General features: G+C 36.3%; 1 protein-coding gene across 1 annotated transcript; it reads right to left on the bottom strand.

Annotated features, from left to right (window-relative positions):
- Positions 1-21,057: 21,057 nt before the first annotated feature.
- Positions 21,058-23,232, bottom strand: LOC149160601 (uncharacterized). Its single transcript, XM_089434651.1, has 3 exons — positions 22,640-23,232; positions 22,002-22,498; positions 21,058-21,590 (listed from the first exon to the last, which is right to left on the bottom strand). Exons 1-3 carry the CDS (start codon positions 23,230-23,232, stop codon positions 21,058-21,060), a joined length of 1,623 nt encoding a protein of 540 aa, XP_089290777.1.
- Positions 23,233-60,948: the final 37,716 nt, after the last annotated feature.

Genomic DNA, 60,948 nt, shown 5'->3' with positions numbered 1-60,948 from the left:
TCCGACCATATCTTGTAATGCATTGGCGGGAATTACCACTCCTCAAACCATCAAGATAGAAGGACAAATCAAGAAGAAAAAGGTAATAGTGTTGATTGATTCAGGAAGCACCCACAATTTTATTCATTGTAGGGTAGCAAAAGAATTGAATTGCTTCCTATATCCAGCACCAGAGTGTCAAGTGATGATTGCAAATGGAGGAACAATAAATTGCTCTGGAAAGTGCCATAATATCAAGCTATCCATGGGAGAATATGTATTGACTAGCCCAATGCTTTCCATTCCAATGGGAGGTGCTGATGTTGTACTAGGAGTCCAATGGCTACAATCCTTGGGTACAATAGCTTTTAATTTTCAAGAACTTTTCATCAAATTTTCTTCGGAAGGAAAGGAAGTTGAATTAAGGGGTATTGCAGGGAAACCAGGAAAGATAATCAGCTCTAATGGTATGACAAAGCTTCTAAAAAAGGAGCAAAGAGGTGTAATTGCACAATTATGTTCGCTAGATGTTTCCACATTGGAATCATCTATTTCTCCAGATCTCCAAAAAGTCCTGGACAATCATTCCAAGGTATTTGAGACTCCCAAAGGTCTCCCACCTATGCGTGATCATGATCATGCTATTCATCTGATTCCAGGAAGTGTTCCTCCAAACATCAGGCCGTACAGATATCCCTATGTCCAAAAAAGTGAAATTGAACGTATGGTTGCAGAAATGCTAGAGGCTGGTATAATTCAACCGAGTCAAAGTTCTTTCTCAGCTCCAGTAGTATTGGTGCACAAGAAGGATGGATCATGGCGCATGTGTCCAGATTATAGGGAGCTCAACAAGCTCACTATTAAAGATAAGTTCCCCATTCCTGTTATTGATGAATTACTGGATGAATTGCATGGATCAATTTACTTCACCAAGTTGGATCTTCGTTCGGGATATCATCAAATCAGAATGAAGATTGAAGACATTCCAAAAACGGCATTTAGAACTCATGAGGGTCATTATGAATTTTTGGTCATGCCTTTTGGCCTTACCAATGCACCTTCAACATTTCAAGGTTTGATGAATTCAATTTTCAAACCATTCCTTAGAAAATTTGTGTTAGTATTTTTTGATGATATACTAATCTACAGCAAGTCTTGGAAGGATCATGTTGAACATGTTGACAGGGTGCTACAACTATTGGAGGAGAAACAATTATATGCAAAAAGATCCAAATGTTTCTTTGGAGTCCAGGAGGTGGAATATTTGGGTCATATTGTATCTCATGAAGGAGTTAAGGTAGACCCTAGCAAAATTAAAGCCATTAAGGAATGGAAAATCCCCACATCCATAAAGCATCTGCGAGGATTTCTTGGGTTGACAGGGTATTATCGCAAGTTTGTTAAGAATTATGGGAGAATAGCAGCACCTCTAACAACATTATTGAAGAAAGATTCATTTTCATGGACTCCGGAAGCAACAAAGGCCTTTGAACATCTTAAAGAGGCAATGTGCCAAGCACCGGTCTTAGCTACACCGGACTTCACAAAAACCTTTATTGTGGAATGTGATGCTTCAGGAAATGGAATTGGTGCTGTTCTAATGCAAGATGAAAGACCCATTGCTTTTGAAAGTCGTCCAATCAAGGGAAAGTTTTTAAGCAAAGCTATTTATGAGAAGGAAATGTTGGCAATACTCCATGCACTTAAGAAATGGCGACCCTACCTAATGGGAAGACACTTCAAGGTAAAAACGGATCATGATAGCCTTAAATACTTTTTAGAACAAAGATTATCCTCTGAAGAGCAACAAAAGTGGGTCACAAAGATGTTGGGTTATGACTTTGAAATCATCTACAAAAAAGGGAAGCAAAATGTGGTGGCAGATGCACTCTCAAGAAAGGATGAGGATGTGGAAGCATTGTTGTGTGCCATTTCTATTATCCAACCAGATTGGATAAACGAAGCAAGGGAGGAATGGAAGAATGACGAAGAAGTGTGGGCACTTATTCGAAAGCTACAACAAGATTCCAGTACTTCTGATACATTTAGCTGGAAAAATGATTCGTTATGGTACAAAGATCGCTTATACCTCTGTAAGAATTCCCAGCTAAAACAAAAGATTCTTATGGAATTGCACACTTCTCCCTTAGGAGGGCACTCAGGATTTTTAAAAACTTACCACAGGGTTAAGAAGGAATTTTTTTGGGATGGCCTTAAATCAGATATTCAAAAGTTTGTGGCGGAATGTTTGGTTTGCCAGCAAAATAAAGTTGAAACAATTAAGACACCGGGTCTATTACAACCTTTATCCATTCCAAGCCAACGTTGGGAGGAGGTTTCAATGGATTTTATCACAGGTTTACCCAAGTCTGAGGGAAAGAGTGTCATCATGGTGGTAGTTGACAGACTTACCAAGTATGCACACTTTTGTGCATTATCACATCCATTTAAAGCCAGTACAGTTTCTACTGCATTTATGGAAACAGTTCAAAAGCTACATGGAAACCCAAAGATTATTGTAAGTGACAGAGATCCCATTTTCACTGGAAATTTTTGGACAGAATTATTTTCTTGTCTTGGTACTCAGTTAGCTCATAGCTCATCTTATCATCCTCAATCTGATGGGCAAACTGAGATAGTAAACAAATGTTTGGAAGGATATCTTCGTTGCTTTGTATCTGATAAACAGACACAATGGGTCAAATGGTTGCCTCTGGCTGAATGGTGGTATAACACTTCCTTCCATACAGCAACAAAAATGACCCCATTTATGGCACTTTATGGGTATCAACCACCATCCATCACATCATATTTAAGAGAAAATTCTAAGGTTCAGGCAGTGGAACATCACATCGAACATCAACAACAAGTCCTCCAACTCTTAAAGGATAACCTCGTGTTGGCACAAAATAGAATGAAACAACAGGCAGATCAACATCGCAGTGAAAGAAGTTTTGATGTAGGTGATTGGGTATTCCTACGGCTACAACCATATAAGAAAATGTCCCTAAAGCAAGCTAAGAAGGATAATAAATTATCACCAAAGTATTATGGTCCGTACAAGGTGTTGCAAAAGATTGGTACTATGGCATACAAATTGGAGCTTCCTGCAGCTTCTCGATTGCACCCAGTTTTCCATGTTTCATGTTTAAAGAAGGTTATAGGTGACAAGCTCCCAATTCAAACAATATTGCCAGAACTTGACGAGGAAGGAAAAATTATATTGGAACCGGAAGCAGTCACAGAAACAAGAACTCGACAGCTACGAAATCGATCAATTTCAGAGTATCTTATCAAGTGGAAGAACTTATCCGCTGAAGATTCCACATGGGAGGATGAGAATTTTATGCAGAAGTATCCAGAACTACTCAAGCGTTGAGGACAACACTTTTTTGAAGGAGAGGGGCATGTTGGGTCCCTATAATACTAGTGATTACCCCATTACTATTGTAGTTATACCCCTTATTTATATTGTTGTGCCCCTATTACCCCCATATTGTTATTTCTGTGCCCCATAGAATCCCTCTATTGTTATTTTTGTGGCTTTATATTATTATTGTTAGGTCGGCTGGATTATATTGTGACTCCTTAGACTCCTATATATAGAAAGGAGGTTTTGTCATTTGTATCATCCAAGAATTGTTCATTTATGTAATGTAAAGGAGGTTGCCCCCTCGAAGAGGCTGAATTCTAAGGCGTGGATCTACCTTTTCTATCTTTTCTTGAGCTGGTTTCATAACAGTTACCATGGGCCCAATGTTTCCTATGGTTGACTATGGATGAACATGATGCCAATCTTGACTATGGGCTTGATGCCTATGGCTGACTATGGAAATATTGAACATGATGCCCTTGTCTCACTATGATTGAACATGGAGCCAACATTGAACATGATGGGTATTGTTGACTATCATGCTCATGTTTACTATGGGCTTGATGCCTAGGGTTGACTATGGTTGAACATGGAACCAATATTAACCATGGCACACCATGTTAACTATGGAACATCACTTTTTTGTCCAATTTTGATGTTCTTTATTACTTTTCATATTGTGGCATCACCTATTTATTGTCACAGGTGAACTCAAAGAGGGAAAGTGAAATCCTTCAGTCTGGTTTCCTCCGCTTCGAATGAATACTACTTTAGCGACGATTTCTAGGGATATTGGCCTAGGATGGAGGAATGCATTTATATTTACTTAAGAATCAAGATATTTTCCATGCAATATTCGGACACATCTCTTCAGTGAGACTTGACAGTTCAACTGATTAAATGATCCTTTTGTCTCCATGACATTAAATGGGATGGATAGGTGATATTTAAAAACAAAAACAAATTTTCTAATTTTTAATGTAGTTTCGTACTCAACAAACAAATATATAAATATAAATTTCAAACTTTATATATATATATATATATATATATATATATATATATATATATATATATATAAAAAAATTTTAAAACCTTTATGCAATCGCAAACAATTAATGAAAATTTAAAGTTATTTGACCAAAAATAATACAATCTAACCATAAATAGTGACAACATGGAAAGTCAATGAAATTTCATTAGTTGAGAAAATGATAAAATATTGATGGTTCCTGTTCTTAACATTTTCATGTTTATAAACAAGTGTGTTTATTTTGGAATAACGATTTCAAAATTCTATTTTAATTATCGATGATTATTAAGGAAATGTTAAAGATTTAATTTCCATGGAATATTCTAAAATATTTTTAATAATATTTAGAGATCAAAAGTTGAAATTTATTTCATAAGTAATTATGTCATTTCTACCTTTCTAGTTATATTGATTAATTAAAAAAATGTCACATGAACATGAATTATGGTTTTTTGTACATGTAGTATTATTAAGCCATGTTATTGTAACAAAATCTATTTACCACTCAAAAATCCATTTAACACATATATTAATTATTTCATAATAGTACTAATACTAATAATACTACTAATAATAAAATTATTATTTAATTAACTTTTATAACTTTTGTATAATTTTTCACAATGTGACATGGATTAAGTGTTTTGATTTTTATCAACATCTACGAGTTATTCAACTTACATAACTACACTAATTATATAATTGATGTACATAAAAAAAATCACTTTATTCATTACTTCGTAAAAACTTTTACGAATTGCATTTATACACCACATAAAATGACCTAGAAAAATGCAAGGATATCAATAGATAGGTTGGTTGAGTGATACAAGCACGCTTTGATGACTTGCTAATAAGAGTGAAGGAAACTAAAAGAGAAAATATAAAAAGTCTATAATCTTAAAATGTAGATAGAAAAATGTTGAAAATATGACCCCTTCATGTTTTTCAAAGGAATTTTTTTAATATAATTTCATACTCCACAAAATATAATGACCAAAATTATTTCACTAGCTTAAAATACTTGACAACTAGCTTCATGAACTCATGAAATATTGGGAATAATTTTCATCACTTTATTTGCCCATGTCTCAGTACACTCGTGCAAGGGGCCTATAATAATTTCTTCTTTCACTTGAAGTGAAAGAATCTCTTTCAATCAAATTTCTATCAAAACATTGCTCACAAGAAACGAAACCAACTTCCATGTTATTGATAGCAAAGTGTATCAATAGTTTTCTTATTTTACCATAAGGAAAACTCAAGATACTATCAAATCGAAAGGCCGAATATGATTTTAGTTTTTGCAATTCATCTTCCACCACTTCCATTGTAGGATGTTTCTCATATTTTTTAGTGTAGATCCCTCTCGTTCTTTCACAACAACTACATTGAAGAATAACAAAATGATCCTATATGCCAATGTTTCATAAGTGGTGATCAATTGATATAATATGTCAAATCTATTGTTCCATCCATGTCAAAATTATTTATCTATTTTTGGATGGTAACTTTCCTTTTTGTCCTTTTGTGTTCATCCATATTATTGAGCTTTCCTATAAATATACACAAATGAAGTCATCATCAAATGATATATCCTTTCATAACTTAACATTGAATAAGTACTTGAGATAATGAAATTCTGGAAAGTGTAGAAGCTCCATCTATTATTTTTTACATTAAAAAAATAGCACTATTCATTTTTTAATGTTAGCAGCAATAGTTCTTCAAACTCCCAACCACAATTAGCCACTTATTCTCACTAGATACTTTAGTCTCAGGAAACAGGTACGCTTAGAGGAAAGTAAAGAGAGCTAGCTGATAGCCCCCCACCAAATGAATCGATTAGGAAGGCAGGATATGCACGAGTAGGCGAGACCAAAGGAAACACGATTGGCTGAAGGAAATGTGCACGATCGATGGAATAATATGAAATGCATGAAATCATCGATTTGGCTTAATAAAAATGCAAGTTATCGAAGCCAATGGAATATGCCTGAAACCCCATGCGGTTTTTTCTTTCTTAAATGCATGAGTATCGTTCAAGAATTTCTTCAGTATATCTTCATTATTAGCAACATGATCTTTAATGGAAGGAGTCTATCTTCATTATTAACAACATGATCTTTAATGCAAAGAGTCTATGTGAAGAATGACTCAAGATTCAAGATATCCTCTAGCTTAGTAATCCTCCTTTACAACATAATATTATTTGATTGCTTCTTATGCACAAAATATGCTAATATATCTCTAAATGTATGGTGTATTGTAACAACTGAAGTGAATTCTAATCTTTTGATGTCTTAAAAAACATCTTATTTTTATAAAATAGTCTTTCATGTAACTTGATTGCTTCATATTTGGAGTTGTTTTGGATTCCTTGATGTAAGGAACATGATGTAGGCTCACATAGTTGTTTTCTATTTCCACCCGCTCACTTCTCCCCTTCTTACTCTCTTCTCTCTCTCTCACCCTCCCTTTGTCCTTTTGTATCTCTGCTTCCCTCACTTCATCCCCCTCTCTCATTTTCTTCCCCCACTTGTCATCTCGCTATATATCCCTCTTCCTCTCTCTTCAACCTCCACTCTCTCCCTCTCTCTCTTCTTCCCCCCACCACTCTCACTCATTCTTATAATGTCTCTCTCTCCTCCCCTTCTCCCTCTATCTCATTCACAATATCGCCCTCCAACTTTTTCTCTCTCTTTCTCCACATGTGAACCAAAAATATCTCCCTCCCTTTACCTTCCCCACCCTCTTTCCTTTTCTATGTCACTTTTTTACTCTTACTTACTCTCTCACCTCACTCCTTAACTCATGCTTCCCGATCCCCTCTCTCATTAATAATTTAATATAAATAAGATTCAAAACATAATATTAATATGTTTATATTGCTATTATTGATGTTAATATCATTAGTAATAAAATTTGTTAATAGTAATATTGTTAGATCTTAGGCTTTTGTGATCCATAATGTACTAAACATGCCTTTCGGATTAATCACATCTGTATTATTTGGTCGACGTTTCGAACCAACTAATGTGGTTCATCCTGAGGACAAAGGTGAAAAAATCCATAGATCCTAATGAATGAATAACAAGGATGTATTAGAGTCTAGAATTAGTCGTTAGGGAATTAGTTTTTTTAATTAATGTATTTTTAATTTTAATTAAAAACTACTTGTTATAAACTAGCCATTAATTGTTTATATAAATATTTAATTATTTATTAATAGTATTAAAGTCATTATAATATATTAATTATTATAATAACCAAGTAATAAATTATTTATTAATAATACTAAATTATTATATATAACCAATTTTTATTTATAGTAAAATGAAAAACATATTAATAACCCTATTTCTATTTCATTCATAAATAAATAAATAAAATACATTAATAGAAATAGAATTATTTATTAATATTATTATTATTTATTATAGTAACGATATAAGAAATTATTTATTAATAATATTAAATTATTTATTAATAATTATATATGAATTATTGATTTTAATAACTATTTTTGTTTATAAATTGATCAGAGTCAAATAAAAAACAAGTTAATAATACAGACTAACCCTATTTCTATTCCATAAATAAATCAATAATTATAATACTAAAAATAAAAATATAATGTAATATAGAAGAAGAAGCAGAGTAATCAAGATAAGAGAGATGGAATCCAGTGCTTGCTCAATTTCCACCCATCATCCCTATTGTGATTGATAGTATGTTTCTCAATCTCAATAGCCTCTCTAAGATTCCTATGGTGGAAATGATCAACCCTCGCAATGACCTTCACACCCTCAATGCAAACATGGAACTTATATTTCTCTACATGCTCTGCAAGCGTTGATGAGCGAGATTGGTTGTGTCTTATGTCTGCAAAACGTTCTTGGATTCTCTATTTAATAAAGCGTCTGGTCTCCCCAATGTAGGAAACCCCACATGAACATGGGATCAAGTAGACGCCTTTCATGTCCTTGGGGTCAATAGGATATTTTATGGATCTAAGAGAATTTCTAATGGTATTAAGTGATTGAAAATAGAGGATACATTATTCTTCTTCAGAATATGGGCAATCATGTGAGTGGTCCCCTGGATAAACGGGAGCTGCACCTTAGAGATTGGGCCATCACTAGGAGGCTTAACCCTCGACTCTTTATGGGATCTTTGGAAAGCCTTGAGGCCTTGAGATCTGTTATAGCCATTATTTTTAAAAACTTTAAGAAGATGAGATTTTTCCTCTTCTAGGTGCATCTCATCTGAAATTCTTAAAGCACAGGTGGCTAGAGTACTAAGAACCCCAAATTTTTGCGCCGGAAAATGATGAGAACTAGAATGAAGATATTGTTCTGTGTGAGTTTTCTTGCAAAAGACTCAGTGAGAAACATAACCATCATTCATTCTAGAGAGAAGGATGTCCAAGAAAGGAAGACACCCATTCATCTCAACCTCCATTGTGAATTTGATGGAGTTTGATTGAGAATTAAGATGGTTAAGAAACAAGTCCATTTCTTCGCAACCATGAGGTCAAATGGCACAAGTATCATCAAAGAACCTCTTCCATTTTTTAGGGCGAAATGGAGCTGAGGCTAAGGCCTTAGTCTCAAAATATTCCTTGAATAAGTTAGCAACTATAGAGGAAAGAGGAGAACCCATCGCCACCCCACAGGTTTGTTCAAAGAGCTCTCCTTGAAAATTAAAGAAAATAGAGGTGAGGCAGAGGCCAACTAATTTGGCAGTGTCATTTTCAGTGATCTTATTTATGACATCAGTGGCCTCTTGAATAGGAATACAATTATAAATGGAAACAACATCAAAAATCACCAAAACATCACCAGGGTCCAGTCTAATATCCTTCAATTATTTAACAATGGAGGCAGAGACCTTAACAAAGGAATGAGTGAAACCAACAAAAGGTTTGAGTCTCTGAGCTGAGAATTTATCGAGAAGATATGTAGGCCCAACTATTATGTTAAACAGTAGTTCTAAGGGGCAACCCAACCTTATGAATCTTGGGCATGCCATAAATACTGGGGGTAAGGGGATTTCTTTCAATAAACTTCTTACAAAGAGGCTTAAGGGAATTCATAGAATTAATGGTGGTAAATATTTCTTTGTTAACTTTTTTAATAGTATTCTTATTAAGCTTGATGTAACTACCACTATTATAGAGATGGTCAATCATTTTGTTCCAATAGTCTGATTTATCAATAATGACAACTGCTCCACCTTTGTCATCTTTAAGGATGACAATGTCGGGGTTGTCCTTTAAAGCTTTATGGGAAAGAAATTCATCTTTTCTAATATTTATTTTGGTAGGCTTAGCCTTCCTAAGAATGATAGCAAAGTCCTACCTTATAACCTCTTTAACATATGTAGGTCCTTAATACCAAATTCAATGTTGCAAATAATGTCATTAATGGGAATCTTATTGGGTGCTATGGCTACATTGAGAACCTTATTTAAAAGATTAAAAATTGAAGGACCAAAATGTTTACTAGAGAGATTAATAACATTGTTAAAAGAAGAAGAAGAGAAATTATTATTATTATTATTATATTATGATTACGATTATTCATTCTGTTGTTGTTATTATTATTATTCTTATTCAATTCTATATTATTATTATTATCATTAGTATTAATATATTTGTTAGTATTGTTATTATTTAGACCCTTAATATTATCAAATTCATTGACCAAATTTTTATTACCACAAACTATATTATTTAAATCATTAATAATTAAATTATTATTATTTAGTAATTTATTAGATTCGTCAATGGGAGAAGAATTTTTAGGGTAAAGAAGATTAGGAGACAATAAATTACGATGGTTAATAAGGGAAGGGGCACTAAATGAGGGATCAACGAAGGTACGGGGAGTTGAACCAAATTTGGAGGAAGTGGAATTCAGTCACCGAAGATGAGGAAGGCTTGGAAGGTTCGATGACGAAGGAAGAGGAGAAGACGGGATGACGCAAGAAACAGATTGGTTAGAGGAGGAAAATCGATGGGCCATGGGAAGGAAACTGGGTTCATCAGAAGTCGAAGCAACGGATGATGAGGGGGTTTCAGACTGCAAGAGAGAGGACACCTAGACACAATCAATAACTCCACGACTGGTCAAAACACCACTGATACCACATATTTGAGAGGTCGGTTCGGTCTTATTTGAAATCATTGAATTGAACTTAATTAATTGAGAGACATCCATATCTGGAGAGGACTTCATGCAAGAGATTAAACAAATCTCATTACCGCCCAGTCGATTAGGAGATAGATCTGTTAAACCAACTCCTCTTCTTGAGTTTTCCGATGGCGATTCATCGCAGAGAGACCTTCAAGCTAGCTCCTAATGACTATTTTCCAATGGCTAATTCTAGACTCTGATGCATCCTTGCTATTTATTCATTACGATCTATGGATTTTTTCACCTTTGTCCTAAGGATGAACCACATTAGCTGCTTCAAAAGGTTGACCAAATAATAATAATATTATTAACAAATGTTACTACTGTTATTAACGTAAATGATATGTTCATATTATTATTATTAATATTAAAATGATTAATAATAATATTTATTAATATTATTAACAATAATAATAATACTATTGAATATCATTAATATATTAAAAACATTAATCTAGATAATACAAAAAGAATAACATTTTTAGTATTAAATAATAATATTAATAACAAAGTATTAACATTAAATGTTATTAGTAATCAAAATAATTTTGTACATTTATTAACATTTAATGTATTAACATAGTAATATTAATATTATTAATAACATTTAAATTATAATAGTAATATTAATAATATTTGATTAATAATATTAATATTATTAATGATACTAATAAAAAATATTTATTTTCCATTTAGTAATAATAGTGTTAGTACTCCATAAATTTATCCAGGCCGAAGAAAGAAATCCCATAGGTAATCACAAACCTCTTTTGGTGAGAACACTAGCATTTTCCAACCAGAGGGGGCTCCCTCACTTGAAAGAAGATCAAATTATGTAATCAACAACACTCTAGGACATTTGATAGAGGCCAATTCTGTAAAGACAAGAAAGGATTTAATGAAAATGGTTGCCCGACTTGAGAGGAGGCATCAGTGGGCATTGATTCATTTTTCAAAGTTTTACATAAAATTATCAGAACTTCATATTAGACACTTATGAAAACAGAGGCATGGTAGGTACTATTCCAACTCACAACATTTTGTTATAACACAGGATGAGTTTTGAAAATAACTATAAATTACATAGATATATCCATCCAATATGTAAGAGAGCATGAATTAAAATTTCGAAACTTATATTTTAGGATCAAATATCTAGGGGAACACTATAAAGAAGCACGTAGTTAAAGTGAATTCCATTATAGTTAAAAAAAAGAACAATCATCGAGAGAATTAACATAAATGAATTCTAAAAAACTGTCTTAGAAACAATTAGAAGTGAAAATTTGAAATAAAGACCCAATGAATAGAGGCCACATGAACCTAAAACTCGTACCACAAGAATCTAAGCTCAAGTGTCAAATCTATACACTGATAAGTTTATTGTAGCAAGAGAAAAAAAATACACAGACCTTCTCTACAAATCCCAACCCTTTTCTCTTATTTTGTTCAATTTAAATACATTATGCATATTGAACAATAAAAATAAGATACAATGTATCTTTCATCCACTTGAGAGGATCAAATCATCTTCAATTAAAAAAATTCAATCTTTGAAAGAAAAAAATTAAGATAAAGAAAAAAATAAAACCGAAACATCTTGTGTGATAAAATTAGCTTTATCTTATCTACTTCTCTGATCCCTATCCATTCCTTTCTATACATATCACCAACATCATTCTCGACATCTATACATTTCCACAATTTCAAACTGAAATCCAAAAATTTCATCATTTTGGCAACAAAAACTATGAAAATGGGCCACCAAGTGACTCGTGTAACTCGAAAACAGTAGCACCTGTGTAAGATCTGAGATGTTTTTCATATGAACTTGTTTTGAATAAAAACCTCTCTCAGCTTCTTCAAATTCTTCCCCCAAAAACGGCTCTGCAAAACCATGACTAAAATTAGAGAATACACAGTCCGAAAAATAGGCCTTAAAGATGCAAAACTCTCGATCTATGACACATGTGCAAAAACTAAAGATGTTTTTGTTCTTTGACCCATGCTTGAGAAAAACCTCTTTCAATTGTTTTAAACTCGGGTCCATGTGGTCAGAATCAACGTTTCAAACTGATGACTAAAACAGGGTATTTTGTGCAGCAATGTCACCAACAAATAGTCTAAGTAATACTCCATGCTCTATATGGTTGCACACTTCCTCTGTAAAGATAGATCAAATGGGTAGGAGTCAAATGGTTGTGTGATGGTGTAGAATTATTTAAGTAGGCTCTCTAACTCTTCCAAACCTCCTAAATGGTTTATACCCACTTGCACAATGATTGCGTAGCGACCATGACTCCCATTAACTTGAGACTCCTTCATGCTTTTGGTGAACCCTTTATGACATAAACTTGACAATTTCATATAGGACCTTTGAGACTATGATAGAAATAGTGGTCGTAGGCTCAACTTATTCAAAAACTGAAAATTGAAGGACATGGAAAATACATTTGATGATGAAACTAATGACCCTAACAAATATAATTACTAATAAAAATTAAAAATTAAAATTCTATTCACTTTAACAATATGACTAAGAATATTAATGGTAGTATTAATACTATTAACATTAACATTGTTAATATAAATAATATTAAGATTTATATTAATAATAACATTAATAATATTTACATTCTAATCATTCTTATCAAATGTAGTAAAACAAACTCAATCATGGTGAAACTAGTCAAACCATGCTCACCCATAATCAATATTTAAAAATGTTTAATAATATTAGTGATAATATAGTTTAAAATACAATAGTTTATTGATGTGGTTGACTTTGTTTGATAGTCAATACTCTTAAACTTCGGTCAAACATAATCACCTATTATTATTATTAATTAATATTAATATTCAAACATAGACAAACACACTGAAACAAAGTTAACTTTTACAGTCAATGTTTAAATAATTGACCATGATCAAACTCGATCAACCGTATGTTTATGATATTTGACAACAATCAACATTATTCACTCATAGTCGTCCCGAATCAAGATAACTCAACCATATTCAAGTATAGTCAACCATTGTTGACCAAAGTCAAACAATGTCAACCTCAGTAAGCTAAGGTCATCCTTGGTCATTCACAATAATGGTTTTAAAATGTTTAATAATAACAATATTAATTTTTGAGAGATGTTTTTGGCAATAATCACATCAAAATTCATTTTCCGACGCGGTTCGAACCAGCAAGTGTGGTTCATCGTCATGACAAGATGAAGAATCAAATCATGATAACGAGTTAAATAGAGGGACTGATCATTCAAATGGATAGAAACAAATGATTATTTTTGACCAAAAGAAATGGCTACATTTGACTCGGCTTCAACTACAAAAGACTCAATGAGGAGTAAAGGAATTTTTTATTTTATTTTATTATTAATCAATTATAAATTAGTTTATTTATTTTAATTATTAAATGCTTAAAATTAACTAAAATCCTTTAACTAAGTTTATATATAACCTTATTTATTATAAATACAATGTTTAATAAAAACTAATTAAAAATTATATATATTTATAAAAATATATATTAGTTAAAAGTTATTTATATTATAAATTTATATATATAATTGAATACACATGCTTATAATTAAAATATTTTAACTATATTTATATGTAAATTTATTTATTACAAATATGAGGCTTAAAAATTGAATAGAAATATATGTGTGTGTCTGTGTGTGATTTTATTTATATTATCACTATATATAACTAGAAATGCATTCTTATCTAAAAATACCAAGTATTAATTAAATAAAAACTAACTTAAAAATATATATTAGTTAAATATTATGTAATTAAATGAGGAAATTAAACTTAATACATAATTATTGAGGGAAATTATTCTCTCTTTTCATTAATAAAATATATATAATCTTAATACTATTATGGGAATATAATGAGATAAATTAGAAAAAATAAATCATAATAATATTAATAAAGATAATAATAAATAGATAACAGAAATATATACTAAATAAATAACAGAAAAATGGAAAAACAACAAATAAATAGAGAAGGGAACATAGAGGAAAATCAAACAATTCAAGAGGCAAGGGAAAAAAAAGCAAAACCAAAAAAGAAAACACCAAAAAAGGAAAATATGGGGGGAAGTGAGGCGTTCTAAGAGGAAAGGGAAGGGATCCAAAAACTGTTGATTTTCTATCCATCATCCATGTTAAGAATACTCGGTCTCCTTTTGATATCAATGGCCTCCCTAAACTTTCGGTGATGAAAAGGAGCAATTCTAGCAATGACTTGGGCCTCCTCAATGCATATATGACGCTTAGTCCTCACCGCGTGTTCTACCAAAGCTGAAGATCGAGTCCTCCCATGCTTTATGTCGATTTTGTGCTCATGAATTCTCTGATTAATAGAGCGCCCAGTTTCAATAACAATGCACCAACATAGGGTTCCCACAAGAACAAGGAATAACATAGACACTATTCATATCCTTGAGGTCATCAAGGTCTTTTACAGATCTTAAGGAGCTCTTAATGGTGTTAAGGGGTCTAAAGGTTGAGGGAACATTATGCTTTCTTAAGATCCTTGCAATCTTGTCAGTGATCCCCTGGATGAAAGGTAGATGCACCCCTGAGATTCAATATTTAGGGTCTTTTTGAACCTTGGGACCTCTGCCATCTTTGAGGAAAGCTTTAATATCTTGGTGCCTATTATATCCATTTTTAACAAAAACATTAAGGAGATGGGCTTTCTCTTTATTGAGGTGGTTTTCATCAGAGATTCTCACCGCATGAGTAGCTAGCGTGTTGAGAACACCAAGCTTCTGAGTGGGTAAATGATGAGACTTGGCATGAAGATACTGCTCAGTGTGAGTTTTCTTTTGAAACACCTGGTAGGAGAAAGAACCATCATCCTTCCTCAAAATGAGAACATCAAGAAAAGGGTGGAATCCTCCAAATTCTTGCTCCATTGTGAACTTTATGGAGGAAGATTGATTGTTGAGATGTTGGAAGAAAAGATCTAACTTTTCTTGGCCATGAGGCCAGACGACACAAGTGTCGTGTAGAAACGATTTCGATAGCTTAGGTTGGAGACAGGTTGAGGCCAAAGCCTTGGATTCAAAGTATTCAATAAAAATATTAGCCACAACATGGGACAGGAAGGAGCCCATGGAAACCCCGCAAGTCTACTCATAGTATTCCCCTCCGAAGTAGAACAAAGTAGAAGTAAGACAAATCTCTACTAACTTAGCGATATCAGGATCAATGAGGCAATTAATGACATCAATGACATCTTTAATGGGGATGCTAGTGTAAAGGGAGACTACATCAAAACTAACAAGAGTGTCCCCATGATCAAACTTTAAGCCCTTAAACTCATTGAAAAACGAAGAAGAGTCTTTGATGGATGACTCTAAACGACCAACTAGGGGTTTAAGTTTCAAGGCTAGGTATTTGGCTAGGAGGTAGGTAGGCCCTCCTATGGTGTTGACAATGGGTCTCAGGGGGCCCCCATATTTATGGATCTTTGGAAGCCCATAGATCCTAGGAGTGATTGGGCTACTCTCAATAAGCTTGTGGCAAAAAGTGCCCACAGTGCTACTGGACTTTATGGCTAGAGAGATTGTTCTGGAGATCCTCTTCACGGGTTTATTATTAAGCTTTTTATAGCTACTGATATTACATAGGTGATCCAACATATTCCGATGAGAATTCACCTTGTCAAGGATCGCAACAGCCCCACCTTTGTCGACTTTAAGAACGACGATGTCTTTATTCTGGTTCAAGGATTTTAGGGCATTAAATTCTTCCTTGTTAATGTTGTTCCTAGGGGGCTTTGCATTCTTGAGGACAAAATCGCAGGCATGTCTAATGGTGTCCTTAATATTATCAGGTAAGCCCCTAATCCTAAACTCAATGTCACACATAATCTCTTCCACAAGGATTTTCCTAGGTGCAAGGGAAAAATTCAACCCCTTCTCAAGAAGATTAAAGACGGAAGGGGGGAAGGAAAAAATAGAAAGATTGACTACCTTATTATTATGAGAAGGATTATTATTATTATTAATATCGTTATTATTATTAATATATTTTCCTTTATTATTATTCCTAATAGTAATAATAATAATATTATTATTATTAACAATATAATGTTTTTCATTATTATTATTATTATTATTATTTATATTATCCAATTCCAAAATATTATTATTATTATTATTATTATCGGTACTAAAATTGTTATCAATATTATTGTAATTTTTATTATCATAATAATCCAAATTTAATTGCTGTAATATATTATTATTTCTACTATTGTTATCAATATTATAATAAGTCATAGAGAAGTTTGGAGGACAACCAAGGCTTTTAAGACAAGACTGAATACCCATAGATGGGATAACACTCGACAAGGTTATGCAGGGATCAAAGGCAGAACGGAAAGAGCGAGAGCTGACAACGCAAAACGAAGATGAAAGGTTAACCGAGGAGAGGGAAGATGATGAAGGAACTCTGTCGAAGTCAGACATGAGGGGGATGATGGAACCGGCTTTAGTGATTGGAAGTTTAGGGAGGCCATTGAAATTGAAAGGAGGCTGAGTAATCTTAACTGGGATGACGGATGGAAATTCAACAGTTGTTGGATCCCTACCCTTTCCTCTTAGAACGCCTCGACCCTCCCTCCCTCCATGGGGGCTTCACTGAGTGGGAAATATCATACCACGTGGGTTCATATTGGGGGATATATATTGAGGAAAAAATTACATAATATATTGGGGGATATATAGGGAGTAAAGGGCTTTTATATTGATAGGTATAAAAAAAGAAGTTGAAAGTTAATGAAAAAATATAAAGGGGTATAAAAAATGTTAATAAAAAAATGGATACCTACAGTTTCTATTGAAAGTAGGGGTTTTTTAAATTGGAAAGGTGTATTGGGTTCATATTGTTAGGGGGTTAAGTAATGTGATTTTTAGAGGTATTTTCCAATATGTAGTCAAATTAGGGGTATTGTTTAGTATGCTAAGAACGCACACAATATGTCAAAGGTTCATTGAGTGAAGCCCCCATGCCTCCCCCCCTCTTTTCCTTTGTCTGGTGTTTTCTTTTTCGGTTTTCGTTTTTTTTCCCTCATCTCTTGAATTGTTCGATTTTCCTCTGTGTTCCTTTCTCTATTTATTTGTTGTTTTTCCATTTTTCCGTTATTTGTTTAGTATTTATTTCTGTTATCTATTTATTATTATCTTTATTAGTATTATTATGATTTATTTTTTCTAATTTATCTCATAATATTCCTGTAATATTATTAAGATTATATATATTTTATTAATGAAAAGAGAGGATAATTTCCCTTAATAATTATGTATTAAGTTTAATTTCTTCGTTTAAGTACATAATATTTAACTAAAATATATTTTTAAGTTAGTTTTTATTTAATTAATACTTGGTATTTCTTTTTTTCTGAATATGGCTACTTCTATATTAATACAAAAATAATTTACAAGGAGGCCATGGCCTCGTAAAGCTAGCCCAAAGATGCGGCATGATTACAAGCATAGAAGAACAGTATGCAAAAACCTAGCTGAGTATTGCCCTCAAGAGCTGTAGAGAGCCTGATCATGACTAAAGCAAAAATCCAGAAAACCCCATAGTTGTACATGGAACTGAGAATTAAATCGGGGCTATGCGACAACCAAAACAGTAAAACTAGACCAAGTAGCTGTGACCAACTATGCGACAACCCATTACTGAATACAAAAGTAGCTGTGACTACAAACGAAACTGAAAACTAAAGGTTGGAAAAATGCCCCTTTCGCATGAGAAACTGGCAATTTGAGCTAATGCATTTATCATGATATCTAGGAAGGTGATAAGTGAACCTTCTCAAGCTTGATGAATTCCAAGAAGACCAAAAAGAACCAACCTGTTTAAACATCAGGAGAGGGATCGGGCAGCTCCTCGATGATGTGGCATCCATACTTGTAATCATCGTCGTCATCAGAGGAGCCCGCCTGATTCTTCATGCTTTGAGAAGCTTTTCTTTTGCCAGAGCCTGAAGCTTTGCTCTGTTCGAAGTTTGTCTGGATGGAGCCTGGTCTGTCTTCCGCTGGCCTGTCTGTAGTCACCCTAAGGGAACCAGCCTCTTGACCTCAATTAAGCTCGCTAAGCTCAATGGTGACCGTGGCCATAAAGGAGAAAGTGCCATGACTACAGGGGAATTGTAACCGAGAGGCATTAGTCGAGGATTGGAAGGAGCTCGGTCCTACAATGTGCAATCCTCTGCCCCTACCCCATCCACTCTGAGTAGCTGGGTACCTACCTATGCGGAAGTCTAAGTAGAAAGTTGAGGAGTCTGACGTGGAAGAGAAGGCCTGGCATCTAATTTGCCCTTGGGAGCTACCTCTTCTACAGCTCATCCGCTGTCGAAGTCTCGGCATAACTGGAGGAGCAAGGTGATCCGGGCTACTTGGTAAACAATGGAAGCGGTTAGGGATGAAAACAAACTTGGCTTCAGCGCTCAGAAGGATGAAAGGGAGAGCAACAAACAAATGGCTAACGAAAGAGCAGGGGAAACAAAGGGTAGCTTGAGGGCATAGCCAGAAGTTCCTCCAACAAACCAAAGCCTAGTTTACTCCTGAGAAAGTTCGAGAGCAAACCGCTGCATCTGCAAAGGAGGGACCAAAGTGAAAGGGAGAAACGCGATTGTGGCAAGTTGATAGCGCCATGATCAAGAAATTAACCGATAAAAGAGGATGTACTGGCATCATTAAAACATCATTAATCTGGAGCACAAGGGAAGTTATGATTGGAGCTGTGAGAGGTTGAGTGGCGGTGAAGATCAACCACGCACCCATCCAAACAGCAATCCACGTACCTGTACTTCCGTCAGACACCCGGATCTGGGAGGGATAGATCTTGTTGCACCAGGAGTGTGCAATCACTTTTGAGTTGTGGATCATTGGAACTATTCAACGGACCAGAGAAGAAGGGGAGCTGTTGATTGGCCCCTTGATTAGCCAGTCTATATGCAACCTTGTTAGCTATTCGCCGGATGTGCTTGAAGGAAATGCTGCGTGGAGTTTTGAGCCATTCTTCCATTTTTTGCAGTCTACTTAGAAGCCTCCAACTCGAAGCTATCTTTGCAGTTGAGGATCCTGATTATATCCGAATAACAGCTTCTATGAGAATTTGAGAATCCCCTTCAACCTCTAAAGGGAGCAAATTTTCTGTTTCTGCTGTGCGTAACCCTTGCCATAAGCCTTCAATCTCGGCAGTGTTGTTGGTGTCTCTACCCATCGAACCGTGATACATATGCAGAACAGAGCCCTCCGTGTTCCTGATGATGCCACCATATCTAGCCGGCCTAGGATTTCCCTTAGCCGCTCCATCGAAGTTCAGCTTGTAGGGGTGGATGGACGAAGGAGACCAAGACTGTGCAGACTTAGAGTGGATAGAAGTACTGGCCTTGATGAGGTCTACAGAGGTGAGATCTAAGTTCCAGTTGGAAAGAATGAGACGTTCTTGAGGTAAGACTGGCATATCTGAGTCTTGCCATTGTCTGAGAGCTAGAGTTTCTTGAAGATTCTGCTTGAGAAGAAGCCAAAGAGTGTCAAGAGGTGAACTGTGATTTTTGAAGATCCTGTTGTTTCTTTCCTTCCAGATTATCCAATAGACGAAGCCCGGAAGGAGGTTCCAGAGAGCGTTGAGAAGAGGAATTTGGAAAGGCTTCCATGGCCAGGTCCTGATGGTGTTTACGATATCTCCTTCTCTTCTACCTGTTCTTCTGTTACACTGTGTTGTTCTCTCCCACATTTGAGCTGCTAGAGGGCAAGTGTCCAAGAGATGATTAATGTTCTCTGAGTGAAGATTGCAGTTGGAGCATCTAGAAGGCCCAATAAATCCTCGCTTTTGTAAGTTATCCCATGTGAGGATCCATTTTTTGCTGAGAAGCCAAAGGAAAGTGGAGACCTTAGGCCATATGTTTGGTTGCTAGACTTGATCCCATAGTTGATCTTTTATTATCTGAATGGGGTGATGAAGGATTTGATATGCTTCCTTTGTAGTGAACATGCCCTTGGTGGTATATCCCCATCTCAAATGGTCTTTTTTATCAGAAAGTTTGATTCTCCTGAGTTTAAGCTCTTGATCAATCTCATCGTAGGTTTCCTTCTGCCAATTGGCCTGCCAAGTGTTTTCCGGTCTCCAAAGTTGAAAGCCTTGGGGAGATTGCTGTTGCCAGAATTGATGAACATGGATTTGCTCATTTTGCTGCATGGTTGCTTACCACTTGGGTTTGTTAAAGAGAGAGGCAAGTTTGGGAAGTTGTTGCCAGGAATCTTCCCAAAATCTCGCAGTGGTGCCTGAGTGAATTTCCCAGAAGCTATGCGCTTGAACAAAAGCACTATGTATCTTGGCAGCATTCCAAATTAGCGAGCCAGGAGTGGTTGAACTGAATCGGATTAACTCCTCCTTTGAACTACCTGGAGCATATTTTGCCTACCAGAGACGACCCCAGGGAGTGTGCGGTTTAGAGATCCAATTCCACCATATGCGTGCACCCATGATGTTGTTGCTGTGAAGGGGATCCCTCAGACCTAGTCCCCTAGCTGATTTCGGAAGATAGACTTCCATCCATTTGACCAGAGCCCATTTTTTGTTGTGGCCCAAGGAACCCCAAAGGAAATTTCTTTGAAGATCGCGAATATTCTTGAGAACCCATTTCAGGGCAGCAAAAATTGAGAACAGATACAGTGGCATGGCTTGAAGAACAAATTTGATGAGGATAATCCTGCTAGCAATGTTAAGAGAGCGGTAAGTCCAGGAGGAGAGCCTGGTTTCTAAGTTGTCAAGGAGGGTCCTCCAAGAGGCATGTTTGATAGCAGAATCAAACAGGGGAGCTCCCAGATATTTCGAAGGAAGCTTGGCTATTGAAAACCCCGGAATCCTGGCTATGTTCCTCTGAGTGAGAAGGGGAGTATGGAAGAAAAAGAGCTGGGATTTGGAGGCATTGATGGTGGTGTTAGAGGCTTCTGAAAAAGGATTGAGCAGGAGTTTAAAGGCAGAGGCTTCTTGTACTGACGGATGGCCAAAGAGCATATTATCATCGACAAACTATTGGTGAGTAATGGGAGATTGGCCATGCAACGAGATACCCTTTAAGGAGTGAGAATTAGAAGCAGAATGAAGTAGGCAGCTTAGCCCTTCGGCCATGAGAACAAAAAGGAACAGAGAGAGAGGATCACCTTGACGGATGCCTCGAGAAGGATGAAATGGAGGGGAAGGGGAACCATTAAGAAGGATGGAAAAGCAAGGGGAGGAAATGAGATTCATTATCCATCACGTCCAGGTGGCATTGAAGCCAAATGCTAATAAGGTGTGTTTAATATAGGACCAGCTTAGCTTGTCGAATGCTTTGGAGAGATCTAGTTTGAGGATCATACCTGGTTTTTTTAGTATCTTGAGGGAGTGGATCACTTCGTGGGAAAGAATGACACCATCTAGAATCTGGCACCCTTCTACATAGCCCGTCTGCTCTGGCGAGATGAGGAGAGGGAGAAGAGGTTTGAGCCTGTTCACCACGACTTTGGAAATAAGCTTGTAGATTACATTACATAGCGTAATCGGCCTGTACTTGTCAGGTGTATTGGAATCTTCCACTTTAGGAATGAGCGCTATGAAGGTCGTGTTCAGGGAGGGAAGGACCCAGTGCATCGATCTAGATTCATCCACCAGCTCCCAGACCTCTTGTTTGATGTGCTCCCAGAAAGCATGGAAGAAATTGGCTGTGAATCCGTCTGGCCCGGGCACTTTACCATCCTTGAGCTGGGCCATTGCGTCCTCCACTTCCTGCATTGAAATAGGCTGAAGCAGCTTTTTGTTGTGATCCTCATTTATGATTTTAGGAATGTGCTGCACTATAGCTTGTATAGCTTGATTTCTACAACCCGGGGGTTCCTTAAGAATGTCCTAAAAGTAATCTTGGAATTCCTGTGCCACGTCTTCATGCATCTCCAGTCGCTCCCCTTGCTGGTTGTTGATGAATGCAATGTTGTTGTGCATTCTTCTTTGAATGGTTGACCTGTGAAAGAATTTAGTATTTTTCTCCCCATCCTTAAGCCATCTGATCCTGGATTTTTGTCGCCAGAGAGTTTCTTCTTGCTGCCTTCGTGTTTCAATCTGAGAAAGGAGGGTCTGTTCCTGAAGTGCATAATCCTCCGTTCTTCCCTCAGAGATGATACATTGTTGCAGAGTGCTCATTTGCTGCTCCAACGCTTTCCTTTGATCAAATATGTTGCCAAACTGAGTGTGATTCCAAGATTTCAGCACTTGCTTAAGGTATTTTAGCTTTTGTTGAAATTGAAACATTTTGGCTCCTGCGGGGGGAACAAAGGATTTCCAGGCAGCGATGACCACTTCTTTGAAATTGGGATGTGAGAACCAAAAGGATTCGAAGCGGAAAGGTCTGTTGCTCTTAGACCCTGGTCGTGACCATTGTAGCATAATGGGCCAGTGATCCGAGCCTACATGAGGCAGGATGGATGCGTGGAAGTCGCCGCCCAAGTGAATGGCATTATCCGTCAAAAGGAATCGGTCCAGTCTTGAAGCTATGTGCTGTGATCCCCTCCTTTTATTGGTCCATGTATACATGCCATTCGAGGTCTGAATGTCCATTAGTTGATTGCTGTTTATAAAGTTTTTAAAGCCTATGCTGTCTCCTTCCAGTCTTGCTCGACCTCCTGATTTTTCCTCCAACGCTGTGATGATATTGAAGTCACCACCACTTATCCAAAGGGGATGGCTCCTACCAGAGTTAAGAGTAGTGAGTGTGTTCAGCAAATCCAACTTTTGTTGAGTGTCCTGAGGAAAATACACATTAGTGAGAAGACCATGGATATTGGACCCAATTAGGTGGAATGTAGTTTGGATGAAGAAATGAGAGGCATGAAAATCTTGTAGGGAGAGAATCTAAGGATTCCACAAGATTGCTAGCCCTCCAAAAGCTCCTGAGGCATCTACAGAGACTGATCGACATCCTATCCATACTTTATTTAGAATTTTCTCCAATACAGCGCTGTGGCCTTTGGTTTCTTGTAGAAAGACTAATGAAGGCTTTTCTTGCTGGATCAAATTTTTTAGCATTCGGTGTTTTGCAGGGCTATTAAGCCCTCGCACATTCCATGAGATTAGCTTCATGAGGAACCATGGGGAAGAGATTTGAAAAACTTGGTCAGCTTGGGGAATCTTCCTGAGTCCACCAACATTTCTCCAATAATAATAGTTCTTTGCAGATCCATTTTGCGCCCTCTTTTTTTCGAATCTTTCAGGATTTTTTTACCATCCCAAGGACTGCCTGCCTGGATGCCAAGGTATTTGTGTTGCTGAGCTCTAGTTAAAACAACTTCAAGTCTGTCTATATCTCTAGGGGGAATGTCATTGAATTCTCTCTGTCGACACGCTGCTTCCAGTTTGAGAATGTCCAGACCTCCTAGATCTACACTTTCTGGTTCCTCCTCCATGTGTATCGGTTTGTTCTGTTCCTCCTCAGCTAGCTTTTGATGAATACTGGGAGCTAGAGATCCATCTATCTCCATGGTGGAAGATTGTAGGGCTGTGTCAGAATCTTGAATTTTATCACTGGAGTTTGAGACGGGAGAGCTAATGAAAACGGACTTTGAGGGCAAGTTTGAAGAATTTGGGGGAGGCTTTGGAGAGGAGGGGGAAGGATCTGAAGGTGGAATGAAGGTATGATCCTCCACGATGGTTTGAGAAGCCAAGGTTTCAAAACTATTCCTTGTTTCAGGATTCTTGGGAGCTTCTGGAGCAGCTGGAGATTTCTTGGGAGCTTCTGGAGCAGCAGGAGATTTCTTGGCCTATTTTCTATGACTGGAGACCCTAGTAAAACCCTCAGCATCTTTACTCGCATCAGTTGCAGAAACTTTAGATTGAAGATTCAAAGGGCAGTCCCTGAAAAGATGGCCATGTTCATGGCACCTTCTACATCGAAAAGGGATATGCTCGTAGTCTAAAGTTTGGATCCATTCAAAATCGTCATGAAATAGACTTACCGAATCTATGAGTTCTTTGGCCAAATGCATGTGCACACAGATCCTGGCGTAGGAGGTGTATCTTCTGGATTTGGTTTCCTCGGCGATTTTGATGAAGGCACCCAGGCTGTTGCCAATGTCCTCTAAGGTCTCCTCGTTCCAGTATTCTGAGGGAAGAGAGTACATGCGTATCCATACCGAAGCCCAGTTGAAGTCCTCTTTGTCTGGATTGAACCTTGCTTTCCATTCACGAAGATACAGGCCTGCCGAGTTGAAGAAGTACGGTCCTCCTTCGAAGATGCGATTTTTGTCTTCCAGACAATTAAAGATGGTGGTAAAGAAACCTTTGGGGCCAAGCTGCAGGGTGACTTGTCCTTTGGGCTTCCATTTGGAGGCGATCCAGCCATGCAAGGCTTTTTCAGTGGGCTAGAATCCGAGGAACTTGCCTATGAGTGCATGATCCCTCATATATTGAATGTGTTTATTGATTCGATCACTGGGAAGATCTATTTTGATTCGCTCGGCCGACTTGGGAATGCACGTCGCCGAGGACACTTTTGACCTTGGCATTGAGTTGCTCTGATTTGTACTTTTGTTTTTGGCTACTTCATGGCCAGCAGCAGTGTCCTCACTATTGATATTGTCAGGATCGGTGCGGATGGCATCATTTTGGATGGGGCCAGAATCGTTTGGAGCACCTACGATTTCTGGAGTGTCAGAGGAGGGGCTTGAAGCAGGAGGGGGGCAGAGCCCACCCCTCTGGAAGGCGGAGCCATGTGGAGATGATCAGCGCCGAAGAGGGACGGGAGAGCCGAGGGCGTAATGGAGATGGGCAGCAAGCTTGTTCAGGAACCCTAGCAAGGGCAGCCGAATCATCGCCTAACAGAAGTTGCAGACCTATAATAGCAACAATATGCTTTAATACTTGGTATTTTTAGATAAGAATACATTTTTAGTTACATACAGTGATAATATAAATAAAATCTAACTAATTTATATGTGTGTGTGTATATATATATATATATATATATATATATATATATATATATATAGATATATAATTTAATATACTTTTTATTCAAATTTTAAGCCTCATATTTATAATAAATAAATTTACATGTAGACATAGTTAAAATATTTTAATTATAAGCATGCACATTCAATTATATATATAAATTTATAATATAAATAACTTTTAACTAATATATATTTTTATAAATATATATAATGTTTAACTAATATAATTTTAATTAGTTTTTATTAAAAATTGTATTTATAATAATAAATAAGGTTATATATAAACTTAGTTAAAGAATTTTAGTTAATTTTAATCATTTAATATTTATAAAATAAATAAATAAATAAACAAACTAGTTAATAATAATTCCCTAACTCATGGTCCAGTGTTTTGTAGCTGAAGCCCAGTCAAATGTGGTTGTTTCTTTTGGTAAAAAATAGTCATTTCTTTCTAGCCATTTGAATGGTTCATCTCTCTATTTAACGGGTTACCATGATCTAATTCTTCATCTTGTCCTGACGATGAACCGCACTTGCTAGTTCAAAATGCGTCGACAAATGAATTTTGATGTGATTAAATCTGAAAACATCTATCAACAATTTGATATGGATCATAGAAGCCTTAATTCAATAACAATATCATTATTAATAAAGCTAACTAATATAAATAAAAATATTAATAATATTAATATTGTCAGGTCGGAATGGTACAAAAATCTAACAAATGTTGCAATATGACAAACATTGTCACAATGTGACAAATATTGTGACATTGTAGAAAACATTTTTGCAATTTTCATCATATTGCAATTTATCCAATGTTCTAATATGACATTACAAAATTAGTCAACCAAATGTAATAATGTGGTTGACTATGGTTGACAGTCAACACTCTTCAAATTCTATCAAACATAATCACCTATTAATATTATTGAATAATATTGATAATTAAACATATTATGATATTGGAATGGTTCATAAATCTATCTAACATTGCACTATGACAAATATTGTTGTAATGTTACATTACATTTGCAATTTATCCAATGTCGCAATGTGACATTAGAAAATTAGTCAACCACATTTATTGATGTTGTTGACTATGTTCGACTATGTTTAACTGTGTTTGACAATAAATAGTCTTCAACTTCAGTCAAACACAATCACCTTTACATATTGTTGCTTAGTATTAATAGTCAAAATATTAGACCACATTAGTCAAATATAGTCAAAAATTATTTTAAAAAGTCAACCATTGTTCAAACATTGATTCGAACTTAAACATGAACGCAAAAATTACAGATATAATCGTAAACACAGAGATGGGGCAGAAAAACACTTCATTGCATTAATAGAAAAATACTAAACTATGCTTACAAATAGAATGGAGATAATATAACTCGGGTGATGGTAGCTTATCTCTGAAGAGAGATGTGGCAGCTACATGCCTCTGAATTGTGTTACAATGAGGCTCAAAGGCCTATTTATTATTTAGAAACAATGGAAAACCCTAAACATCCAAAACCTAACCCTAGAAGATGAAGCACCAAAATTGTGAGCCCCGTTTGGGTAAATTGGTACATCAACTTCCGGGGGTCATAACTTTGGCATACGATCTCTGTTTGGCTATCATAATACCTCGTTTCAAAGATCTCAAAGAGAAGGTAAAAAAAAAAAAAAAAAAAAAAAAAAAAAAAAAAAAAAAAAAAAAAATTTGAAAAAAAAAAAAAACAAAAAAAAAAAAAAAAAAAAAATAAAAAATAAAAAAAAAAAAAAAAAAAAAAAAAAGTTGTTTAGGGCCTCAAAATCGCTCCAGAAGTTCACCACCCAAAAAACTGCCAAAAAATAGTAAACTGTGTTACAATTAAGGAAACTGAAAAAATGAAAGAGATAGTGTTGGGGGTCAAAGTGGAATAGGCGAGTGGCCACCAATATGCATCTGGATCATTCCTCCCCCCTTAGGAATCAATGGTCCCCATTGCGTTGAGTGCCTCCATGAGATGGGGAAACTTCTACTGAACTTGGTCCCTAGTGAGCCACTTGCATTGGGAGACTTTCATCCCATCTGCGTGGATGCTTCGAGTTATACATGCATAGAATTTGTACGATCATCCTCCTGACAACCTGTATTTGGCCATCAGTTTGGGGATGGAAATTCATCGACTTAGTGAGTTTTGTATCCAGCATCGATGAGAGACTTTACCAAAATACACTCAGGAATTCATTGTCCCGATTTGAGATAATTGATTGAGGGATTCCAAAGTGTACCCACACTTGCTCAAAGAAGTGCTTAGTAGTGGCCTCTGCTGAGATACTCTTATTGCAGGCCACCATGATGGCCATCTTAGAGAATCTATCGAGGACCACAAAAATGCAATCGTTGGTGTGCGTAGTATAAGGAAGGCCCGACATATAATCCAAGGAGACAGATTCCCAATGCTGACTAGGAGTAGGTAGAGTAGTATACAGGCCTTACTTCTTAATGGTTAGTTTGTAAATGGCGCAGGCAGTGTAGGATATAATGTATTTCCCAACATCCTCACAAAGTTTCGGCCAATAAAAATACTTCTGTAATACTGCCACTGTTTTCTCTACTTCGAAATGTCTAGTGACCCGACTTTAGTGCGCATCCCAAATCATCTTGGCATGCAAACTAGAAGGAACACATATGTGTCCCAAGTGGCATAACAGTGCATCCCGAAGGTGAAAATTTGGAACTTTCTTCCCTTCTAGGACTGTCCGGTATATGCTGTCGAATTCTGGATCGCTCTTGTAAACATGTAGCCACCCTGATGTCTTGTGCCCACAAGAGTCGAGCGCAGTGATCAGTGCCATGACCGGTGGTTTGTTGAGGGAATCAACAACATTATTGGTGTTGCCGTTCTTATACTTAATGTTCAAATGGAAATTTTGCAGATAGGTGGACCGTTTCTGATGGCGATCATTGTGCAACTTCCCTTGTGTTTGTATGAACTATAGAGGTCGATGGTCTGTGTGGATGACCATTTCCTTTCCCAAAATGTAATGCTTCTATTGATGGCAAGCTTGCACAGTGGAATACATTTCTTTTTCATAAGTGGGGTACTTTCAGACTGTGTCTGAAAGTGTCTCACTGTGGTAACCTACTAGATGCCCATGTTGAGTAAGAACTACCCCAATAGCATAGTCGGAAGCATATGTCTCAATCTCAAATGGTTGTTGTAGGTTTGGTAATGTGAGCACTGGTGCAAAATAGAGGCAATTCTTCAACTTAGAGAACGCTCGCTGTTGGGTTTCTGATCAAAAGAACTTTTCTTTCACTTCGCCCTTGGTGACTTGACTTAAAGGCCAAGTGATATGAGACAACCCCAACACGAACCTACAGTACAAATTGGCAAGACCCAAAAAGCTCTGGAGCTCTTTTAGAGTGGTTTGGGCTGGCCAATCCTGAATGACTTCTATCTTGGATGGGTCCACATGTACACCTTGCTCATCAATGATGTACACTAGATATTGAACCTAGGTCAGGCCAAGGTGCATTTCTGCAAGTTAGCACGCAACTTGTGTTGTCGAAGGGTTTGAAGGACCTATCGAATATGGTGGAGGTGCTCTTCCCAACTCTGGCTGAAGATCAAGATGTCATCTAAATACACCACCACGAATGCATTGGTGAAGGGTCGCAAGATGTCATCCATCAGTCTCATGAAGGTTGCAGGGGCATTCGTCAATCCGAATGGCATGACCAACCATTTGAAAAGGCCCTCCTTGGATTTGAAGGCAGTCTTCCACACATCAGAGGGTTCGATAGGAACCTGGTGATAACCTGACTTCAAGTCAATCTTGCTGAAATATTTACCCCCCTTGAGTTTGTCTAGAAGGTCATCAATCCACGGGATTAGGTACCTATTCCAAATAGTGATCTTGTTCAGTGCCCGATAGTCAATAGAGAGTCTCTAGGTCCCATCCTTCTTTTTGTAAAAATAAAATTGGGCTCCCAAAAGGTGATGAGTATGGCCTGATGTGCCCTTTTTGCACTAGTTCCTGAATCTACCTCTTGACCTCATCATTCTCGAGAACAGAGCATTGATAGATTGGTCCATTCGGTAGCGGCGCGCCCGGGGTCAGATCGATGGAGTGCTTGGTCTGAAGGTGTAGAGGTACCACTGTGGGTGAGGAGAAAATGTCCTTGTACTCCTCCATGACCTTGTCCATATGTTGCTGTTGTGCAGAGGCACCCTTCCTGGAAGCCATGGCCAAAACCTTATTCTTACCTTGGGTGCGAATCATAATGAAAACCAATTACCTGGTCTGGGAAATGATCTTACTCCATTGCTTTGTAGTGATAAAAGAGATGGCATAGGCGGGGATACCTCCGGTATCATGTACAACTTATTAGCCAAAGTAATAATCATAGAGTGAGGTCTAGACTCATATACAACATGTCGTTTCCACAAGTATGGTTGTCCTAAACATACATCAGAAAATTCAAGAGGAGCAATGCCACACAATACCTCATTCGTAAAGGGCTCAATGCTATAGCGAAGGAAAAACTGCAGGATGATGCAAAGATCTTGTCCTAGGTGAAGCCACCTAATGGTGTACGACCATGGATGTGCTATCATATTTAGGCCCATCCGCTTCATGACTTCTATTCAACTATGGTTCTTTTAGCTCCCACTATCGACAATGAACTGTAGTGGAGAACCCTTCACCAACATCTGTGAGAGGAAGAGGCGTTCCCCCTCTTCTAGATCTTCAGGCTCAATTTTCTGGATCTTTGTGGTGACCATGGTGGCACTAGGCTCCACATCAATGATCTGCTTCCCTTTTTCATTCCCCTTATCGGGTTTTGATTCAGAGTCAGAACCTGCGTCTAATTCGAAAGCCTTTATCTTGCCCACTAGTGACCACTTGGCCCTGTTATCACTCCAAGAAACTCTCTTAGGCTGTAGCTCGGAGATGCCTGGTAACATATAATCTTCAATATTGTTCTCTGAACTATTGGAATAAATGATGGTTTGGATCAAGTTAGATAACCATTTCATCTCTGTTTTCACATAATACATGCTTGAACACTCTCACCAATACAAGGCTTTCGTCCACTAATGCTCAATAAGTTATAAATTCAATGGATAGATGGATAATACTAACTATACCAGCAGATTGCATACATAAACATATATCAATGGCTAGCTACAAGTAGCAAAGAAGTTTGCAGATCTAATATATCAAAGTAGAGATAAGATGACAGTTATCTGGCCTTAGACACAAAGAAAACATGAACAAACTATTCAAGTGCAAGTATAGAACAACAAGAGAATGGACATTGAATATATAATGGCAAAAGACGCTTATATTGCATAGAATGAAGATGAGAAGCTTGAATGAACAGAGGAGCAATAATCTCCAAAGGTTGAACACTTATTACATCTTACTTCCAGCTATTTATAGCCTATTTACAATGCTCCTAAGCTTTCTAGAAGGCTCGAAGTCTTAATTTGCCTGATACGCATTGCTAACTGATTTGATGCCCTCTAGGCAAGCATCGGATCAGATTTTTCTACTTCTGATAGTAGAGTAACTGATTTCAGATATTTTTGGTGGCTTGATGTGCTGTCTGGGAGTTTTTCTGTGCTAGAGATGCTCCATAATATTTTTTGGGGGTGGCTATTTCACTCTCTAAGCTCCCTAAACATTCTATTTCGAGCTGCAGCATGCTATGGCCCTTCTCTTTCCCTTTCCGGGCTTTGTTTCTTGACAAACTATCTCCTGGGTGTTTTTATATGATGAATTGGGTCTTGGGGCCTTTGTGTTTCCCTCTAAACTGCAGATAGTGACTATTTTGGTTGTATACAATGAAAACGCTACAACACTGCTAAATCCCGCCCATCAGTGTGTGTTTTGGACTTCAGAAGTCCTAAAATATAGTTTAATTATCCATCAGGTCTGCCCTCTTCGCCATCGCAAGTCGCATTTGGCCTGGCCTATGTATTTTTCTTATATAATGAAATATGCGAAAACAGTGAAAAATGCATAAAAAATGTTTTGGGCGGACTTCAAATTTCATATATTCCACTTCCAAACCCTTTCAGGTCTGGGCTTCATTGCAATCAGCACTGGCCAAAGTTCCATCATATTTCATTTATACAACGGAAATACATGAAATATATTAAAAATGGGCCTTCCACAGATTTGAAAAAATATATATTTTTATCCCAAAACCCTCTCGGGTCTGGGCTTTATCGCATCGGCGTTGTCCCCTGTTCCCTTTGTATTTTGTTGAAACCACGAAAATACACAAAAAACCTTTGAAAAATGCTTGGGCACAGATCTCAAAATTTATGAATTCCCCACTATGATGCCGTCAGGTCTGGCCCATCGGGCCGCCCGTATATATGCGCATAGGCCCTACCCATGGTATGTTGCCAATGCAACATAGTGATGTTATAAATCGCAATAGCTAATTGCTCAATGCCCGGGCCATAACATATGTTCTACACCATCATGACAGCTGATGCGACCTGCCGATCCGATCATCGGCGATCGCTGATCGGCGGTGTCATGCACCTGCCCTTAGACTGTCCCCTCTGCTTGGCCGACTGCGATTAGCCGCCTAGATCTGAGCCATTGATCATCCGAATCTGACGGCTACTGTTCATTCACTGTTTAAGCCTACATTTGTGGGTTTTTTCATGGTTTTTAAGCATTGTTGCCTCTCGATCGTGTATTTTTGCCCTTCCAAGGGCTCTCCTCTTGTGCGGATTTCGATCATTTGATGATCTTTGAGCAAAAAATTGAAGATTTCAAGGGCATTAATGGATCCATTGGCATGTTTTTAAGCAAATTTGAAGACTGTTACAGCCCATATGGATCAATTTGTGGGCCTAGTGCTAGCAAAGCTAACACTGGATCCTTCTAGGGATGAAATCCTCCCTGTGAGGTTTCAAGGATCACAGATCAATGCCTTTCCTAAAAAAACAAATTCAAATCTTCCTTCTAGTGTTCCATTGGGCATGGAGTCTATTTTGTAATGAACTAAAAACCGGAAAGACATATTTATAATGACAAGGCTTTAAAACCTTAAATGAAGCAAAGTTTCAAGAACCGCCCAATTATTGGGCTACCAAAAGTGTCCTCTCCTTCTAGACTATGCAGAATGAATGTATTGTTCTGTTGAATTTGAGAGATGATAAATGGACATGTCCATAAGGAGTCAAACTTGCCATGATTACCTTTCTTTTCCTTAAATGCATCCCATTTAAGCACCCAATCACCAACTTGGAAATTGTCCAATTTTTCCTTCCTCTCAAAGGTTTCTTTGATTTTCTTCTGATGAGCTTTTGACTTCTCAACCAGCTGCTCTTTGATCTGCTGTAGTTCAACCAAGTTATTCATCCTTCTTACCATATCATTCTCTTCATCTTGTTCTTCCTGTAAGAACTTAGCCACAAGGATAATGAGATAGATGGGGAAAACAACTACAGTTCCATAAACCAATTTGAATGGAGAATTCCCTATGGAATTTTTGATGGTAAATCTGTTAGCCCATAGTGCAAACTTCAACTTGGAATCCCAACTCTTTTTGTTGTCCTCTAACAGCTTTTTGATTACCCTTACCAGACTCTTGTTAGATGAATATGTCATACCATTGCCTTGAGGATAATATGAGGTAGAATGCACCACTTGAATGCCCATGGATTCAATCATGTCCACCAATTCTTTTGCCTTGAAAGCTGCTGCATTATCAGTTTAGTTTGTTTGGGCAACCAAATCTAGTGAAAATATTCTCATTCAAGAACTTTATGACAACCTAATGATTAGCATTCTTAGTGGGTATAGCCTCAATCCACTTAGTGAAATAATTAGTGGCCACTAAGATCCATTTGTGTCGGCTGCTGGAATGTGGGTTGATCTCACCTATAAATTCCAAGCCCCACCACTAGAAGGGACCATTGACATGTATTGGCTTCAAGGGTAGAGATTTTAGCTGTTGTCTTCCTGCAAACCTTTGGCACTTGTCACAAGCTTTTACAAAATAAAACACATCAGAAAACAGAGTAGGCCAATCATATCCTGCCCTCAAGATTTTGTGAGTTGTGGTTTTCCAATAATGATTCCCTCCACAGATGCTAGAATGGAACTAGTGTATGACTTCCACAGACGGTTCTTTATCTAGACACCTCAAGAGGATTCTTGATGGGTCTTTCTAATAAAGAAGATTTTTATCAATATAGAATTTGGTTGATCTGAGTTTAATGGCACGAGCTTGACTTGAGCTAAGCCCGAGAGGGACTTCTAGCTTTTGTAAAAAATGAACTATGTTGTAATACCATTCACATGTGGCTAGATTTTCAGCCAAAGATTGATTCTGCTTTTTCCCTTCTGCTACTTCCTCTGCCTGCTCATAATCTGAATTTAGACCCATGGAATTTATATCTAACAAGCTGGAATTTTCTTTAGCCATAAGTTTAGCCAAGCCCTGGCCTTTGACAAGCTTAGTGGGCTTCAACTCTATGTTAAACTCTATGAATCTTGCAATCCATTTAGCTCTCTTCCCATCAATATCTAGCTAAGTTAAGACATCTTTTACTGAAATTGAAGGTACATATGCAACTACTTTGGAATGCAAAATATAAATTCTGAATGCCTTTAAAGACATTATGAGAGCATAAGCTTTTTTTTCAATAAGGTCATACCTTAGTTCAACATCCCTTAACGTTTTGCTGAAAAAGGCCACGAGGTGCTCTATGCCTTCATCATTTTTCTGCAACAGAACTATTGCAAGTGTATCATAAGAGGTAAAAGAGAAGATATAAAACTCCTTAGTGTAATTTGGGCTGATTAGAGTGGAAGCTTCCATGATAGCTTGCTTGATGGCTTCAAAAGAGCTTCTTGAAGCATCTTTCCATTTTATTTCTGCTCCTTTCTTCAGCATGGAAGTGATGTTCTTTACAAGCTCTGGAAAGTTTGGAATGAACCTCCTTACGAAGTTAATCTTACCCAAGAAGGATTGAATATCCCTTTTTGACCTTGGTATGGACAATGTCTGAATGGCTTGAACCCTTTCCAGATCAATCTTCACACCTTCAACAGAAATAATATGTCCTAGAAGTTTGCCTTCTTCTAGAGCAAACTGTGACTTCTTTGGGTTCACTGAAATTCCAAACTGTCTGCACTTTAGGAAGACCTTCTTCAAATGTTGTAAATGATCTTTGTGGCTGCTAGAGAAGACAATCATGTCATCGAGATAAATAAGGACAAACTTGTCCTTCTCTCCCACAAAAGCTATGTCCATGGCCCTCTGAAAAGTGGCCCCAGCGTTTATCAGTTCGAAAGGAATCTTGGAGTACATGAAAGTGCCCCAAGGAGTAGTGAAGGCAGTCTTTTCCTGATCTTTAGGATGTACAACAATCTGATTGTAACCTAAAAATCCATCTAAGAAAGATATGACTCTAGCCCCTGAAACTCTTTGCAGCAAGTGTTCCATCTTAGGCAGGGGACAGTTATGTTTTTTAGAGCACTTGTTCAGATTTCTGAAGTCAACACAAAGCCTAATTTCTCCATTTTTATTTCTCACTACCACAAGGTTAGCTATCCATTTCGAATACCTTAGGGGAGCTATGATTTTGGCATCCAACAGCTTCTTGATTTCTTTCTCAATCAAAGGCAATAAAAGACGGTTGATAGGTCTTAACTTCTGCTTAAAAGGGGGGTATTCTTTTCCAGTGGAATCTTATGATGTATGTTGTTTGTATCATAAGTTTAAAGATCACTATATTCCCAGGAAAAAATATCAGCGAATTGCTTCATGAGGGTGCAATACTCAGAATTCTGGGCAGAAGACAAATGGGTGGACAAATTGATGAATTTCGGCTGGGATGGGCTCCCTATTTTATGTTTACAAGCCGCAGACTCATTCTCTATTTTGGCCGGCTTATATGGTACATCGTTTTGGTCGAACAACTTCTCTAGAGGCACTAATCCCTTTGGTATATGGTTACAGATGATGTTTCCTCGGCCGATCTCATATTTTAACTTGGACTGGCTGCATTCTTCATTGGTTTCATTTTCTTGATCAATGCGCGTTTCAGCAAATTCCTCCACGACTTGTAAAAACCTGTTAATTTCCTAATCGTCTTCAAAAACTCTCCAATATTTGACATTGTTAGGCAAAGGCGGTCTGTATTTACCTGAACTTCATATGTCAATTTAGGAGGCAAGGGAGGAATAAATATGCTAGCAAAGATAGCAAGGGAGTCGGCAAGCTAGTTCTTCATTCTTGGAATATAAGAAATGCTGAAATCTTTAAAATAATCCTTGAGCCTCAATACCTCATCTCTGTGTGCTTTCAGCCTTGGATGCTTAGCTTGGAAAGTTTTATTTACCTGTTGAATAATGAGGTGTACATCTCCAAACACTTTCAAGCCTTTGATACCCATTTCTTTAGCAGTGTTTAAGCGCAGAATCAAAGCTTCGTACTCTGCTATGTTATTTATGACCTGAAAGGTTAATTTGAAAGATAAATGAATATATTCCTATGCTGGGGACACAAGGACTACACCTGATCCTACATCTTCTTTAGAGTAAGCCCCATTAAAGAACATATCCCAAATCTATGGGCCTTCTTCTTCAACGATTTGGCAAACTGGTTTTTTAAGCTGCGTGGAGGCCAACTAAGATTCTTTAATATGGAGAATACATGCTCCAAAGTCAGTGTCAATAGCATATATGGGATGATTGGTGGGATTCTTTTCATCGCTGATATATAAGCTAATTGTGCCTCTCTGTATAATCTCTTGCTCTCACCTTTGAAAATGGGACAGTAGCATAAGACAGATCATTTTGTAATGATCCACCTAATCTCTTGATCCATCCTCTGGAAAGTGACATGCCAAACTTGGGAGGTACATTAGCTACCATAATATCGATGATCATGCTTTTCATAGGTAGCTAAGACAAAGTGATGGCTAGGTACTTGATTAATCCTAGACATTTCACCTTTCTAGAGTCAAAAGAAAACAGGTCATGATAAGGCTTAGTGATGTCAAGACCCAACTCATCCATGACAGCCTTGGGCATTAGATTATGGCTGGCTCTAGTGTCCAAAAGGCAGTTGTGAAGGATTTTTTCATGAATAGTCAGAGAGACATAGAATGATGGGGAGATGTCTTCATAATTTTCAATCATTGGGCTGAGAATCACAGCTGGCTTGTCATCTTGCAGATTTACATAGTCAGTCGAGGCTTCGATGGGTTTAGGCTCAAGGGCCTTGAGGATGGATCTTTTGAAGGACTCATTCTTCACTAGTTCAATCAGAGGCATAGGTATTCTTAGCTTCTAAATTTTTGATTGAAAACTGAAAGGAGAAGGAGACTTGTCAAGGCCTCTTACCTTATGAGCTGGAGCTTTAAGAAGGACGGGATCAACTACCAGTTGTTTTTTCTTATTTTCTTGCTGTACTGCAGGGACAATAGCTCTTTGAACAGGAGTTTCCTTGGCATTATTTATCTTTGACCTCAAATTATATCTTTGCCGATCTACAGTTTGTAGAATAGCTTCATCATCACATTCTTGGCTGATCTGGTTATTGCATAATGACTTTTCATAGGTAGTTGAGGTCAAAAAGGAAGCATTTCCTTTGTCTTCCAGACAATGGATCTCATCATCTTCTTCAAACTGCTCTTCTTCCATGACTGCATTCTAAAAAGGAGCCTTCACCCTTTGGTCTTCATTTGCATCTTTGTTTCTTTGCAAAATCTGCAACTGCTCATTTGTTCTTCTATATGGATTTAGATTTGGATATCTTGGGGCAAAGGTATTAGTCATTCTTCCTTTCCGTGAGTGCTACTCAACCTTCAATTTAGAGATTTCAGAGGCTAATGACTCGATCATTTTGGTCATTTTGTATATATTAGGATCAAAGGATGATGAAGGCTTGTCTCTCTGTCTTCTTCTATCAACATTTCCCTTGAGCTTCTCTGCAACCATGATGTTTGATTCTACTTCCAAGGCTACATCCTGCATGTCAGCCAGAGTAGCACATCACCTCTCTCTCAACAGTAGACAGAAGTTAGAATCAAAACCATTGGCATATGTGAGTTTAGAAAAGGTAGTAGTGGGTTTTACTTCAGCTGGTATCTTGTTGTACATATGGTTAAACCTCTTATTAAAATCAGACAGTAACTCACCATTTTCCCTCTTTAAGTTCCCAAACTCAGTGTGGTAGTAGAGATCCTTCTTATCCCCCCAATTCTTTAGGAATGCATCATCTAAAGCTTCAATATCTGCTATAGTTCTTGAGGTTAGTTCTCTGAACCATTTTCTAGCCTCTCCATCTAGGATTTGGACAAAGACTCTCATCCACACATCATATTCACTCTAAATTATTAGCATAGCTATAGAATGACTCAAGATGTTCTTCAGTAGTAACACCTTTAGTCCCAGTGAACTTCGGCATATATTTCTTATATTCTTTAGTAGACATGACATTCAAAGGAGTGGGCAGTATTAGAGGTCCATACCTAGCAGCAATGATTCTTTCCATTTTGGTAGGTGCTTGTGGACCTACCATGGTTGTGGTGGCTAAAAGAGTACTAGCAGTCTGAATGATAAAGGGTTGGGGAGTGGCTGACAAGACTAAAGGAGTATGATTGATGGGAGGTGAAGTTTCCTTTAGGCTTAAAGCACAAGGAGAACCTAAAGAATAAGGAGCTTTATGAATCTCTGCGAGTTTTTCTTCATTGCTAGTATTAGATGTTATATTCTCAACATGTATTTGTTCTATTACAAGCCTTTCTTGAAGAGATATAGAAGATTGTTTAGGTTTACCTGATCCTGATTCTCCTTTTTGTGATACCTTTCTTTCTTTGATGATTTTTTTAGGGTCAGGTATTGGGTCAACTTGTAGCTTTTGAGGATTTCTCTAAGCATGCCTCACAAACTGATCCAGAACTAGGAAGTGGAGTCGCCAAGAGGTTCGGCCTCCAGTAGAGTCGCCAGATAGATGATTACAACCAAAAATGTGCCCAGACTTTGTCTATCATCAAAGATGGATCTGTGTCATTTCCCAAGGAAGCTGAGCTTCAGTTTCCTGTCCTCGGAAATGATGCCAATTATGTTATCACTCCAAGAAACTCTCTTAGGTTGTAGCTCGGAGATGCCTGGTAACATATAATCTTCAATATTGTTCTCTGAACTATTGGAATAAATGATGGTTTGGTTCAAGTTAGATAACCATTTCAACTCTGTTTTCACATAATACATGCATGAACACTCTCGCAAATACAAGGCTTTAGACCACTAATGCTCAATAAGTTATAAATTCAATGGATAGATGGATAATACTAACTATACCAGCAGATTGCATGCATAAACATATATCAATGGCTAGCTACAGGTAGCAAAGAAGTTTGCAGCTCTAATATATCAAAGCAGAGATAAGATGACAGTTATCTGGCCTTAGACACAAAGAAAACATGAACAAATTGTTCAAGTGCAAGTATAGAATAGCAAGAGAATGGACATTGAACATATAATGGCAAAAGAAGATTATATTGCATAGAATGAAGATGAGAAGCTTGAATGAACATAGGAGCAATAATCTCCAAAGGTCGAACCCTTATTACATCTTACTTCCAGCTATTTATAACCTATTTACAATGCTCCTGAGCTCTCTAGAAGGCTCAGAGTCTTAATCTCCCTGATACGCATTCCTAACTGATTTGATGCCCTCTAGGGAAGCAGGGGATCGGATTTTTCTGCTTCTAACAGCAAAGTAACTGATTTCAAATATTTTTGGTGGCTTGATGCACTGTCTGGGAGTTTTCCTGTGCCAGAGATGCTCCATAATGTTTGTTGGGGGTGGCTGTTTCGCTGTCTAAGCTCCCTGAACTTTTTGTTTCGAGCTGCAGCGTGTTATGGCCCTTCTCTTTCCCTTTCCAGGCTCTGTTTCCTGGCAAGCTATCTCCTGGGCACTATTATATGATGAACTGGGTCTTAGGGCCTTTGTGTTTCCCTTTAAACTGCAGACAGTGGTTGTTTTGGTTGTATACAATGAAAACACTGCAACACTGCTAAATCTCGCCCATCACTGTGTGTTTTGGACTTCAAAAGTCCTAAAATATAGTTTAATTATCCATCAAGTCTGCCCTCTTCGCCATCGCAAGTCACATTTGGCCTGGCCTGTGTATTTCGCTTAAATAATGAAATATGCAAAAACACTAAAAAATGCATAAAAAATGTTTTGGGCGGACTTCAAATTTCATATATTCCACTTCCCGAACCCTTTCGGGTCTGTGCTTCATTGCAATCGGCACTGGCCAAGGTTCCATCGTATTTCGTTTATACAACGGAAATACATGAAATATATTAAAAATGGGCCTTCCACGGATTTGAAAAAATATATATTTTTATCTCGAAACCCTCTCAGGTTTGGGCTTTATCACATCGGCATTGTCCCTTGTTCCCTTTGTATTTCGTTGAAACCACAAAAATACACAAAAAATGTTTGAAAAATGCTTGGGCGCGGATCTCAAAATTTATGAATTCCCCACTATGATGTTGTCGAATCCGGCCCATCGGGCCGCTCGTATATATGCGCATAGGCCCTGCCCATGGTATGTTTCCGATGCGACATAGCAATGCGATAAATCGCAATTGCTAATCGCTCAATGCCCAGGCCATAACATATGTTCTACATCGCCACTACCACCGATGCGATTCGCTGATCTGATCATTGGCGATCGCTGATCGGTGGTGTCATGCGCATGCCCTTAGACTATCCCCTCTACTCGGCCAATTGCGATTAGTCGCATAGATCTGGGCCGTTGATCAGACAGATCTGACGGCTTCTTTTCATTCACTATTTAAGCTTACGCTTGTCAGTTTTTTCATGGTTTTTAAGCATTTTTGCCTCCCGATCGTGTATTTCCGCCCTTCCAAGGGCTCTCCTCTTGCACAGATTTTGATCATTTCATGATATTTGAGCAAAAATTGAATATTTCAAGGGCATTCATGGATCCATTAGAGCCCATATGGATCAATTTGTGGGCCTAGTGCCAACAAAGCTAACAGGCCCGACACTCACTTGTACTGTGAGTGGAGCTCTTATGGAACTCACGCCATTTTCCTGTGTCCTTCTTCATCTTCATGGTGTTGTTATTTTCTTACAGCTTTGGTGGGTTGTCCTGGGTAGCCTCACCTTGGTTTGGTCCCTTGTTCTATGGTTTGGGAGCACGTTTTCCTTGCTTTGGATTCACATATCCAAAGTCCCGCTTCTTATGTTTAAACTTTTTCTCAATCTTTATAGCGTACCGACACCCTGTGCCAAGCAAGGAAATGTCCAGGAACTCCATCTTGTCCTGGATGTACTTGTGTAGACATCTGCGGTACTTGAGCACCAAATGTGCCTCAGCATCCTTGATACCCAACTTTGTGCGAAGGGTATGGAAATTATTTGTGAACTCTGACACATCTTGGTCCATTCCCTGTTGTAGCGTGGTCCACTTTATGTATTTATCATCATAGCTCCTGATAAGGTAATACTGTTCCTTGATGGCGTATTGGAAAGAATTCCAAGTGGGTGGAGCTTAAAACAACGAGGGTTCACTCTCATCCTTTTGTTCATAATAGGTTTCCCACAAGTCCTTGATATGTGGGGAAGCTTTGAGAAGTGCAAACGTAATCTTTTCCCGATTGGAAAAGTCATGAACTGAAAAATATCCTTCCAATAGATTTAACCATTTTTCTATGACGTCTACATCTACCAGGCCTTCGAATATGGGAATATCGAAGTTAACTTGTACCTTAAAAGGAGTGGTGCCTCCAAAGTGGCTGTTGGATGAAGATGCATCATCTGTGGGTAGCCGTTGAAGGATCTAGGCAAAGTTATCCATCATCGTGTACCTCTATCGCTCGAGGGCTTCTTCAAGAAACATTTTGAAAGGATCTCCTGCTCCCTCATCTTTCTTTTCTTCACCCATGGGAGGTCGTTAGGTTTTGCGAGGCTGATCCTGCAATGGTTCAACAAGATCAAGCACTAACTCCTTATACCCTGACCTCGTTGGGGACATGCAAATAAAAACATAGAAAGAGTAGACCGCTCTGATACCACTGATCCAAACTTAAACAAGAACGCAACAACTTACAGATATAATCATAAATACAAAGATGCGGCAAAAAAACACTTCATTTCATTAATAGGCAAATATTGAACTATGCTTATAAACATAATGAAAATAAGATAGCTCGGGTGATGGTAGCTTATCTATGAGGAGAGATGTGGCGGCTACATGCCTCTGAACTTGTGTTATAATGAGGCTCAAAGGCCTATTCATTATTGAGAAACAATAAAAAACCCTAAACATCCAAAAATCTAACCCTAGGAGATGAAGCGCCAAAACTATGGGCCCCATTTGGGTAAATTGGTACATCAACTTCCCGGGGTTGTAACTTTGGCATACAATCTCCATTTGGCTATCATAATACCTCATGTCAAAGATCTCGAAGAGAAGGCTGAAAGCAGGTAGGCAAGATGGTATGGCACACTTTTGGTCTCTCTGTTTTCCTTAAAAATGTCGTTTAGGGCCTCAAAACGGCTCCAGAAGTTCAGGACTCGAAAAACTGCGAAAAATAGTAAATTGTGCTACAATTAAGGAAACCGAAAAAATGAAAGAGACGGTGTTGGGGGTCCAAGTGGAATAGGCGGGTGGCCACTAATATCCACCTAGATCAAACATAGTCAACCATAAAGGTCAATCAAGATCTCTATGGTCAACTATGAGAAACCATTATCAAACAAGATTGACCATGGCCAATCACGACCAACCATGGTCAACCATTGCCAACTATAAGAAACCACGGTCAACCAAGGTCAACTATGGCCAACCATGATCAATGACGGTCAACCAAGGTCATCCAAGATGAACATGGTTATAATGTACAACCAAGGTCAACTAAGGTCAACCACGGTCGACCATAATTAACCATGATAAGGCATGCTCAACCATAGTTAACCATAGTCAACCATAATCAACCATAATCAACCATAGTTAACCAACGTCGACCAAGATCAACCATGGTCAACCAAGGTCAACCAAGATCAACATGGTTAAAATGGTCAAACATGATCAACCAAGGTCAACCCTAGTCAACCATAGTCAACGATGATAACCCATGGTCAAATATAATGGTCAACCATGATAGTCAACTAAGATTAACCATGGTCAGCCAAGATTAACCATGATCAACCATGGTCAACCAAGGTCGACCGTGGTCAACGAAGGTCAACTGTGGTCAACCATTACAAATATGGTTAGAATGGTCGAACATGGTTGACCAAGGTTGACCATGATCGGCCATGGCCAACCTTGATCAACCATGATTAATCATAATGCTCAACCAAAACCTCCATGTTATATGGTCAAGTATTTCCAACTAAGGTCTTTATGGTTGAATGTGACAACCATAATGGTTAATCAAGGTCTTTGTGGTCAACCTTGCTCAACCATGATCAACCATGGTTCACCATGGTCCATCATGATTAACCATGGTTAACCATGACCAACCATGATCAACCATTGTCAACAATGCTTAAACATGGTTGAATATGGTAAACCATGATCAAGCACGATCATTATTGGTCAGCCATAGTTAACCTAGAACATTCCATGCTCTTTGAAATTGATTTTCAAATTAATCGCATCATCAACATTTGGTGGTCGACATTTCAAACCCTCTAATGTGCTTCATACTCAGGACCAAGTTGAAAAAACCAGTGTAACCCTTAGGATTAAACAATAGAGATGCATCATGTTCCAAAATTAGTAGTTAAAAAAGATAAATTATTTTAATCAACATAAGAACGTTAAGTGAGTGTTTAAGTCAATATTTAATAAAATATTAAAATGATTTGGTCAATAGCAATTATTTTAATTAAAATAATAACACTAAGGGATATTTTAGGTAATTAATTAATAAAATATTACAAATATATATATATATATATATATATATATATATAGAGAGAGAGAGAGAGAGAGAGAGAGAGTCTAACTTATAGATGAAATAGGTTCTTTCACTAGAACCTAACAAAACAATTTCAAGAAAAATGTGATTTTTTGTTGTTTAAAATGCATTTTTGAATGCCTAAATGGATTCAATACCATGAAAAATCCCTTAGGGCACTTGAAATCTACAAATTAATATAACTTAAACTCAATTTTTAAAAAATATATGTGGGATTTTGGTTATAATTAACCAGAAAAAATGTCATGAAAAAAGTCATTTCATCTATAAGTTTGACTATATATTAAGCAAAGTCTTTCGGTAAAAATCACATAAGAGAAATTTTTGGCTGACGCGTTTCGATGACACTATTCGATAGAAACTAATCGATAGAAATTAAAAAATCGAAAAATAAGGAAAATTAATAGATAGAAAAAAAGAAATAACAAATACAATTGAAAATTATAATTTTATTGTTACATTATTACGAATAATTATATAATATTATTATATAATCTATTAAATTAGATAAATTATTATATTATATATTAAATTAAAGAAAAGAAAAAGAATGAAAATTATAATTTTATTGTTACATTATCACAAATAATTATATAATATTATTATATAGTCTATTAAATTCTAAAAACGGACTAGTAAATTGACTAAAGGTCAAAAAGAAAAATAATCAAGTTAATATAGAAATAAATAAGATTAAAAAATAATTAAAAATTAAACTAAAATATAATATGATCATTAAAACAAAACCAAAAAAACTATACAAAATTTTAAAAATAATAATAATAATAAAATATCATTAGGGACAAATTATACTAGGATATTATATACAACTTGGTTCTTAGGATGAACTACATTTGAGGGTTCGAAACGTTAACCAAAAACTATTATTGATATGATTAATCAGAAAGTCAATTTCAAAGATCACAAAAGTCTAAGATAAATAATTCCATGCTCTATTGACTTCTAATGGCCAACCATGGTCAAACATGGTCAACCAAGGTCTCTATGGGTGAATATAGTCAACCATAATCATCAATCAAGATCTCTATGGTTAAATATGGTAAATAATGGTCAACCATCTTCAACCTTGGTTAGCCCCATCAACCATGTCAAACATTAATGATAACAATTTTCGTAATATTAGCATTAACATTCTCATAAGCTTGACCATGGTCAACCTCAATCAACTTCATCAACCCTCATCAACCATGGTCAACCATGGTCAATGAATCCATCCCACCTACGGCAATTGTAACTAGCACAACCACATGTATTAATTTGGTTGATATACATCGATTAACAACATTTTCCACCATTTATATGCTAATTGGCATATGAAAATGACATCTATCAACATTTATCAACCATATTAATAAATATAGTTATTCGGATTAAGTTAAAAATATATATTGTTACACCAGATAATAATTTGGTTCATACTAACTAGTTGAATTAACTAATTGAATTTGCTCTGAGTAAGAAATAATAAAATTTATATTACCAAAAGTCTTAAGTAAAAAACCCATTTCCCAATTCATTCATGCTTCAGCTCGAGTTACGATTCCCATCTTGACATTAGTACTCATTGAACTCCCATTCTCATCTAACCGTCAATTCTAAGCTGTTTCCCATTCCCATCTTGATGCTACATCGCATTAGTGCTTTACAAATTAGGTCCATATGCATATTATATCCTAAAAATCAAATTTCTTGTTTTTCGTAACATGTATTAGAAGTATGTCTCTTAACTAGAAGAATGACGCTTTTTTATGATTCCCAAAACAGATATTTATTATGATTCTCTTAAATTTTTCTTATATCATAATCAATTCAAGTTAATTCATATTTATTAAACAATGAAAATTCTTAAAAGGTTTAGTGCGTAAATCTTTGGAGATTTAAAAAATCTTTGGCAATATCGGGTCATTTTATTATCAATGTAGGGTGAACTGAGTTACATATATCATTTCAACTGCAAAATGTACTTGATTACCATTAGTTGTATCCAAGTCATACGATTTGAACGTATAAGTAATAGTGATAGTACAGTATCTATGAGTAATGAAAGGTTAGCTAGTACTACCTTAGTGATTCCAGCTTCCTCAACCCATTCCTTATAAGGAATATAATTAGAAAATATACTATTATAAAATATAACAATTTTGATTATGAATAGTATGGATTTATTTTAAAATTTTGATATATCAAGATGAATCAAACTTTACAAAAAGTGATATGTTTTTGTTTTTTTTAATATGGAGAAATGTTTCCTTGACTCCTTTTCTCTCAACGCGATATATATATATATATATATTCATTTTCTCTCGACGCGATATATATATATATATATATATATATAAAACGGAGTCTGGAAATCAAAGACAACTACATTCACAAAATATTTGTACCAAGCATATCCACCCAAGGGGATTACCTTGATCACTGAACATGACCCAATTAAACATGCGACCTCTCAATAGTAAAGATGTTTTAATGATGGAGACTCAACCATTTGAACTAACTCTCGACCCTACTCATTCATAATAATATTATTTATATTTATAAAATTTCACATCCCTACATACAAAAATATTCTTGTTTTTAATTTTATTAAAACCCTAGTTTTATATATATATCTATATATATATATGACAATTTTTTTCACATGTTTTTAATTTTTGTTGAATTTAATTTTTTGTTCTGGTATACATAGCTTTGTTGATATACATTTTTATATGTTTATTAATTAAACTTAAATATAAAGCTTTCAATTATAATAATTACACCCTTAATTTATATGGTCAAATGGGCATATATTTGTGTGTATGTGTGTTTTCACATTTTTATATTTAGAAATAGTTATATTAGTTAAATTGATTAATTATTTATATCTTTATTTACTGTATGTTCTTAAATATTATGATTATGAATATTTATTGTTTAAATTTATTTTAACGTGTTTGGGAAAAAATGTTTTTTATTTTATTAATTAAAATAAAATCAAAATATAACAATATAAATTGAATCGATTTATTATTTTTATTATTACATTTTTAATTGAGTTTATATTATATTTTATTGTTACTTTATTCCTTATTATTTTTATGGACACTACAACATCTCTTTCATATTGACTTGATAACACAATTAAAATTGAGCACCTAATGCAAGTTCTATTTTTATGAGCATATGGCCTTTCATAATCAAGATCTGTGTGCCTTAATTTATATGGTAACTATTTTTAACTTTCTAAATTTAAATCAATTGTAAATTATGAGAATATTTTGAACTCTGAGAAAAAAAAAATAAAGTCAATTGTTTGACCTCACTCCTATTTATCATATTATGGAATATACTAAAAATATACAATCAAGGTAAAGTTGGCCCTTTTTATTAAGATTAATGCTTACATTAGTAGTTTTGGTTTGTTGATTTGGTTTAGATTTGTTGGATGTTGTTGAAACATTCTCTCAATCTCTCTCCTCCAATTTTCGAAATAGTTGGATCTTGCTCCAACTATATAAATATATTATATAAAAAATTGAATATATGAATAATTTTCTGTGTGTTTGCAAACAAATTTTTATGTTCGTATCAAAGTTGGTAGCTCTCGGTTTACTCCCTCATGGGAGGGCCCTGGGATATGAGGGAAATGCGGGTATAAGAAAGCATTTTTTTTGTGAATAAACTATTAGTGTCATGAGATTATTTTATTCTTGGGTTAATTGTTTTATGCGATAGTTTGGTGTTGTGTACAAAATCAGTGTTTAGTGGATCATTGTGTCATTGTTGATGTCTTCATATCATTTTTTTCTTTGCTCCGAGTGAAAACCAAGTGGATATACACTGTGAGAACTTCCTCAGCACTCAAATTCGATTACTCCTCCTTTATTCAATCATGTTGATGACTTTGATGTCAATTCCCCTTGGATCAGTTCATTCCAACTTCAAACACATGCCTTTGTCTCAATTTCTGTGTGAGAAGACTTATATCTAAGTTGTCATACATATGGTAGCAGCCAAGTAGGGATGCACAAATTATACATTTGTGCTCATATTTTATTGCACTTCATGTTGATGACTTTTGACTGCTTAATATCAAGGAACCGTAATATGAAAACTACAAAAAATAAATATTCCACCCCAACATGTTCAGACGCTTGGGGTAATTATTAATTATTCATCACGTGGAATAGACCCGAGAAACATTAGAAAGGAGACGCAATATTTAATCAGGGACTAACAGCTTTCTCTATACCCGAGCGCAAATATTACAAACCTCCATTCACTTTTATCCTCAAATGAAGAGGAATGGAACAATGAGTCTACATGCCCTTTATAATATATTTAGTGTTATTTAAGAGAGATTGAGATCAGTAGCCAAGATAACAGCTTTATCTGAAAGGAGGCAAAAAAAGAAAGCCAACAAGATTGGCATAATAATAAAACTATGAAATCTAAAAGACAAAGTTTTGAGGAAATGATAGGCAGGTTCTGTGGTTGCTTGGTTCAATGTGCTATGCACTCATTTGATGTTTAGCCTCGATGTGTTTGCACTCATTTCATGTTTTATGTTAATGTTGATTTCGATGAACATGAAGGCCATGACCGTTTCTTCTTCGATGATGTCTCCGCTTAGCTAACAGTAAGTGGAATGTGTATGCTTTGAGAATATTTCAATTTAAATTTGGTAATGTAAGTTATATTAAAATTATGTAAAGAAGAACCAAACATAGAACAATGTAATATAATTTAAATTGGTGGTTTTTGGTGCTTAGAAACCCTAGAATATGTCACTATTTTAATTATGTCTATAGTATATTACAATTATGGTGCTTGGAATTCAGAAATCCAAGAACAACAATTACTAATGATACCTGTGTTAGTAAGTTTGTGTAAAATAGGTCACTCTGTAAGATTGATTACTGGATACATTCATTGTTCATATTGCTTTTCTATATAACTGATGAATGTAATGCACTTTGTCTTAGTGAGATGATATTTTGTCAACAGAGTGATTTAGTATTGTGACATCTTCTCTGGCATAGAGACAGATGAAATTAAGTCAATAACCTTCAATCCTACATATATGTAAATGATGGTCAGAAGCATTTGTATTGTAAATGGGTTGAGTTGTAGCTCAAAGTTGGCGTTGAAGAAAAAATGTATTCCATGAGATCCTAAAGTGGAAGGAAGTGTTGATGAAGACTAGACCAGACAAGATCAAAGTGAATTATGTTCATGTGATTTAAACATTTTCTTTGTAATGTAAGAATTATCGAAGGGTGTTAGAATTAATGGTTACATTAGTAGATTTGGTTTGTTGGTTTGGTTTGGGTCTGTGGGAGGTTTTTGAGATATTTTCTCAATCTATCTCACTAAATTTGGAAACAGTTGGATCTCACTCCAACTATATAAATATATCATATATCAAATTGAATATATAAACAATTTTATGTGTGTGCGAACAAATTTATAAGTATTTCTAGCTCCAAATCTAGTATAGCCATTCTAATGATTATGTTATGTAGACTCCTCTAAGTGAAGTGTGTTTTTGTTATTGTCTAGATCTTATGTATGGATCATGATTCCATATATCTCATAATATTTGGGATTTCTATGGACTTTGAGGCCAAGATTCGAAATTTTCATGGATTCTTATGTTATCTTTGATACCTCATATGGAGAACAAGATGAGATGTTGTATTGTTTGTGACAGACTCTCACAACCCCTTATTGTCATTTTATATTTTTGTAGGTTTTATTGCTAATTTTTGCATCGAGAGGCATTCTAAAACCCAGTATAGGGGTAGATGTATAGGTATACATGTTTAACATTTAACATAAACATTTAACAATGATATGTTATCTCAATTAGAAAAATAATAAAATGTTAAATGTAATATAGAGCCAAGTATGGTGGAGATGTTGTAGTGTAAACATTTAAATATTTGCTCTACTAATAATTAAAAGTTAAAAGTAATAAAATTAAATTTGTTATATTGCAATTTTCTTTTACAGGGGAACTTAGTCCCTCCAAATCAAGCTAGAAATTATGCTCTAAAAAAGATTTCATAATTAATTATAAGTTACATTGATCAATGCTAAATTAAAAATGGTTAATAAATAAATCACCCTATATTCTTGCCTTGGCAGTAACCAATAACTTGAGATGTGAAGTGGATAAGTAAATTTCTTGTTGAAGGAAGAACTCGCATAAATTTTGATGGGTAGTAACCATTACTAAGTCTACACAATTACAATTTTACTCTTCCATAAGCGTTGAAGAAAACATAAATAATAGTGGGAAGAAACTCCGCTAAGTATATTTTTTATACCTTATTCGTATCCATGCTTTATTCAAATGCATGCCTAAATTATGGTCGGAAGTAATCAATGGTGGATATTTTATTTACTTGAGTATAAGTTATTTTCAAATCTTTTATTTTTTGATGGTTTTCCTGCAAAAGGTTAAAATAAATATCTACAAATCATGCATGAATATTGCAACCATATCCATAAATTATGGCATAAAATATGTAAGGTATTTATCCACATGGTGTGAAATACTACAATAAGACCTTCAAGTTACAATACAGTAAAATGTTCGAAATCTTTTTTTTTTAATAATATTGAAAAATAAATGTTTATTTTTCAAAATTAAACATTTTAATTTACATTGGTCAATGCTAAACGAATAGTGATCAACATACAAATCAATTGGTAGAGCCTTGCCTTGGAAGGGACTAATAATGATTCCATAACCATATTTAATTTAATTAATAACCACATAAAAACTTAATACTTACAATAAATTTACAATAAAACAAGTTTTTTAATCATGGATATCCAACCCCACTTTACCATGGATATTATTAACTTGTAAATAGGTTTTGTTACAATACGATGGCTTATCAATATCACGTGTATAAAAACCATAACTCATTTCACAATAAAAAATTAAATTCTAAAATATTTTAGACATTAAATATAGCATTGATTACATAGAGTGAAATTTTTTCATCATATGGAGAGAGAGGGAGAGAGGGGGTCGGAGAGAGGGAGATAGTGACAGACCTGGACGAAGGAGCGAGTGAGGGAGAGAGAGAGATGGAGTTGGAGCGGGAGAGAGAGGGAAGGAAGAACAAAGACATAGAGAGATAAAGGTAGAGAGAGAGTAAGTGACAAGGGCGAGATGGAGAAAGAGGGAGAGAGGAGAGGAGAGAAGACAAAGAGAGGGAGAGGAGAGAGAGAGGGAGAAATAGAGATGGAGGGGGGGACAAGGGCAGAGAGAAGAAGAGAGGGAGGAAGATAGTGATAGAGTTGGAGGGTATAGAGAGACATGGGGGAGAAAGGGAGAGAGAGGAAGAAAGGGGGAGAGAGGACTTGAGAGGGAGAAGGAGAGAGGGAGGGAGACAGTAGAGTAAGACGGAAGAGAGAGAGGGAGAGAATAGAGTAAGAGGGAAGAGAGGGAGGGAGAGTAGAGAGAGAGAGAGAGATGCATCCAACATAGATATGGTATGGGTGTATATAAAAACTAGCCTAGATCTATATTAACCCTAGATCTATGAAGCGTCGAGAGGGATCAAATCAATTTTCTCTTTAAAAGAGGTTTATATCATAAGAGATTTGATCCCTCTAGATGCTTGGGGATTAACATGGATATAGGCTAGTTAAATTCTAGCACCAAGTTTCTCTTATTTGGACATCAGGGCAACTGAGAGAGTTCTAAAATGGTGATTTGACAGATCGTATTTTCTAGGAGATGTTTCTTATCATTTTTTCTTTTTGAATATCTGTTTTTATTGGGGTCATTGTGATATGAACTTGCACTCTCAAGTTCTATTCTCCCTCATCAAGGAAGGTAGGTAGCTCTTTGTTGGAAAATGCCACTGGGAAGGTTCCGGTTACTCTTAAATCTTTTCAACCCTTTAGCATTGAATAAGTAATTGGAATAACAAAAACTAATGGTATCGGTTATTCATGTTAGATCCATATCAACGTGTGATACGAGGTTTGTCTTTTCTGTTACATGTAGTACTATACCATAATATAGTTTGATGAGAAATGTGCTAAAACAACCTAAGGAAGACGATACTTTTTAATTGCGTAGTTTCCAATCCCTGTTTTATTTTAGAAAAAGAGTTTTGTTATGAATAAAATATAAATATAAATAATAACAACACATCATAAATAATAATTAATTAGTAATTAGTGAATAAATAGGTTTGTACCTAAGGACATAACCATTCATAAAGGGACACCTACCTAGGGCATATAAGGAGGCCCTCACTCTCATTTGTAACATCATTCTCATTCATACATTTAATATATATTCTTGTATCTTCAATGGAGATCTACATATTCCACGTCTTTTGGAATGTTTAACCCACTATAATGAACATTGTTCATTACATTGGTATCAGAGCATTCCTCTAAGTATATAAACTTTGTTCATTGCATTGGTATCATATTCGTTCAATCCTGTCACTGCTCAACTGCTGCACATGGACACATTCTATGATCCCAACCTTTGGTCATTAATATTCGTCAACCTTGTTGCCTTTGAAGTGTTTTTCTACAAAAGTATGGATTTTTTCCATTTTTCGGTTAGGTCCTTGACTAAAGATATTAAAATAAAATAGAATCTATATAAAAATTTATATTAAAAAATACAAAAAAAAGAAAGAGCCAAAAAAAAGAGATGTAAAAAGTTATACATTTTAAAAACAAAAAGTTATATACTCAAAAAAAAAATGTATATGAAAAAAAAAAAAATTTAAATCGAAATTAAATGTATAAATAAATAAATATATATATATATATATATATATAAATAAAGGATATATATATAAAGAGATTGAAATAATATAAATAAAATAAATAAAATAAAAACAAAAAAATATATAATTTGTCGTCCAGGAGCAGGCTGTCGCAAGCAGACACCATCCCTGCTATCTAGCCCTATCATCATGCCTCTGTCTGATACCCTGCCCCATACTTCTCTCTTTCGCAGTGTCTTCTTCCCACCTGTAGACTGCAACACTAGCCGCAACCAAAGAACAGTCATTTCAGATAACTCAGTGATTGAATTATATTATTGTCATTCGTACAACAACATACCAAACAAGTTATTTTTATTGTTTTTCTTTGCTACTGCAAAATTAAATTACAACACTGCATCTGTATAGCTGTACCACCAATCCATCCATCGCACGCTTGTGGTATAGTCACTTTTTTACCGTCATTTGGGATATTATAGTAATATGAAAAGTAATGAATTATCATATAATCTAAGGGAAAGGGAAAAAAATTGATATTCTTTAAATTGTTATAAGAATTGCTTAGTATTAATTTAAGTTATAAAAGGTAAATACTATAACAAAATAACCTGTAGCTACAACCAAAAAAACACTTGGTATTTGGAAAAATAGCAATTCAAGTAATACATATTAAATTGGGGTTATTATAAAGTAAAAAAGAATAGTCCAATTTTAAAAATAAATTGAACTATCAAAAGACAAAGGAAGGGAATCAATAATTTTTCAAGAAAAGTCGAAAGTTAGATTTGAGGTTTTTTTGGGAGTTAATTAAAATTATTTTTATACTAAGTGAGGTGATAAAGGAATTTTTAGGTCTTTATTAAAAACGGAAAGTGTTATACCTCACTTTATAAAGCCAAATACATCAAAGTGGTATGGTATTACGCATAAGTAAAAAAATAAAAATGAATTTTAGACTGATAAGTTGAAGATGTCAAAATTTATTAAAGGAATAGTAAGTTAAAAAAAAAATGTATACTTTATAATTTTAAAAGCCATAAAAATCATAGAAGTTGAAAAAAAGGAAGTTCTGGAAAAAAAGAAAAAAAGAGGGATATGCAAGATTCATAGTCAAAAGTATCATTTGATGAAAAATAAAGTCAATTACTGAAAGGGAAAAGAAAAGAGAGAGAAGAAAAATGATGATTTCCACAATGAACAAAAATTTCTTTTCAAAAAGTCCTTTTTGTTCAAAGGGATATTCTAATTGTCAAGAGTCATTCAAAAATCAAAATGTGGTTTGCACAAAATGCTACAACTTTTACCTTAGTGGAATCTCTAAGTGATGCACAAAAACAATCAATAACAATAAATATAGAACAATGAATGGCAATATATGAGCGACAACATGCAAATTTTATTCAGAAATGGAAATATATGAGCGTCAACATGCATATTTTAATAAGGAAGCAAATAAAATGGAATTCAAATTGCAAGTTGAATGTCCATCATCACTTTTACAAAGTGATGTAATCCAGTGTACCGAGAAAGTGATCCGAATTGGATCCTAAAGAACTCTCTAAGTTTTCATAACTCTGTAAAAATCATGCCAAAGTTTCAAAGCCTTATAAAGGTCGAGCTTATCATAAATATCCTCGAACAATGGTAATTTGTGAGCAACACTAAGAAACGAGGATCCTCGGTCAAGCGCACAGACCATTGGCCCATGGTAACGTGTGCTACCACGAAACAACAAAACGGGAAGTCTTTTTGAAAAACGGGGGAGGTTTCTGATATGCGTCATTGATCGCATATCGTTGGGCAAACCCCTCAGAGAAGAAAAAGCCATGAGCAACCCGGACCTGAAAAGTCAAAAACTGTACGGAATTCGCCGAGTCCGTTAGAGGCAGGTCCCACACAAAAACCGACAGGATATCAGAGGGGCTTCAAGCAGTAAGCGGTTTCAACCGAGTCCCACCCGGTTCCACACAATGGATGCCACGCGTTTGGCGGAAGAGAGATAAAACAGCTCAAATCGTACGGGTAAATGTCATGCAACTTACCAGTACGATATGGCCGGAAACCATAGGATCTGGAGGCTCCAGATTGATGGCGGACATGCGATCCAATGGATGACCGAATTCAACGGGGTAAACAAGCTGAGTTGTATAAATTTTGAAGCCCAATGTGAATAATGAGTTGGCAGAGAAATCATGTTTGCGAGCATTCTGGGAGTTAAACGGAAATAACGACTGTTCAAACATTTCCAAGAGAACTGACACTCAGTTCATTATGAAACAGGTGGGCACCTCCCTGTGAAGTGTTACATAGTGATGATGACATAGAACAAAGGAATTCAAATGGACCGAGGCAGGAGAACCAGAGCACTAAGAAACGAAAACGAACAGTCAGAAAGCAGATTGGCTTTAAAGCCACTAACTGACAGAAACAAAGCAAGCAGCAAGGAGAGTGAGGCAGAAAGCCAAGAGCAGAGAACAGAGAGAAGGAGCTGAGCTAACCTTAAGGCAGCATCGAGCCAAACAGAGCCAGAGAGAGTCAGAGAGTCTGTGTACTGCAGAGAAGGCTTGAGAGGTTCAAGTGAACTCCTCTGTATATGCCTGTCATGTGATTGGGCTCATACTAGTGTAACCAATAGAGGTCGAGTTTCAGTAAGGATAGTCTATGTACTTCAGAGACTTGGGGGATCCAAGTCCAGTCCTACTAATTTATATCTGTTGAGTGAGACTCAAATTGAGCTCATTGTTGTAAAAACTCTGCTTTGAAAACATAATAGAGAGGCCACCACTGAAGGCTGGACTAGGAGACGTAGCCCAGGAGAATTGGGTGAACTCCTTGTTAAACTTGTCGTGTTTACATGTTTGTCTGTTATGTTTTCTCTAACTACTTTAGTGTCTATGCATTTCGCAATCTTATTGATCCGTTGCATAAAGTAACATAAGCACATCCATGCACATGAGTCTGTAATACGTTTAATTCTTTGTCCTGGATAAATTCTAGATCAAGTGGTATCAGAGTTGCAGGTTACTAAGGTTAGACAAGCTTGTGCTGGATTTTGTTGTTGAATGATAACTAGATCAAAGCTTAAATTAGGAGGAGAGTTGGTTGAAACTAACCCTGAAATTGGAAGAGTCTATCCTAAGGGGAAAATGTCAGAAGAAAGTCCCTAAGAATCAGACCCTCGGTTCATGGATAGTTTCATGACCATGAGAGCCATGGTAGAGGAAATGTATAGAGAATTTAAGAAAGGTAGAGAGGAAGATGCATCAAACTCCAAATGAGATAAATGAGCAGAAGAATCTCTCCTCCATGATCACTCTAAAGGTAAGGGGAAAGAAGAAAAACTTCCCACACCTCTTAGTAGCCCTGAAAACAAAAAGAAAACATATTTGATTAAATTAGATGTTAAATTTGATTTACCAATATATGATGGAGAGTTGATTGCAGAGAAGCTAGATAATTGGATTAGATAGATTGATGTTTATTGTAGAGTGCAGAGCATTGATTCAGACAGTAATAAGATTCAGTTGGCCAGCCTATGCCTTGGAGGCACTGCCTTGGTATAGTGGGAAGGCAGGACACAAGCTGAAATGAAGAAGCATGGTAAAATTCTTTTTGTCTGGAGTGAATTTGTTTCTGCAATTAAAAAATAGTTCTATCCACTAGCATATGCAACAAACCATGATGAGTTGGCAAAATCTTCAACAATTAAAAGGGAAAAGTGTACGAAGTTACACTCAAGAATTTAGGAAAAGAGCTTTGATTCTAGGAATTTCTTTAGACTCACCTGAAACTCTGCTAAAGTATATAGGTGGTCTACACAGCTACTTAAGGCACACAATTCTCATGTTTAATCCCACTAGCATAGATGAGGTATCTGTTCAAGCTACACATCTAGAGGCTAGAGGCAAGAATGTGAACCCAGAAGTTGGGGGGTCATCAAAACCCACTGCATGCAAGGATAAGGAGAAAAGAAAACAAAAATGGAAAGAGAGGAAGACAAATACTATACAAAAGACCAAATCTTCATGAACTCACTATAAGAAGTATGGGCATGATGATGAACACTGTTGGATTCTACATCCGGAGCTAAACCCAAGAAGTATGATGGCAAGAAGAAGAAGACTGCTGTAGCTATTCAAAAGGATTTGGGGTCAGACTCAAGAGATGAAACAACAATTGCAGCCACAGGTATAAAAGGTAAAAATTCTGAAGCATCTACTAGTAATTCTACACAATCTACTTACAATGAGAAAATGAGAGGAAAAGACATGAGCTTTTTCATATTCGAGTTGTTTCCAAGCATCAAAAGATTAATACTTTGTTTGATAGTGGCTCACAAGTAAATCTAATTTCTGAAGCAATTGTAAAGAAGTTGGGATTACTAACCACACCTCGCAAAAAGCCATATCCATTAGGTTGGTTATGTGATAAAGCACAGCTACAAGTGACTAGACAATGTAAACTTAGGTTTTCTTTTGGGTCAGCATTTGTAGATGAGGTTGAGTTAGATATTGTTCCTTTGGATATATGTGGAATTGTTTTAGGAAGTCCTTACTTATATGATAGAAAAGCTCTTTTCTATAAAGCTGAAAACAAGTATCAACTCATTAAAGATGGAATCGAATATATTGTAAGAGCTCATAAACTCAAGGCAGATGAAAAGAATTGTAAATTCATGCAAACAATTTTTACTGATGGTTGTAAAGGAAAAGAAACCTGACAAAACCAATGTATTTGAGGGCTGTAATGCTAAACAGCAAGCTAATTTAGAAAAAGTTGTTTCAAAATATGATATACTATTTCAAGAACCTAAAGGTCTGCCACCCAAAAAGGAAATAGTACATGATATTAATTTGCATCAAGATGCTCCATTGCCTATCTTCGGAATGTACAGGTTGTCCACTTTAGAGAATGCAAAAATCAAGAAGCAGGTACATGAGCTGCTCGAGAAAGGATTCATAAGACCTAGCACATCGCCTTATGGGTCTCCAATTGTCTTGGTGAGAAAGAAAGATGGCTCATGGAGAATGTGCATTGATTACCAAGCACTGAATAAGATAACGATAAAAAATCGTTATCCCCTTCCTCGCATAGATGATCTATTAGATCAGTTGAAAGAAGTTGTTTATTTTTCCAAGTTGGACTTGCATAGTGGCTATCATCAGGTCAGAGTTGCAGAGCAAGATGCATGGAAGACTGCTTTCAAAACAAAGCAGGGATTGTATGAGTGGTTCGTTATGCCTTTTGGCTTAACTAATGCTCCTGCTACTTTCATGAAAATAACGAATGATGTACTCAGACCTTTTATTGATGATTTTGTCATTGTATATTTGGATGACATTCTTATCTTTAGTAAAACATGGGAAGAACATTTAAAGCATGTCAAGCAGACTCTAGATGTTTTGAAAAAAGAGAAACTTTATGTTAAGCTCTCAAAATGTGAATTTGGAAAAACATCGTTGAATTATTTGGGTCATATTGTAGGGGGTGGTAGATTGAAGATAGATCCCTCTAAGGTTGCAGTCATTGTAAACTAGCCTAAACCCAAATCTGCTGCAGAAGTTAGAAGCTTCTTAGGAGTAGCACAGTATTGGAGGAATTTTATTTCTAGCTTTTCCTTGATTGTAAATCCCTTACATGCTTTAACAGGATTGAACAAGGTGTTTTAGTGGGGAGACAAACAGCAGAAAGCTTTCGACACCTTAAAAGAAAAGATTAGTACAACACCAGTACTAGCACTACCCGATCTTCAAAGAGCATTTGAGATTGAAACGGATGCCAGTGACTATGCCATGGGAGTAGTGTTGATGCAACACGGTAAACCCATATGTTATCATTCTAAGACATTTAATTCTACAGTAGTTAACTATCCCACATATGATAAAGAATTGTATGCATTAGTACAGAGTTTGAAAAAGTGGAAAATTTATTTAATGGACAAAGAGACAGTTATACATACTGATCATCAACCACTTCAATATTTTCACTCACAAACTAAGTTGTAGCACTCAAGACACTATAGGTGGATGGGTTTTCTACAACAATTTCATCTTGTCATCAGATATAAAAAGGGCATACACAACAAAGTTGCAGATATGTTGTCCAGACCAATCATAAATGCATCCACTATACTTAAGCATAATTCAGTATTGCATGAAAGCTACATTGAACAATATGCTCAAGATATAGATTTTAAAGATATATATGCAACTTTAAGACATGGAAAACAAGTAGAAGAATTGGATTATCATGTTAAGGACCAACTCTTGTATCATTTGGGAAAGTTATGCATCCCTCAAATAGAAAGAGTAAAGATAATTCGAGAAGCACAGACTTCTCTAATATCAGGTCACTTTGGTATAAGTAAAACAGTTGCATAGCTGCAAAGATTTTTTTATTGGCCAAAAATGAATGAGACAGTTTCTAGATATGTAAGAGGGTGTACTAGGTGTGCTAAAAGCAAACCCAGCAACATAAAACTGGGCTTGTACACTCCACTACCAGTTCCTTCTCATCCTTGGGAAAGTGTTTCTATGGACTTCGTTGGGGGGCTGCCTAAATCTAGAAAAGGTCATGACTATTTATATGTTGTTGTGGATAGGTTCAGAAAAATGTGTATTTTAATGCCTTGTAAAAAACAGATTACAGCTGAAAAAATTGAAAAGTTGTTCGTTCAGTATGCATGGGTTCATTTTGGATTACCCACTTCCATTATATCTGATCGATATACCCGAGTTGTTGGGAAATTTTGGTCAAGTTTGTGGGAATTGATGGACACTAGATTAAAGAAGAGCACGACTTTTCATCCGCAAACAGATGGCCAAACAGAAGTGGTCAATAGGATAGTGATCCAGTTGCTTAGAGGCTATTGCAGCAAGCATCTGAAACTTTGGGATGAACATTTATGTTATGTGCAGCATGCTTACCATCGAGCTAAACATTCTTCTACACAAAGATCTCCTTTTGAGACCTGTTTGGTTTCACCAAGGTCTCCCTTGGATTTTGTCTTTGGTAAAGACATAGTGGTTGATGGACATAATGATGTGGACAAGGCAACCAATTTCATCGAACAAATCCAAGAGATTCACCGGGCAGTACAGGAATAGCTGGAAAAGAGCCAAGCCAAGTACAAGGCAAGGCATCATAAGCATTGGATTGTGCATAGTTTCCAAGTTGGTGATCAAGTCTGGCTATATATCAACAAAGACAAAATGCAAGGTGAAGGTAACAAGTTGAAGCAAATAAGGTATGGACCTTTCAAGATACTTGAGAAAATTGGTGAGAATGCTTTTCACCTTGATTTACCAACTTACATGAACATCTACTCAGTTGTTAATGCAGACAAGTTGAGACTATTTGAACCTTCATTAATTGAAGATCCCGAAGAGTAGAGTCAATTGCCTTCTATTGATGATTTATTACCTGAATATCTCAATGAGTTGCAGGAAGATACAGTTCTGGACAGGAAGGTGAGAACTACGCGCAGGGGGATGTTGAGTACCTAAGGATTGGACTCAAAGGTTCAAAACCAAGCAGTGCAAAATGGATAGAAATTGGGCAAGCGAGGAATCTATACCCTCACTTGATTGATGCTTAAAAACCAAATTTTGGTGGTCCAAAATATTTTTCAGTGGGAAGGTCGTGATCCGAATCGGATCCTAAAGAACTCTCTAAGTTTTCATAACTCTGTAAAATTCATGCCAAAGTTTCAAAGTCTTATAAAGGTCGAGCTTATCAGAAATATCCTCGAACAGTTGTAATTTGTGAGCAGCACTGAGCAACGAGGACCCTCAGTAAAGTGCGCAGACCGTTGGCCCATGGTAACACACACTACCACGAAACAACAAAACCGAAAGTCTTTTTGAAAAACGAGGGAGGTTTCTGATATCCAATTAGCGACTTAGCAAATAGTCGCTAATCGCATATTGTCGGGCAAACCCCTCAGAGAAGAAAAAGCCCCTAGTGACCCGAACCTAAAAAGTCAAAAACCGTACAGAATTCATTGAGTCCATTAGAGGCGGGTCCCACACGAAAACCGGCAGGATATCGGAGGGGCTTCGAGCAGTAAGCAGTTTCAACCAAGTCCCACCCGATGCCACACACTGGGTGCCATGCGTCCAATAGAAGAGAGAGAAAACCACTCACATCAGATGGGTAAACGCCATGCAACTTACCCACCCGATATGGATGTAGACCGTAGGATTTGGAGGCTCCAGATCGACGACGGACATGTGATCCAAAGGATGACTAGATTCAACGGGGTAAACATGTCGAGTTGTATAAAGTTTGAAGTCCGGCATGAACGATGAGTTGGAAAAGGAATCATGTTCGTGGGCATTCTGGGAGTTAAACAGAAATAACGTCTGTTCAAACATTTCCAAGAGAACTGACACTTACTTTGTTATGAAACAGGTGGCCACCTCCCTGTGCAGTGTTACACAGTGATGATGACACAGAACAGAGGAATTCAAACGGACAGAGGTAGGAGAACTAGAGCGCCAGGAAGTAGAAATGAACAGTTAGAAAGAAGATTGGATTTA

The sequence above is a fragment of the Pinus tabuliformis genome, chromosome 5_2, assembly GCF_031772625.1.
Source record: "Pinus tabuliformis cultivar Carrire ecotype Pingquan chromosome 5_2, CPIR1, whole genome shotgun sequence".
Taxonomy (NCBI): Eukaryota; Viridiplantae; Streptophyta; class Pinopsida; order Pinales; family Pinaceae; genus Pinus; species Pinus tabuliformis.
This window is presented reverse-complemented; position numbering and strand designations above follow the sequence as displayed.

What these genes read in the sequence shown, in the direction of transcription:
- LOC149160601 (XM_089434651.1), bottom strand. Translation starts at nt 23,232, where the DNA reads ATGGACATTCAGACCTCGAATGGCATGTATACATGGACCAATAAAAGG. An exon ending in AATACTAAATTCTTTCACAG is followed by an intron (nt 22,499 to 22,639) that starts GTCAACCATTCA and finishes CCCGGGTTGTAG; the next exon opens with AAATCAAGCTATACAAGCTA. An exon ending in CAAGATACTAAAAAAACCAG is followed by an intron (nt 21,591 to 22,001) that starts GTATGATCCTCA and finishes ATCCTTTTTCAG; the next exon opens with AAGCCTCTAACACCACCATC.